Raw genomic sequence first — 72,089 nt, 5'->3', positions numbered from 1 at the left:
CGGACCCCGCCCACCCAATACGGCTAGGAAACTCTGCGACACGGGATACGTGTCCGGACTTAACCTTCACTCGCAACATACGACACGCAGACTGGCTCAACAACGAGCAGACCCTCGGTAGCAACCACTGCATCCTTAACACTACACTACGCACACGCCCCCTCAAGCGTCCCAGAACACGGGCCCCTATCCCAGATGGGACGAAATTCAGGCAAAATTTTCACTCACTTGATAATACGCCCATTTCCGAGCAGTGCTACCCAGCATAGTCCCAACAGCTGCTGACACACCTTTCCTCGCATGAAACTCGGATCCAGATCTCAGAGGCGGTCACGGACGTGGATAACACTTTCTGCGCCTCTGGGAAGCCCGTCGCAGCCACGTCCGTCGTTGGCGATGCCAGAAACACAATAGAAAGCTTAAAGCTCGAATTGCCCAGCTTATCCAGAAAGCGGCAAAGTACGTGGCCCAACTCGCCGACTCCAACTGGGTGGATAGATGCCACACGGCCGCGCGACAAATGTCCAGCCGCAACACGTGGCGTCTCTTTCGAGCCCTAATCATCCCAACCCAAACACGAACCGAAGTGCAAAAACGTTTGCAGCGAGCCATGCAAGCTTTCCCTGGTAACAAAACTCAACTGGCACAGAAACATCGCGACCAGTATTCTTGTACAGCCCAAGATGCCCGTGAATCCGCGTACTCTTATGCAGGCAAAGACACACGGAGCTGGATCAACCTTTCCAGCTCCATGACCTGCGGGCGGCTCTCGCCAAAATGAAACGAGGCATTGCGCCAGGAAGAGATAAGGTCCCCGTCAATTTTTTGACGAGCCTGCCCTTGGCATACTGCAGTCTATCCTCGGCTACATAAATGCAATTTGGCGCGGAGACACCCCCCTGCCAATCGACTGAAAAACGGCTCTGGTGACCTTTCTTCCTAAAGCAGGCAAACCAAATGGTACAAATAACATTTGCCCAATCTCTCTCCCCTGCTGTGTGGGCAAACTAATGGAGACGATGGTGCGGGATCCGCTGTCTCCATATCTTGAGAACAAACATGTCTTTGCAAGCACCATGTTCGGATTCCGCTCTCACAGATCCGCACAGGATGTCCTCCTGCAACTCCATCGTGAAGTCCTTGACCCCCTCGAATGCCCCCATAATGACCGGGTAGTACTCGTCTAGGATCTTACAGGGGCATTTGACAATGTAACACACGAGATCATAATCACTAACCTAAGCCACACCGACTGTGGCCTCAACACATTCCGATGCATATGCCAATTTTTAATGGAACGTCAATCCTACATCCGCATCCAAGATAGAGAGCATGGTCCTTGCCTACTCGGCACGCGGGGAACACCCCAAAGCGCGGCACTTTCCCTGCTGCTCTTCAATCTGGCTACGATGCACCTGCCGGCCCAGCTGGGTGGTGTCGCCGGCGTACAGCGCGCCCTGTACGCCGATGACATCACTCTCTGGGCCACGCAGGGCAGCACCGGGAAGATTGAAACCAGCCTGCAAACAGCGGCGATGATAGTAGACCGTTACGCCCGCCACTGCGGTCTTCAAGGTTTCCCTCAAAAATCAGAATTTGTGCACCTCTGCCGCTCACAAAAATGCACAACTAAAATCTCTCTTTCTCTTGAGAGTGCTCCCATACGCGAAACTGACGAGATACGGGTACTCGGACTCTGCATCCACAAGCACAGACGGCCAGACACCACATTGGCCAAACTCCGTGAGCTGGGGGACCAGGTGGGCCGCATGATCCGGCTGGTTTCCATCAAGGAAGGGGTGAAGGGGCAGAGAATAAAAAAATTTATTAATGCTTACGCTAGCTCTCGCTGACTTTTTCACTTTCTCAGCAAGCGTATACGTCCTGTATTTTTTGTGTTTATTATAGAGACATTTAGCACAGTGCGTACCGCTTCCGCGCAGATCGCCTTGGGCGTGCCAGAGGTGCGCAGGGAACCAACCAGTGCGTACGCACTGGGAGGACACACCACGCGGTAAGCGGTAGCGGTACGCGCTATGATTAATGTCTCTATTGCTCCTTAGCTTCGGCGGTAATGAATTCATAGGGACTCACCGCTAAAAAAATCACGGGGCCCTTGATGTAGTGAACGCTGCTGGAGGAAACGCACTGATATTCGTCCTCCACTTGTCCAGTAGAGCTGAAGATCCTACCCTTGCATCATTAAGACGCCCTTGTGCCTTCCATAGTTAGTGGTTTCAATACTCAGAAAGTCAAGAATTTCTGTAGACAGTCTATAGACTTCTGTCCATACACTCTTGTCTATAGTCTATATAGGCTACTTTTGTCTACAAATATATAGACTTTCTATTTACATATCATGTCGACTAGTCCATAGACAGTACGAATCCTATAGTTAGCAGATTTATGGCCGTATACTTCTAGCAGACTTTCTATAGACAGGTCATAGACTATGAATAGGCAAAAATACAAAAATAAATATCTTTAGGAACGCAATAAAGTCTTTAAGAAATATATAGACAGTCTATAGACCCTTTTCAGGACAGCGGCCAGTAATAACACTGTTTTCCTCTCTTCTGTTGCTTTTTTTTTTGCGTTATAAACATCATCTTTTTCCTGTTCCGTTCTTTATTCTTATTTGCTTTCTTTCCAGCTCTTTTGACGCAACTATTCCAGCATCCGGAAAGGAGGACATAGCTTCCTACTACACACGTTTCGTTCACTTTTGGCGCGCGCAAGCTGCAAGCGCGAATAAATATAAAAGCGTCATGCGCGATTGTTTCAGAAATCGAGCGCAAGCAGCGTTGCTGTCGCGTTTTTTTTGTACCCGCAAAAAAGGTGGAGTCGATGTTCGCTCAGAGATTTTTTTGTTCGGGAGCAACATTCGTCAGCTCGGAAAGCTCGTTTGCAGGCACAGAGCCGAAGGGAGAGAGGCAGAAAAGGTTGGCATTGTTTTGTGTGCCATTAATTTCTGAGGTAAAAAGTTTGCTCTTCGCATAATGACTTGCATAGCAGCTCCGTTTCGGTACAAATGGAGCTTGCGCTTTTCGCGCCCCCTTTCGTTTTACTTTCTAACTTGTTTTTTTTATAATTTTCTGAACTAGCGAAGGAAACGTAAAAAAGCGATGTGAGAGGAAAGACGCTGTGGTTATTTCTCTAAATGCCAGAACGGTTGTAAGCTGTGACACTGGCGCTTATTCAGCCGCTAAATGGTTTTGCATGTTGTATTTGGTTTTTCTTTGCTTTAACACCCCGGCGGCAATAGACTTGTGCGTAAGAAGGACACAAAAATCGAGGTATATGTATCTTCACACGCTGTAGAATAAAATTCAGGGAGCGCTCATTCGTGAGTCAGTAGTGTGACTTTTTCTTTTTGCTTTTGACGACCGACCCTAATGAGTTGTGACAGCTTCCGAGACAGGCACTCCCGCTTGCGAGTAGCGCAGCCGCTGTTAAAAGAGGCAAGTGTGCCACTTGTCCTGTTTATTGCACACTGAGGACCATCATTTCCTGGTCTTCTCGCAAAAATTTATTTTCCTTCCTTCCCAACGTTTTAATATCTCGCCCTTTCATTATTCTTCTGCCTGCTTTGTTTACTCCCTATTTCATTTCGCTTGCAAAATTGTTAAGTGTCCTTGCTGTTTTGGTTCCGATAACAAACAGTGACTATATATGGTTCGGTGAGTATGCGCACAACACACACAAAAACAACACTTCCAGTGAGTTTCTATAGCTGGGCACCTTTGCCTCGGGTCGGGTTCTATGGAGCCGTAATGTGCTCCACATTCGAAGTTCATTACAGGAGCGCTTAGGTCGCTTGAGCGTCACTGATACCTCTTCCTGTCGGAATCCAAGAGAAAAAAAAGCCGTATGCACGCATATTTCTAGTTTTCTCGACTTTTGAACGCCCAAATATCATGTGTGCTCATGTTTAGGGGCCGCGCGAGCGTCCTTGACTGCGCTTGCGTTCTAGTGTTTACCAGTGCTTAGCAACGTTTACTATTGAACGGTGTTGGATGTGAGGCTCGGGAGCCGCCCGACAGAACCTCGGTCAACAACTCGACGTCAGTTCCAATCAGGACAGGAGTGTCGTCGAGTGGAGGCGTTGAGTGATGGGCGAAAGAAGGCGATTAGGTTTATTTACATTTTGTACAATGTAAATAGAGAATAGGAGAGTCCCTTTCGACCACACTCGCTGTCGAGTTTCATAAGGCTCTCATTCCCTGAAGTCCCTGATGTAGGAGAGCCATGACGGGGAGAGAGTGCCTTGTAACGTTCATTCTGGCGCACATTCAACCACCCCTGAAACTGTGGTCACGCCCCCCGTCACGTGGTGAGCTTGAGGAAGAGGACGATGCCATCTAGGTTGCGTAGACTGCGGTAGGTCAGCATGTGGCGCTCCCATGGTGAGCTGGTGGTCGACATGTGTGCTCCACTCCACACCTGTTCATCCTAAGACCCTACGCGTAAGGCAGGCACGTGGTATGGAGGAAGCCGACCGAACCGAAACTGGTCCTTTGTTTCCATACATGGTGGCGACGGATGGGGATAATGCCCGCCCGCTCAGCACCACGGGGTCAGACACGACGAAGAGCCACCGGAAACGGGCCCGTTTTTGCTCAAACTTCAGTTGACGTTCTTTAGCGTGGATGAAAGCCGTAATCTGTCACGGCCGAACATGGTAATTGGAACCATATGACACTCCCCTTCTCTCCAGGGCGTCTATAATGGCAGGCCTGGGAGCAAACTTCGTCGAGTGTACATAGGGTGCGCTGCACTACATGCTTGTACCCGAAAGAAAAAGCTGGGCTGGCTGGTTGCAGGCGAGATTTGCTTTCACCATTTTTAACAGCGGCTGCTTATTGACTTCTGCGGTCATTGCCTGGTATAACATTTGCATATCGTGCCTCGAGACTGAGCACTGTCAGCGCGTGCAAATAACGTGGCATCTTACGCCCTCTGTATGCGCTTGTGAAATTCCAAACTTATAGTTGCGCTTATCCTGGACGGTCCATCTGTCCTGCTCTAAGAGAGAAGAAATTCAGTTTTGAGCTTCCGTCAATATGCGGCGCGTCACAAAAATGAAAATTCTTTTTATTGCTATCATAATTGCGTTCCTAAGCTCCGTACGTTTGTTGTGTTCGTGCTGCTTTTTTTTAGATCTTATGATTGACTTGCGATCTCGACTTTGAACGAGATCATACGATGTGAACAACAATAAGCATCATAACTGATACCAAACGAGTCCGAAGGCAATCGTCGCACTTTTTCTTTATTCCCGTGGTTTTCGTATCAGCGTCAGACATTTCCGCACAGCCTGAAGAGATGGGGTCTGTCTATCGACAGCGTCGCTGCCACGGTGTTTCCTGAAGGTCCACGCGCTTAGAGACGCCAGGTAACAAGGCTGCTTTTGGATTTTTTATTGGACGCAGACATTCAAGGGCCGTGGTTACGCGTGCTTTTGTTTTTTTTTTTTTAGAGAGAGAAGCAGTTGCTGAACTCTTCCACGTAAAGCTAACTGGCTGCCTCTTCAAGCTACCACCAACCAACCAATCCTTACATATGCATAGTTGGGATGTACACTATCGTTCTATTAAATGACTGCCCTGTCTGCTTATTCCTTCTACTAAGCCTGTGCGCTATTCGCACTCATTCGTGAAATAGCTGTGAACTTCCCTAACAAAAGTATTGTTATTAGCTTCAAAATAATTTTGGGCGCACTCAATTCAAGCGCGAATCTGCAAAAAAAGCCGCCTAACAATCGTTCACACAGCCCCTGGAGACAGGGGCGGCAGTAGGAGCAGTCGCAGGGCAGGTCCACTGGGACTTAAGTTAATACAGATACATGTAGGAAATGAACAAACGCCTCGGATGGTGTTCCCTGAGCGTCCCTAGGGGGTCATATGGGAGACGTTTGGGGGTAGGCCCTCGGGATGGATGTCCCTGCGAACCCAGTGCACGGGATGATCAAAAGAAAAAAAAAACTAGTTAGTGAAGAGGAAATACGCAAACTCAGCAAGCCGACCCACAGAGGAGAGATAAAGACATTTACGTGGAGTCGGAAGTCGCGTAAGGACTGCGCAAACAGAACAAATGCTTCCAGGCTTTTTTTTCCCTTGGTATCCGCATACCACTGCACTCTTGATGGTATACTCCTGAGGCGACGAGTTGGCTCCTCCCACCGGTTGCACACAGCAGCCAGTGCAACAAACACACGCATTGCCGGTGTCGCAATAGCCCCCGTCCTTATCTTGCGCTTTGTTTGCCGGTGCCCGGCTAAAGCAAAGCCTGTCTCCGACGAGGAAAGTCTAGCCCATAATACCACATAACTGGGATGCCAGTCCATTGCGGGCAACAGAGAGCATAAACACAGGCACGGCACTTCTTCTGGCAACCCAGCCTCAGCCTCCCGAGAGAGTAGGGGAAGGCAGGGAATGAAGTTTGCCGCGGTGCGAGGTAGATGTTAGGGAGGAAGGGGATGGAGGCCTCGACAGGATGTGTTTGAGTCAGGCGAGTGAGACTCGAGAGACTATGGTTTGAAGAGAGAGAGCCCCGGACCAGTGGACGTCACTGGTGCATGGCTGTCGGAAGGCAAAATGAAAATGTCTTTCCTCTCGCAGGCACTTGCTTACGTTTTGTTGACCCGCCGTTTTCAACAGAGGTAGCAACGCGACGCCGGCCCACTGGCAGTATCAGCACGAAGGAAGGCGAGGTAGTAGGGGAGGTAATGACACGCATTTGCTTCTCGCGTGTGCTCTAGCGCCCTTCTCCATTGTGTGTGCGTATGTGTAGATGCGTGCTGCTCGCTCACTGTTCTTGTTCGCACGCACAAGGGCCACGTCTTCTCTCGAGCGAGAGACGGCAGTATACTCATTTTTCATGGCGCCTTCCGAGATTCCTCTTCATCAGGGCGCATTTCTCGGCCGCTAGGACAAGAGAGTGATTTATGGCGTTCCTTCTTCGCACACACACTCTCTTTTTCTTCGGAAGACGCCTACTCATCCGCGCGTTTCTCATATCGCGCGGGAGGTATGCGCCGGCGCTTCTTCGCAGGCTGTAAGCGGCTTCAAGGACTGCCGCCTCCCGCTTGGAAAGCTGAAGAACAGCCGCTCATTCGTTTGCTCGGCAACACGCAAAACGGAGCCGCCGTCGAGTTCAGCAGCTGCTTGCTAGCGCGCCATACTACGCTGCAAGCTAGCAACGACTCGAGTGCGGAGTTCAAGACAGCCGAGAGGCCGCCCACGCGTGCACACACTCACCTTCTGAAGCTCAGAGAACGCAGCATGGCCTCACTCGCGAAGACTTTAGCTCCCCTGGGCTTCGCTGCCGTTTAAGAGGAGAGAAACAAATGCGTCTACATTCTTCCTACTATCCTTGGTTTTCTGCGCTGACTCCTCTTTTTCACCCAGCGGCTCCTAATCGCTGTGAAGGGCCAGATACCTAGAAGCGAAACACGTTAAGCTTCCAGTGCAGGCAAGAATTTATAATTTTTGCTCTCTTTGGTCCGTCATTTGTTCACATTTCTCTCAGAAAAGCCGAGAGCACTTAACACAAGCGCGTGGCAGCAAGGTTGCTTTAGGCAAACAGTCCTTAATCACTTTTTTTTGTCTGGTTATTTTATTGGACTGAAAACGAGGAATAGCTTTCGTTTTTTTTTTACTTTTTATTCTTATCACTTTCATGAAGACAGCGTGCATTAAGTAAGGTAGTGGTCGCGAGTGTAATCACGGGTGGTGATAACATAGGTAATGCGCGAGTTTTTTTCGCCCACTTCACTGCCGAGACCTTAATGAAAATTGGTCAAGCACCTGATGATAGATGACCCTCATCATTTGAAGAACTTCTAAGTGCTGAGGCACTTAAACTCCCTACAAACACGCCGAAGAAGAATGTGAAATTTTTGCAATGTTTTCTTTTGTTTTGTTTTTTTTCGTGTCCGCCAAGCAGACCAAAAGGGCATTGACTTTTCACAGCATCACTGCACTAGATTAAGTTCTGACTCGAGAGAATGACAATGTTTGCATTTCTCCCTTTCGCACTACAGCTTGCAGTAGCTTGTAAGTTTACTAAGACGACTTGCAATATCTGGTGCTTTAATGTTTCCACAGTATAGGCTTAAGAGTAGTTGCAAGGATCCGTTACCTGGGCAGTGTCATTTCGTTATGTCATGTGGTCCTCGGTTCCATTTCAGTATGAGCGAAATTTTGCTCAGGTACGCTCCTAAGGCCTCATTTCACAGTGAGGGTTTCCTGAATGAAAAGCTCATCTCTTCTTTTGAAAGATTCCTAAATTCTTTAAATATCGGTACAGTATTTATTTACAACGAGCCTCTCAATCATCTCTAGCCGTAGGTAAAACAAAAAATAAAGTGGTTGGACCGTTAAAAAGCAACTAGCAACTATCAGCAGATTTAACGACGGAATATATAGTCTTGAGCTGTCAGCTTTTTAGCAGCCATAAACAGCAGTGAAATATACAGAGTTTCATCTCGGCTTACTTATCTTGACGTTGCTATGCAGGACACTTTAAGAAGAATAGCCAGGATATTTTTTTACAAAGTAGATGCTTGCCTCGGGGTTCCGTAGTCAAACATGAAAACAGCAAGGAGCGGATTTATCGCGATGAAGAAACATTAGAACAATGACTGCTACTTGTGTTTCTAAGCTTTTTTCTCATCTTGGTAAGCTAATTCTCGTTCTCGGTCCACCATAGTTTGACTTTCGAAGTGGAGTGCTCTTTAGCACAGCAGCTCGTGTCTGATCCCAAGCTTAGTTAAGCGACAGTGAGGCCAGCACTGTCGAATTTTAGTTCTTAGTAAAAAATCGATTCTCCTCCTCTTTCTAGGTATGTCGACGTTTGTCCGGCAGCGAAAGACGCACTGGAGAGGACATATTTCATTATTTTCACGTACTTGATTCAAACTCGTGACTTCTACACTGAAAAGGACTCCGCAATTCACAATTTTGAGGTGAATAGCTGTGTAACGTGGCCTCAGGGATCCGCAAGTTTGTCGACGTATCCCATTTTATTTACGAAATCAGCCGCTGATGGCAACACCAGTATTTCATTTTTATTCATGTTTTTTCACGTTTTTTTTTCATTTTTATTCATGTTTTATTTATGAATGCAGGGAAAGGTTGGTTTTATTGCGAAAGCACTACTTCATAGGGTCTAACAGGCTCACCGAGTTTGTGAGAAGTTTGACCTTGAATGTGACCTTGGAAAAACCTAGCATAGCAACAGCGCATGAAAATATATACAGCCCGTGACTGGGTTTCGAGCTTCGGCGCCGATAGATCAGGTTCGCTGGCCACTGCAGGGGGCACTGTGCTTACAGCCTTTTATTTTTCAACATGGTGTTTATTACATTGTAAAGATGTTTTAAGTGGATGGACTCTGTACAAACATTGTTAAAGAACCCCAGGTGGTCGAAATTTCCGGAGCCCTCCGCTACGGCGTCCCTCATAGCCTGAGTTGCTTTGGGATGTTAAACCTCAATAAACCAACCAAACCAATCTGTACAAACATTAGGAAAGCAGTGATAAATCAAAACGATGCATAACACGACAGACCTCTGTAACCGAGCACGATAAAACGGGGAATGCAGAGCACATAAATAATACATCATAACACGACACACCTAAGCAAAGCAAGAAAGCCCTACAAAATGACAGTGAAGAGCACAACACTAAGAGTGAGTGGCACTCCGGTTCGAGCTCGGTCTGGGCATACACTTTTTTTAGGTGTGCAATAGTTATACTGAAGTGGTCTCTTGCAGAAACAGCAGATTCACAATGTCGGTCCACCATGCGTGTTTTCCTGGGCGTTGTCTAATCCGATTAAAAAGAACCTCTCTCATTGTTCACAAACAAATGGCAGTGCAGTGCGAAATCGTAGCAACCCTGTAATGCGAGCAAGGCGTTAAAAATAAAATGGCACGTGTTGTGGAGTGAGGCTATCCCCAGATACCTAGAGAGAACAACAGTCACTGTATCTAACATAATGCTACCGTAATAACATACCAGAAAGAGAAAAAGCTCAGCGAAATTCCCAATCAACACACGCTGAATAAAGATACTGATCGACATATATACGGTTACCCATTGTGTACACTCGTCCACAAACCTGTCTAGAGGGCTCGAAAGGCGCACTCTGTTTGTGCATTTATGACCATCGCCGCTGACCCGCGGTCCTGGTGCAAGTTTTAAAGAGATAAGGAGTGAAACCCTTGCTCGTGAGACCCTTGAAACCCGTGAGACCCTTGCTCGGATCTTTTCAGATTATGACATTCATGTGGCCCACATTCCGTCGTGCAAACTTCGGCAACGACTCTTGCGAGTCAAGGATCCTCTTGACCTCGATATCTTCCCAGGTGTGGTCTACAAGATCCCCTGCCGTGATTGTGACGCCTCCTATATCGGAGAAACAGGAAAATTCAAGACAAGGCTCAAGCAGCACCAAAATGACGTCGCCAAAGGAAAATCTACCTCAAACGCTTTAGCGCAACATCATCAAGAAACTGGCCATACCATCGACTGGGACGCAGCACGTGTAATTGCAAAGGAAAAATCTTTACAAAAACGCCTTCTCATAGAATCATTGTGCATTCACTCCACGCCAAACACGATTAACCGGACCCGTGGCAATCTCCCAGAGATATACCTGCGCACCCTTCAGAAAACCGCCCATATATAGCTCTCCTGCCCGTTCTTCGCATCTTTGTGATCAAGGCACCCGTACGGGCGCCGAAACGTCAATTATTTTTATTTCTTTGAACCTTGGCGAGTGTATGTTTTCTTCGATAACTAAGGAGTGAAACAGAATCCATGTGAATATGCATGCTCGATAAGCTCTCGTATCGAGCCCTAGGCCTGCCGTAAAACGACGGAAACGTGCTCCCCAGTGCGCTGATCGAGCGCTCCAGAGAGGTGTACAGGTGACTGTACTAATTGCAAGCCGTGCTTTTCGACTAAAACGTGCACCATCACCACCTGCATTGCAGTGCGCCGCGATGGTCTTGAACGACCCAAAAGCCGCGTTCTGAACAACTGATTATAAGTTTTCTTCTAAGAAAGCCCAATTTTCACCGCTAAAGTAAATTAATAAATATGGCATATATCTTTGTGGTCACATAAAAGAGCCTTTGAAACTCACATTATTATTTTCTCACCGACGCTGGCCGCAGTGTAGGTAAAGTGCCATTGCAGATTTTACGCGGAAATTAACAAGAAAGCTTCGAGCCAAGTACAAGTACTTTGTCCTCAACGCACGCACGCACGCACGCCCGCACGTACACGCATCCGCAGACACCCGCACATGTCAGGACCGGCGTTGTAATTAAAAAAAAACAAACTTGTGAACTTTATGTCGTTGCTCCGAACCAAGAGTAATTAAGGGCAGGTCGAGACGTGTCCTAATTGCTAACAAATAGGGTGAGGGAGCTCCGGTGTCCAGGCGCTGAAGACTTTCCGACACGTGGAAGTTCAAGTTGAGTTAAGGACCATTTTCGACTTTTCCGTGCGCGTGTAGCTGTCGTAACTGCTCGCCCTGTCAATTAACCCCATTATGCAGCTTTGAAAATAAAGTTTGTCCTGAAGCGAAATAAATTCAGAGAGAGTGAGACCGAAGAAACGTAATGAGAACGGAGTGGTCTCGTAGCTCGCAGTCAGCTTTTGAACAACCACTAAGAGAAGTGAAGACAAACAAAATAAACTCAATAGACTGCAATATGGAAAGCCAAACATCTATGGGTTGAGGCTCCGGCTTTAATCGCGCTATTTCTTTAGAAATTAAAAACACAGAGACCTTTGATATCAAAACTAAGAGAGGAACAGATGGCCACAATCTCAGCGCTAGCAGGCTTGTCAGCGTGCTCGTCTGTGTGAGGTGACCACCATCATTAAGGAAGGGTCTTGAAGCGAGTGAAGACCACAGAAACATTTCTGTAATCAGGCGGACAAAACCTTAGTATATTTTTTTTCTCACTGTATGCTCTTCAGCTTATGAACTTCCTATCAAACCACCCTTTATTTTTTCTCGTTCCGCAGCAGAGTCGTGGTTAAACTTCGGAAGTAAGTCTTTATCTTCATTTTTGCTTACAAGTGAGAGCTCATTTCTTCTAAGCGGACGTACCATAATGCTCCGTTTTTTTTTCTTTCCCGTCTCCTCAAATTTCAACACTCAAGCTGTCCGGAAGTCGTTACACCTCGGCATAAATAAACTGAGGTTCTTGAGAGGCTCTTACAGGTAGAGCTCCAAGAAAGTTTAAAACTCTAAAAAAAAAAAACAGCGCAGAACGACACAAGCAACGAACAGTTTATGCAGGGAGTCCATCAAGTTTTGTTATTCACTTATATTTAACTTTATAAATGTCACTCTACTTGTATCAATGTCAGTACTTTAACGAAAGTTTCGGGAAGCTGACACGGAGCAGTATTTCAAGAAACTTGAGAAGACTGGTTCATAACACGCTTCTCCACAATAAAAAAAAGGCCTGCACACAGACCATAAGCAAGCCCACGTCCTCGTTAAGGCAGAAGGTGTCGGCGCCACAGCATATAGAAAGCGTTGTGCTGGTACTTTACTGCGTCTCACCATGACACAAATATTCTAGGCCCGACACGTAGGTTCTCCTCCCACATAACTCATCTGATACAGAAATTTGCATTTGCTATTTGAGCATCCATTAAAGCTCAGCGTCCTGGGCACGGAACGATGTCAATTTACCAGGCATTTCTTCATCGCCCCAAAAGTTACAGTATTGCTCTTGGGATATAACTTAACCAATTCATACTTTATCTGTGTGAAATATACAAAGTCAGATCAAGTGCACTGCCGCCAATACTACTGCTCCGCGAATACTAGTTTATAACAGCCTAGTATTATCTCTACATTTCCTCTTTCAGTATTTGGTAGTTGTTATGCTTTTCAAACTACACAACAATTGCCGTCTTTACCAGTTTACTTCTGCCAGCTATCTAAATAACGATAACTGCATTCCGTTCACTAGCGATAACAATCTGATATTTCTGAGAGTTTTTCACTATTTACGCCAAAATGACATCACCATTAGCAGCCATTTCATTTTGGAATTCATTTTGGGAGTCATTGGTTAATCACAGGCATAACTATAAAGTATAATGAACAACTCGTCATTACCACTGCCTTGAGTTTATTTCCTTTTACGGACGCTACTGACTCGCGCAAAACTGCTATTCAATATTAACTCCTGAATAATTCGTTGCATTCAGTACCCACTTAGCGGACGCTCGCCGTTACCTCGTCAATGGTTTTTACTCAAACAAATTGCGATGAAACTGCATGCAGTATACACATCGTGTATCTTGAGAGAGGATATTGAGCTCTGTTCGCTCAAAAAACGACTTTGAAAACGCAGCTTACAACTTTCCGAAGCAGTCATTACTTAAAAATATTCATCTTTTACTCCTTCTCTTTTTCCCTCGTGCCTTCACTGCGGTTCTAATGTGTTTACCTCAATTCGTCGTATCGTTTCGTTTAGTGTCCTAGTTTACGTCTCCCTCTGCTTTTAGAAACTGATTGCATTTCTCGTTTTTATTTGCGATCTGTGCTAGATTTGCTTTCCCTTCCTTTATGATGTTAAAGCACAGAATAAATAAATCTTAAAATTATGACTTCTCATATCGCCACGCAAGTTTCAGAAGTTTCGCCCACTCCCCACCTTAACGCCTTTCCTTAGGAATGCTGTGAATGCTTCGTGATATTGTTATATTCCTCCAGTATAACTGCCCGCATGTTGCCCATTGAATACGTATTCTTAGTACCTAGCTATGGCACAGTGCTCTCGGTGATATGTCTACCGCTAAGCTAAGTTTATTGGGGCGAAGCGCGCACATTTTCGTTTTCTAAAACCAGCAAGAAATAATAAAATAACATAGCCTTTCTTTTTAAAGCATGCACGCGTGAGAAACGCTAGTTGCGAACTCAGTGAACCTGACGTGGGAGGCTTACGCGTTGAGGCCAATGCAGCGAGAAGACACGTACGAGCGTACCACTTGGTTGATTAGGAAGTTAATCAATAACTCGTTCCATGTAGTTTGTACCATATTCTCAACAAAACGCGCTCTCTTCGTCATTCCGCTGCCGCCCATCTGCTGTGGAGTTCATTAAGCGTACGAGCTGCTCGAGGAAGGCTGTTTATTACACGGATGACGCAACCACATTACGCGCGCTCATTGGCTCTCTCGCGGAAGCAAGAGAGAACGAGCACGTACTACTGTACGTTCTATTTCAAGCGGAGCCTTACCCAACAAGAAGAATTCGCCAGAAAGATGACAGTGGTAATAAGGCAGGTTAGGAACAGAGGCTCGGGCGTTTGTCGAGTCAGTCTGGACGAGATTAAGGACAAAACATGGCAGCCTAGGAGAGACGTTATGAATCATAACAAACAGCCACTGCCGGCAACAGCGGGCCCTACAAGTCTTAACCCTGGGCGCGTCTAACTATAGGAACAGAAATAAGGGTGGTGCTTGAATTATATGGCGTGTCGCGGTCTTGTCTAATTAGAAATTTACGATAGGAGCGCTTGGCTGGCGCGTGTAACGAGGTGCTTCGTCTTCTCGCGTTATTCCGCACTTGCTCTTGCAACAGGCTTTACTAACTTAGCTCTCCTTGCCACCCCCCCCCCCCCCCTCTCCTCCCTTCTTTTTCCTGTCTCGGTCCTAGCTCTTTGCTTTTTAAACTTCTAAAGCGAAGAAGGTTGCAGGCGAGTCGCTTGAAAATCGTCGTTATTGTCCCAGCTCAAGGAAGCCATGGGTGCTGGTGAGCCGGAGTGGGTGAGACAATGGCTGTCATGCTTGATTTTTGGTTTCCCAGAGCCCGGCAAGCCATTATATTTCTGCTCCTGCTGCTTCTCACGCTGGTGCTATTCTTGTTGTTGTTGCTGCTGCTTCTCGTGATGCTTCAGATGCAGTGCTTGATTCGCTAGAAAAATTAAAAAAAGAAGAGCTGTTTTATTAGCGCCTTCTCGCGGCCGCGAGACAAAGCCGTGTGTGAGAGCTCCTAAGCCCATTCCGAGCGCTCATGGAGCGTAAACGTGTCACCCTGCTCCCGTCGACGTTACCGTGCGGGCGCCGCCGGCGGTTCTCCGCGTGTATCTGCTTGAGGGAACCGCGTCCAGGCACCTCGTTAGCCAAGTGACTCGGCGAACGTCGTTATGACGACGACGATACGCGAAGCATTCCCTTTTTTCCCACTCCGTATGAGGGCCTAGTTAAAACCCGAAACTCGTTTGACGAAGAAGAAGAAGACGGATGCAGGAGTGAAAAGAACAAGAAGAGCAAGTAAAAAATCGCAGAATGAAGGAATACAAGACCGGGGTGCTGTAACGCGTGAGTTACTTCCTACGAAAGCTGAAAATAGGCTCAGCGAGTTATCATGTAATCTTGGCACAAAGCTGAATGCGTGCATTTTTTTCATGTTATTTTCAGGTGCGTCTGTATGAATGTTTCTGTGTTCTCTAAAAAAACAGCCACGGACGGTTCCTTTTCCCACTGGGGTTCGCTTTGCAACATGCGGTTAGTAAGTAGAAAACAGAAAAAGTGCCACGAAGCCGGGTTTTGAGAGGTATCTATACGAAGGCATATAGAGAAGCTTATGTAAGAAAGATGGAGTAGAGTGTTTTGCCTCTGCGAAGCGCGCTTCTGTAACACGAACAGCATGCAGGCGTGACGGATTGCATGCATCCAAATTTCATGCATTCTGTACATTCAAAAAGTGCGTCCTTCATGGCCTGAGTTGCTTTGGGACGTAAAACCTCAATAAAACAAACAAAAACAAAACATTCTCAACTTTAAATTCATATTTTCCTAGAAGTTCTCACACCACTGCTGGCTCAGTGGTGCAATGGTTGAACGATGCCCCACTGCCTTGGGAAGGCAGGTGCTGCCACCGGAGGGACTTGTGAGGCCCAGGTTGCTCTTCCCGAGCGACCAATCATTAATCTAACTACCCCCTGCCACGGTGGGAGATTTGCTCACAATCCGGTGGGGCGGTCTTGATGACGCCGCCAGGTCACGTGACCAACCTGCTTCCTAGGTTGCTTCTCTGAGGATTTTTCATGGAATTTTCGCTCACTGTCAACGACGGCGATGGTGACGCCGGATTCTCTGCGACATGAGGGCCTTTTCGCTATCGCGTTCAAATTTGAGATTAGTTTACTGTCGTAGTGGAGGGCTCCGGAAATTTCGACCACCTGGGGTTCTTTAACGTGCCCTGACATCGCACAGTACACGGACCTCGAATTTCTCCTCCAAAAAAAAATCAACCGCCGCGGCCGAGATCGAACCCGCGTCTTTCGGGTCTCTCATAGCCTTAGTCACTTTGGGACGTTAAACCCCGTAAACTAACCAACCATTAGTTTACTGTCACCCTCCCCAGTCATGAAAAATAAACTTGCCAGGGGACTGCAAACATGAATTCGACGGGAAAAGTAAATATTCAGGGTGTCACCAATAACTTTCTCACTAGCTGACAGGTGGCGCCACCATTCGCTTCAACCTCTCAGAAAATCGGCTGCTGGAAATGGCAATATCTTGAGTAAGTATCGCAACAGCAGGTATTGAAGTTCTCTTGAACGCAACGCGCCGATCTGTCCATGCGTAGTTGCCTACTACGTATTCCTGTTGTTGAATGGTACGAAACAAAACAAAACGCTGCAAAACCTTTCTTTTGTTCCCGGACAAACGCACCAAATCTTCTAAATAACATCAACTGATCTGCAAATTTGGAAGCTACACGCACGTTGCTAAGCACGTCACACACGACAAGACTTCGAAAAAATTTCGCTCACTGGGTTCTTTAAGTCCACCGAGATCTCTTCACGCAGATATTATCGCATTTCATCTGCATCGAATGACAGCCGTCGTGGTCGAGCATCAAACTCGCGAACTCATAATCACCAGCTGAACGCACTCTGAGAAACTGATATGTGTTGTGTCGTAAACTGCTCAGCAAAGAATTTGGGCGAGGACCGTGACTTGCATTGAAGACACGCAACTGTCATACTTGTGCGGCGCAGTGCTTGCAGAGTGCAAGAGGTGGATGATTCTTCAATGGAAAAAGTGCTTAGACATTATTTTTAAGTGAGGCAAGTACGTATTGCGATGGAAAAAGTTTTGCATATAATAAGTGCTTGGTGTTGCATTATAAACTGGGCAAAATGACATATACCACTCACTGGCACTGGGTTCCACAGTCTGGTTCTTCAGACACGCTCCAAATAGATTTCACCTGTTGAAATTTGCACTTCACACAGGTGCATATGCTACTGAAATAAAAACAGCTCGAGTGCTTAAGTGTTGCCTATTGTGAAAATCCCAAGGAAAACCGAAAACTAGAGACATTCTGATATATTTTGACTTGGCTTCCTTGTATATGATCCCGAATAGACTGCAGCAACATCTCCCGAATTCTGATTACTTCACAACCGTGAAATACGATGTGCAAATTGTACTTCGTGAAAAACTTGTAAATGGTTTCTTAGAATGCTCGAACGCATTTTGGATTCTGGTAATGCTTCTTGAGGGCTAAAATGCAACAGATGCGTTGAGAAGAAGGATCCGTCTCCGAGATACGATGTTGCCTTGGTACTGAGAAAACGCAGCGAAGGAGACTATTTCGGCGAACAACGCCGCATGTCGTTGATCTCGGAGATCATTTATAGAAACGCACGTGTACTCGAATTGTATGTCGCGTTTATGGCGCTAATTCTGTACTACGCAAAACTTGCACTTATTAGCGAGCAGCTTGTAGCGTCCTTCGGCTACCTGTCGCAATCAAATTTAGTGAGCCACGTACATAACTGGGAGTCTTACCATGCTCTCTACCGCGTTCTCGGTAGCGTTGCCAAACTCAACCGAAACTTTTCGTATTAACGCGCTATAGTGCTGCATAGAAAATGAAGAACTGTCACACCACCCTGTAGCATCCCATCTTACGACCTCGCATCATTTGCATCAACTTTAAATAATAATTTTCATCTTTCTTTCGCTACTTTCTATCGAGAACAATGTAGTCTGTGAAATGCGTCGTAGAAGAAGAATATGGGGAGGGGGATGGTAAGGTCTTGAGCAAGAAATAGAAATGGTAGGCAGTGTTACAAATCACGTTTTATAGCGCGGTGATGACCTTCTCTCTGTGCTCAGTTCACTCTCCATTATAGTTTTCGGTTATACTCTTCTCAACCATTCCGACCACTCGAGCCGCACGCTCCTGCTTTCGTCAGCAGGCACGCGTTGCGACACGGTTCTCCAGAAGAAGGGAGGTAAGAGGCGAATAGCGAGCGAAATTCAGCGAGATTGAACCGTCCGGGTGCTCGAAAGTAATCATCGAGAAACGCAGGACCTCAAATTTCAAGAAAGTATATGCTATGAAACATATGCCGTACACACGCCTACAATCTTCGCTCGCTTCTGTTTTATCCGGAGCAATTTTATTATTACTTTATTGATCTTTGTTTTTGGAGTCACGCAAACAGCAACCGTAAAAAGTTTTGCTTCTTATTTCCCTGTTTTCCTCCGGCGCGGATGATTCGTATAAAAAAAGGTCGCGGTCGCTCGGCGTACAGCGGGCTGTGTTTACCGGGCGAACAACCTTTTTACGGTTCATTTACGTTGTCTTTACCGCACCGGTGGCTGCGGGCCTCTAGCCGTCAGTGCGTGGTGCTCAGGAAGGAGAAAAGGCCCTTTTCTCACATGCATGCACACACTGCGCAGGGGTTACGAAGACAGGGGCGTGCAATCTCTAAAACTAAAACTTAAGAGGTGGGCGGAGATTTTAGAAAGAAGGAGAGAAGGAAAGAATGCAACGATGTTTGTGGGTTGCAGGACGCGGCCGTAAGCATGAAATACGGTGCTCTTCTCTACTCAAAGCCAACGGTGGTTGTGAACAAAGTAAGAGAGACGGCGGGGATGGTAGCCAGCGAGGTGCGTGGGGGGCTACATGAGGGACATAAGGAAGTGAAAAAAAAAGTTGAAATCTTACGCCAGCGCCTGCGAAAGCTGTGGAGACGTAGTGCGGAGCATCGCCCCAATTCGAGGCTTCAACATTTACGCGCAGACGTCCGTCGAGTGCGGAGCTGCCGTGACAAGCTCAAATATGGGAAAGTCGTCACGACTTTAGAGAGATACTTTACCTCTCCTTTCTTTCTTTTCGGTTCATCTTTCTCATTTTCGAGTCTTCTCTGGCACTTTGATTAAAGCTGCTGTGTCGTTTTCGAGAAAAAGTGTTGCCACTTGGGCTTGAGAGTTGGGCAGAGCACGATTACGGGACAGAGCAGATTTTTAAGGCGGAAGCCTTTAATGCCTCATCGTTGTAAGCAGGAGTTGTCGACAGAAATGTCACGCTTTTCAATTGGTCGAAACGGTCGTGACGTCACAGTGCGCGAATTTCAAACGGGGCCAATTGTACTTTGGCTAGTAACCATGCAACCAATTAAAGGGATCGTATAGTGATGCTCCAAGTAAGTGGGAATGAGTTAAGCTATTGCTTAATCACCCAATTAGCCCAATTACCCTTTCTAATGAGGCCACATAAATAAATTAAACCGAGTAGGAAATTGGAAATTTCTAAGCAAGGGCTGCCTAGTTACATTGCTGGCTATTTGTTCGCGGCATCTCTCTTACCACGCTTAATTTGCCGTGTACTGAAGTAGTTTGACAGCTTGACTTAGCTTAGCTGGGAAAGCAACTCAAATACCCCTGTTGTCATTGGCGCAGTTTACCGTAATCACCACATATTTTCGCGAAGTGGTATGATGCTGATATATAACAAGCATTTTTTTTTCAGGCTTAGCTATTCCCATTTATTTTGACCACCTACAACTCAGAAGAATATATGACGAATACATTTCCTACAAAAATGATTCCTAAGAATTGTCGAAAATGTTCCCTGTAATTTATGTATTCATCACTTATTCTATGATTTGAAGCGCAAGTGGCTGCTTTCGTCATTTTTGACGACAACGCCTTAATATATTGTTCTGTTGCGTAATTAACTAATTCACAAAAGTGTGGCGTCTCTGAGGACACCACGCCGTAGACCACTTGAAGAAATCCCCCTTGGAGCGAGACGCTTACGTCTCGTACAGCGCTCACTACTGAAGCAGGAAATTTTGCACGCTCTGTCTCTATCTCCCTCTCTCATCCCTTTAATTACTCCCGCCGGAGTCACACCATTTTATGTTTTTATCTCTCGCTCCCTCCGAATAATTGACTTCATGTGCAAACGACGCGTCATGTATCATCGAGTCAATGAAACGTGGCCCCCTCCGCCCCCCTTTGTTCGTCATTACGTCGCGGCTCACCCACCAGGTAGGAGTCATTCCAACTCGAATCGTCAGCTTCTCTGCCAAGCCCCCCACCTGTTCCCCTCTTCTTTCATGACTCATCCCTCCCACCGCTCCTTGAGCAAAATGCGAACTTAAATGAGTCATCCCATGTGTGCGGTCGTCCAGAGCCAAGACCGCCAAAAGTGAGCCGCCCCCGTCAGCATACCACCTCCGTCAATCGTAGACCGGTGACGTACGCGGTTGAGCATACATGCCGATCCACGCCACATGCCGCGCCGTGGTGGGCTGCACCTGCAGGACGCCAACAAGCACGCTCGGTGACCTGACAGAAACAGCGGTCTTCAGGGAAAGGTGGAGAGAGAAAGAGCGAGAGGGGCACACCAGGACGGGTGCAGTGTAACCCAAACCGAAACACAATCGTGTTGGTCCCGGCCGGCAGAGACCGCCGCACCCGCATGCGAGTGAGAGCTCTAGGATGTGTAGCGGCCATCGATATAGCGAGATGATGTCTTTTGCTTTGTCTCTTCAGATAACGCAAACGGACTTGCCCAATCATCGCCGAACAATCTCACAGCCATTGCGCCCAGCAGTCCAACCCGAATCAGATGTACAAGAACAAACAAAGGAAACAAAATCAAAGCCGAAGCATCAATTGAAGAAGAGAAAAAAAGAATGAATAAAGGAACCCCGTTTAATGGCTCGCACGCACGAGCTTCTTGCTCCATTCACCGTGAATAACAATGGGCGAGGATCGAGGCACACAGACGGGGCGCCGGTCCTAATACGGACAGGGGAAACTACCATACACTCGCCAGCGCAGTGGGCCGTCTTTTGAATATACGTCTCCGTATATATATGAGCCGTTGTCAGGGCAATTTTGGGCTTGGCCCGTCGCGTTCGTCGCTCTGTGGGCTCGCGGCAGCACGCACCCGAAGGTAACCCGCCCGGTCCTCTTGTATTCGCTCGATCTCTTATCAGTCTTTGTAGCATTCTCGTCGTTTATTTCCCCCTCTTTATTTATCTCTCTTTCTCTGGCGCCGATTAATGGCGTGCCGCCGTAAGCAGGCATTGTCTATAACGTCATTTCATCCTCTTTCGCTTCTTTTGGTTTCTTTCTCTCTTTCTTTCTATTCTGATGCTCGGGGACAGAGTGAGATGATTCCAATGGGCCACAAATTACGCTCGTATGGGAACAGGGAGGGGGGATAAAGAACAAGTGAAGGAAAATCAAAAGGGACGCAACCAGAGACAGAAGGAAGAGAATCGTTGGTGGGACCACTCCCTTTAAATAACTAAAGCAGACGCCCACCGCGTGCAGTGCTACATTCGCAGCTGTCGCACCCAGTCCTCTTGGGACGAAACACGATATGGATGAGCGTTGCCGCTGGCTGACGCAGCACCAAAAGCTTGCGTCAAAAAACACAGTTGGCTGCAGAGTGCTATTTGTCGTCTGTTTGTTGCTGAAGCGTTTGTTTTTCGGTGTTACGAAAATGCCGTTTAGAACGGCTCTTCGCTGTAGCGGTTATGTCTTCTGACGCTTAACCGATGCTCCGAGGATGGAAGGAAAGCGTCGATGACCCAGAATGATGCCCTCCGTTTTTCAGATTCGCGGTCAGCTAAGGCACAAAGTAAGCTTAAGTGTCTCTATATGGTGTCAGAAATTATGTACAAAATACAAAAGTGATGATAGACTTAGAGCTCAGCTGCGCGGTAAATAATATTCCCTCGCCCTCCGAGTATATGCGTAAGTTTTTCTGCTTTTACTCGTGTCTGACGATTCCATCACGAAATTCATTACTGTTTTGTATCGTCTCTTCGGGCGCACAGTTGATTTTCTATTCTTTGAAAATAAGTTGCGATTAAAGATATAAAAAAGTTGTTTCCACGCGGCGCTCATAGATTATTCACCTAACCGTCACGTCTGTCTCTGGCCTCCCTACGGACTTCATGTGGCGCTGCTTAAAAGCTAAGCGGAATGAATTCAAGCATAAAAGGAATCAACCCGTAGTTCATAGAGGGGAATGAGTGGCGGTCTAAATTAAGGCGCTTTGTTAAGTAGTTAAATCCTTGCTTGACGTCTAGTCCCATGAAGCTGTCACGGCAGGAAACCATTTAGATCCAGAAAGAATAATGAGCTTGGTTGTTTTGTTAAGCTTCATTGTTGGATGCATTTTGTTTTCCTTTTTCACAACGCGGGCACTTCGTGGCACTAAGCCAACATTGCGGTAAAGACTGACGAAGGCAGTTTTACGGGGTAAAAAAAGTTTTAATCTGCTTAGCGAGAGACATATAATTAAGGCTGAGCGGTTGAACTTGAAGAAATAAAAAAAAACTGAGTTATGAGTCAAGAGAGTGAGCTAACAATAGACAGATGATTTTTCAAAATTAAAACAACAAATTCTCAGGTAAAAACACAAAACTGCAACTAAACAAAACTTCAAAACCTCATGCGCAACGTCTTGTAAGTTGATATCCATGAAACATTTCCTTACGTGGATCGATTAAAGAATATTGTGGTGTGAATGTTGAACAGTGCAGGACAAAATCGAAATTCTTAGCTCAAAGAGATGAAATTGTCAAGATTAATTTCAGCAAATATACGAATATTTTAGCGATGACTACAGTTCCCTCTTTCTTATGTTTTTGCGAGTCACATGATCTCGGTAAATATAACACGGTCTCACGTTGTGAGCTGGAGTGAGTCCCAACAGTTTGAATGATCTTTAGGTATGCGCGTCAGTTAAGGGCTGAAAATTTCCTCTCAGCATCCAATAGACACGCGACGACCAGATGTTGACAATTCAACAGGTACTGCAAAACTATAATTCTCACCTTTAAAGGCAGTATATTTCCTCATTACAGTTGTAAACTTACGCTGTAATGGATTGCACGTAAGACGAAAGTTTAGTGCGCTGATAGAGCGATAGCAGGATGTCTTTTTTCTTCCGTCACTATTTCACCAGTGTTGGCAGCCAGAGGGGATGCACTGCGGGTGCTAGAAGAGCACCGACGCAACGCGTTTACGCGTGCAGGTTCACGCGCCGCAGAACGACAAATCTCGTCAGTCCACGCCCGAACGACAAAACTTTCGGAAACGCTCCGATTCCCGCGAGCCAGGAAAGGGCGGAAGCGGAAGTATACAGACGAGAAAAGTGCACAAAGCGGAATCATCACTGCGTGCAGACGAACCCATACGCACACGCGCACACGCACACATGCACACACGCACACATTGCGTACCAAGAAAGGCGCAAAGAAATTATCCCTCCGCCAGCACAGCGAGAAGTAACTCAAAATAAACGCTGCTTTCCGTCGTCGCATACGTAATTTAATTTACAGCAGAAGCCCCACATCGCTACAAAAGCAGCAGCAGCAGCGGAAGGCACGACGCACTGATTGTGCAGTTCGCCTTAAAGAGCCCCGGGTACGACAGTGTTAGCTCGAACTCCGGAAAATTGGACTACTGACAGGCGGCAACGAGACGAACCTTTCTTCCGGCGTTTCGTGAGTCTTGCGAGCATGCTTTCCAGCACAGTCGCTTTACATCTGTAGAGCCCTGCGTCGAAGTTGCTGGTGGAAGGCTCTAAGTTGGAGCAAAGCGCAGGTCATTAGCAGATTAGAAAGGGTCTTGTTTGGTGCCCGTAATCCCGCCGACCACTGCAAAACGAAACGCAGGTCGCCAACCCCTAATATGCAAAATGCGTGTGTTGAAAACCCAAAATAAACGCCAAAGTGTTGAATATTTAATTACGCTGAGCCGGTAAATGCTCCAACCGATTTTTCGCTGGTGGCACTTTGCAGAATTCTCTCAAAAGGGCACGCGCACACATACACTCGTTATCGTCGATGGCTCGCTCAGCACAAATCGTGCAATTTCTGCGCCATTTTTGCGAGCTTGCTTTATGGAAGACCACACGTTGCTCTCAGCACAAATGTAATTTTACTACATGATGCATTCTTTTTTGTTGCTATTTCTTTGGTAGTTTTTTTTTTTCAGTTAGTTTGTGGTGATGGCTTACAACAACCATCTTTGGTACTCCAAGCGGTCGCATTAAAACGAAAAAAAAGCTGTCTAATGTAAAATTACGTCGTCCTCTGGGACTCTGGCGCTAGCTAATCCTACAGCTAACTGTCTGTTTTTATGAGAAGACAAGCCAGTCTTAATAGCTAACGAAAAGACACTCGTCAATCGATAGAACCCGTTACGAAGAATGGCTTTTCGCACCTCGTGCCCGATTTCTCTGCGTGATTTCAGTAGTATGGCCTAGATATTTGTCGTTACATAGTGTGGTGACGTTATTGTGCATTTTATTTGTCTACTTTTAGCGGTTTTGGCACTTAGTAGCTCTGGCTTGCGGCTCATAAGCTTTATTCAGCGACTCCTCTCCTATTGAGTGCCTCATATCTAGGATGCAGCTCTTATTGAACGTTTCTCCAATTAAAATGATCAATGCAGTCGTTATTATAGCGCCGTCGCGGGCCGGAATTTTCCGACCCATCCGAAGTTTTGTAGTTGTGAAGTTGCCTTTGCCACGATAATGACGCTATAGAGGTGAAGCACGCTTTACAAAACATTTGGTGAATAGTAGTTGGCAGGAGCAACGGACGAATTCTCACGAAACTCTGTTTTTAACCACTGTTTTTAATTGCTCTGACCACGATTCGAGTAACTAAGTGGCAACAAATAAAGGTGACGTATTTTCTCACATATTGGTCGATACGTTGCAAAGGCTGACCTGGCGACGAGCACAGAGCACCACAAACCGGCGCTGTGATGGCACCGTGATGAACTTTTCACATGTCAGGTGCTCCCGCAACTTCCCCCTGTATATGTCACTTTTCGACGACATCGGAACGGAATAGCATGCTATAGAATAATTTTTTCTACGGTACCGCTCGTAGGATGACAGCTCATTTAAATGCTGCCGCGAATAGGCGCCCATGTTCATAGATCATTACTCGTCGCACAGCGGGGAGGCTGAGAGATTATTTGTTTCTACGAAGACCTGTCTAAAGCTAGCTGTCGATGTGGCGATGGCGTGGTGCGGATCCACCCTTATTTTCAAATATGGCCACGATTCACGTATTGGTCAACCCCCCTAGTTTTGACATTGCGATTTTCAAGAAAAAGAAATAGGTTGGTCGATACGCGAGTAAATACAGTAGCTAGAAAATTATCGCTTAGCGGCCTTATTACAATTTTGCAATTCCAGAAGAAAACAGCTACGATCAATATAAAGCAGTAGCTGGCAGCCCCCTTCCATACTGCACAAAGTGACAGAGACGGAGGCAGAGATTGTTATTCGTGTATAGGCGGTACTGTAGTAGTGTACACAAGAATTGCCCAGCGATGCGAAAGCTGCGTACTGCCTGCGCCCATAACGTTCCCTGCTAAATCGGGCCAATAAACTCTTAAGACGAGTTCAATGAGCAGCACGCATGCACTAGATTAGATGTTTTGCAGCATTCGTTCACTTTCTCCATCCCACTCGGATCGCCTTCGGTCGCACATGTGCAGTTTTTATTCCGCCTTTCTTACATCGAACTCTGATAACTTATGTGCGCGAGAACTTTGAAAAACCTAGCAGCTGCATCAGTAGACATTCCGCAGGAAAGGTAGCCACTGACAGCAACGTCACCGACTTCGCGCCGCATGAGGTGCCTCAGTGTCATCTCATTGAGACATAAACATGTCATCATACCAAAGTATATATAGCTCCCACGCGTCGGTTCTGCTGCTTCAGCTGCCGATCGTCTTCTTCTCGCCTCGCGCCGCGCATCGGTTCTGTTGCTCCGTCTGCTAAGCGTCTTCCTCTTTACATTGGCCCCCGGGGGAAAAAGAGCCATCCTGGCGATTTAGGGAGTCAACAGGACGCAGGGGTCGTAATACGGCTTCAAACGCGAAACGTGCACGGTCTCGCGCCCACGTCGTCGGAGATCGGGTGATGGCGTCACGGGCTCAACGATGTAAGTGACGGGAGAAGTGCGCTCAAGGACACGGTAGGGTCCGTGGTATTTTGGCAGCAACTTGGTAGAGAGACCTGGGGCAGCAGAAGGCACACGGAGCCAAACAAGGGATTGCGGCTGAAAAGTGTCTGTGCCATGGGAGTGGTCGAAACGGTATTTCTGGCGCCCTTGGTCGTCAGACGTGAATGACCGGGCGAGCTGGCGGCACTCTTCAGCGTGTCTGGAGGCTTCAGATACGGTTGTGGATTCCGACGAATCAGGATGGTACGGAAGAATAGTGTCGAGCGGCGAGGATGGTTCACGGCCGTATAGAAGGAAGAATGGTGAGAAACCAGTAGTGCTCTGCGTAGCGGTGTTGTAGGCATATGTGACGAAGGGGAGGACGACGTCCCAGTTAGAATGGTCTGCCGCGACGTACATTGACAACATGTCACCTAATGTTCGATTGAAACGTTCTGTCAAGCCGTTCGTCTGGGGATGATAGGCAGTAGTGGTGCGGCGAGTAATGTTGCATTGCTGCAGAAGAGATGAAACTACGTCTGACAGAAACACCCGCCCACGGTCGCTCAACAGTTCACGCGGGGCTCCGTGCCGAAGTATGAAATGGTGCAAGAGGAAGGCTGCAACATCCCGCGCCGTAGCAGCTGGGAGGGCGGCTGTTTCGGCGTACCGTGTCAGATGGTCTACAGCGACGATGACCCAGCGGTTTCCTGCAGCAGTGTAGGGAAGTGGTCCATACAGGTCAATGCCAACTCGGTCAAATGGCCTGGATGGGCAAGACAAAGGCTGCATAGGGCCGGTCGAATGGTGATGAGCGAGCTTGCGGCGCTGGCAATCGGGGCAGGAACGGACGAATTTTCGTACGTAGTTATACATGCCGGGCCAGTAATAGCGGAGGCGAAGCCGGTTGTAGGTCTTAAAAGCACCGCCGTGACCAGCTTGCGGGTCGCTATGAAAGGCTCCGCATATTTCTGAGCGTAAATGTCCAGGGATCACTAGGAGCCATTTGCGCCCATCAGAGAGGTAATTTCGGCGGTACAAAATCCCATCATAAACAGTGAAGTGGGCAGCCTGACGGCGGATTGCGCGCGGTACCGGCACGACAGAACGGTCTGAAAGATAACGTACAAGAGGAGTGATCCAAGGGTCCTTGGACTGCTCGTTGGGCATATCGTCCAATGACAAGGAGGCGCAGTCGATGGCGGGAGGAGAGGCACGTTCATTGGCTAGAGGTGAACGAGACAGAGCGTCGGCGTCGTTATGCTTCCTGCCAGAGCGATAGATCACACGAATATCGTACTCTTGAAGGCGTAAGGCCCATCGAGCGAGGCGGCCATTTGGGTCTTTTAGGGAGGACAGCCAACATAGGGAATGGTGGTCCGTGACGACCGCGAAAGGCCGGCCGTACACGTAAGGCCGAAATTTCCCGATCGCCCAAACGATCGCCAAGCACTCTTTTTCAGTTACTGAGTAGTTTTGCTCTGGCTTCGTCAGGGTGCGGCTCGCGTATGCAACAACATACTCCGCATACCCCGGTGTGCGTTGAGCAAGAACAGCACCGATACCAACGCCACTGGCATCTGTGTGGATTTCAGTTGGAGAAGCAGGGTCAAAGTGGCGCAGTATGGGCGGAGAGGTAAGCAGACGGCGCAACGTGATGAACGCGTCGTCACAGGCAGGACTCCAGCTTGATAGGTCGCTACTGCCACGAAGAAGTGCAGTCAGAGGTGCGATGATACAAGCGAAATTTCGGATAAAGCGCCGGAAGTAAGAACATAAGCCGATGAAACTGCGAAGTTCCTTCATCGTAGAGGGCTTCGGAAACTCAGAGACAGCACGAAGTTTTGCTGGGTCAGGAAGGACACCCTGTTTCGACACGACGTGGCCCAAAATCGTCAACTGACGAGCAGCGAAGCGACATTTCTTTAAATTGAGTTGAAGCCCGGCTGCCGCGAGGCATCCCAAAACTTGCTCCAGGCGAACGAGGTGCGTCTGGAAATCTGGAGAGAAAACAATGATATCGTCCAAGTAACATAAGCATGTTTTCCATTTCAGGCCGCGCAGTATCGTGTCCATCATCCGCTCAAAAGTGGCAGGGGCATTGCATAGTCCGAAGGGCATGACGTTGAATTCATAGAGCCCGTCAGGCGTCACAAAGGCTGTCTTGGAGCGGTCAGCGTCGGCCATCGGGACTTGCCAATAACCCGAACGTAGATCTAAAGAAGAAAAGAATTCAGCTCCCTGCAAGCAGTCAAGTGCGTCATCAATGCGGGGCAGCGGGTAGACGTCTTTGCGGGTAATTTTGTTCAGGCGCCGGTAGTCGACGCAAAAGCGGATAGAGCCATCTTTTTTGGTGACAAGGACGACGGGGGAAGCCCAAGGACTGTGCGATGGTTGTATGACGCCCCTCTGTAGCATGTCATTTACCTGGGCGTCGATAACTTGGCGTTCGGTGGCAGAGACGCGATATGGGCGTTGGCGCAACGGCGTATGGGCGCCAGTGTCGATCCTATGGGTAACAGCTGAGGTGCGACCAAAACGGTGGTTGGAGAAGTCAAACGATGACCGAAACTTATTTAGCAGGGTCTCAAGCTGGGTCTTCTGCGGTAGCGAAAGATTCGTGTCGATTGGGCGCTCAAATACGGCTTCGGGAGCGGCATCAGGAGACGATGGGGAAGAAGTAAGTGAAGACACTTGCATGCGGCAGGGGTCATCCTCATAAGGGTCCCAGGCGACGATGGAGGCGAAAGGCTGGACACGTCCCAGGCATTCACCGCGAAGAAGATTAGAGGGGCACAGGAATGGATTTGACAGGGGCAAGGCGCTGCAGTCGGCTGAGACGGTAAGGACGGCGAATGGCAGGGGTAGACAGTGACGAGAAGCGAAGGAGTCGGACGGGATGAAGATGACAGGGCCGTTGGATGCAGAGTCGCAATGAACAGAGACTAGCACAGCAGAGCACGGCGGGATCACGACGTCATCAGCCACAGTCAACTTGGAGCACGGGTTAGTGGAAGCGCTCACCGATGCGTCGCCGAATGGAAGAAGGGTGACTTCGGAACGAGTGCAGTCGATGACAGCTTCATGTCGCGAGAGAAAGTCCCAGCCTGAGATGACGTCGTGAGACGGCGATGCGAAGACGATGAATTCAACAACGTACAGAACGTCCTGAATAGTAACTCGAGCTGTACAGGCCCCCAAAGGCGCGATAATTTGCGAATTAGCGGCGCGAAGCATAAAACCAGATAGCGGAGTCATAACTTTTCGTAACTGGCGGCACAATTTTGCACTGAGTACAGATACAGCAGCACCGGTGTCAACAAGCGCGAAAGCATCGGTGCCCTCCACAGAAACGGTGATCAGATTGGCCGGAGAAAGTCGAGGTCTTGAGCTTGGCGACGAGCACGCAGTTCTTGCCTCCGGAACTGCGGGCACTAGTTTTCCGAAGGGGAAGAGGGACGACGGCGCATCGGGGAAACCGAGCGGCGACGCGGAGATGGAGAACGGCGGCGAATAGAGGGGCTGTAATCGGAGGAACCAGTGGGCTCAGAAGGCGAAGTGCGGTGAAAAGGCTGGGGAGGGGCGTAGGCGTAACCTCGAGGGTCGGTATCCGCAGCAGGGGACGAAACTTGGCGGCGGCAGTGACGCATCACGTGGCCAGGAATACCGCAGGCATAACAAATGGGTAGGTTGTCTGGTGTGCGCCATGGACGGAAACGTTGCGGTGGTGGCCGGGCAGGACGAAATGGGGTCGACTGCGGTGGATGTTGGTACGACACGAATGTGTCTGGGCGGGGACGCCTGACTGCTTCGGCGTAGGTTAGTGGCGCAGCGACGGGAGACTGGGAGGAAACCGGCGGCAGGGCCTCGGACACTTGCTCCCGGATCACGTGCTGGAGTGTCGGAGTTAGGTTAGATGGACTCGGAACGGTAGGAAGAAGCGAAAGCTGCCGCGCAACCTCCTCACGGACAAACTGCTTGATCTGGAGCAGTAGCGAGCTGTCCTCTGTCGTCATGCTCAGGCTAGTTACTGTGTCTGTCTGTGCAGAGGGCTGCCGAGTGAAAACGCGCTGTCGGCGGAGCTCATCGTAACTTTGGCAGTGGTCGAATATATCGGTGACAGATGTGACGTTTTTGCCCACAAGCATATTGAAAGCGTCGTCTTCGATTCCTTTCAGGACGTGTTTAACTTTTTCGGCCTCCGCCATGGACGCATTGACGCGCTTGCAGAGATTGACATCTTCTATGTAGCTGGTGTATGATTCACCACTCTGCTGTGCGCGAACGCGAAGACGCTGCTCGGCGCGAAGTTTGCGTACTGCCGGACGGCCGAAGATGTCGGTGAAGCTGGTTTTAAATTCGGTCCAGGTGGTGAAGACCGATTCGTGGTTTTGGAACCAAAGCTGGGCGACGCCGGTTAGGTAGAAGATGACGTTGGTGAGTTTCATAGTGTCGTCCCAACGGTTATGAGCGCTCACCCTGTCGTAAGAGGACAACCAATCCTCCACGTCGTGATCGTCCGTGCCGCTGAAGACGGCAGGGTCGCGCTGGCGGAGCGCACCATGGCAAGCAACGGGTGCCGGCGAGGAGCTGGCTGGCTGGTTGGCGTTGGCAGGCATGGGGGTAGTGATGGTACGGTTACGTAGCTCCAGGACGGTACCCCGCACCTCCACCAAGATGTAGCGGCCTTTATTGGCAAGAGATGACTGGTTGTTAAGGCCGGTTAGAGCGGGCAAGGGCAGGTCCGGTCCCGGAACAGTTGATGCTTTTGCCGCGCGTCGGTTCTGCTGCTTCAGCTGCCGATCGTCTTCTTCTCGCCTCGCGCCGCGCATCGGTTCTGTTGCTCCGTCGGCTAAGCGTCTTCCTCTTTACAATATATATATATATATATATATATATATATATATATATATATATATATATATATATATATATATATATATATATATATATATATATATATATATATATATATATATATATATATATATATGCTGCTCTTTATCGCCACATGTTTATGTTTGATTTGGGCATAAACCACTCTATTGTTAGCTACACTGCGCCCACCACCAAAAAAGCTGTTGCTGGACTGCACGAGAACCCCACTGTACTCTCGTGACTGAAAAAAATACTGTGCTCTGTCATTTTGTGGTCTCTAGCGCCTGCCCCTGCTCTTTTCAGAACCAGCCATATAACAACAACCTCATGTACTACATCCCATCACGAAGACTGTAAAGCAAGCAGTCCTCCTTTCAAAGACGTCGTAAACGTCGCATTAGCACATAGGTAGGCCATCAGAGCACAGTATATTGAGTAGACAATCAGCGACTTTCTACAAATTGCACTCAAAAATTTAGGACTATAGTGAATGCCTAAGGTAGTTAGGAAGAGCACCTCATGGGGGCGTAAACAAATCAGAAAAGATGTTAAGAAACTGAGCTGAGAAATGAATGAACAGCCAGGTGCCAGCCGAATGAGCTCACAAAGAACGCGCCCACTAGAACACAAGAGACATAGGCGCCTCGTGCGGTGCCGGGCGTGGACGACAGCGTGCCGTGTGTCCCCATATCTCTCACTGTCCTACCGCGACAGAAACTCTCGGGGTGGCGCTTTACACAAGGCCAGCCGCGCACGAAGTCAGAGCTGCGAGGAGTGGAGAGAGGGAGTGAGAAAGGAAGCTCTTCTTACTTGCGTGCGTAGACGTCCGAATGGCCTCATTGATTTTGTAATCCTGCGGGGAAAAGGTGGGATCTGATGAATATGCAGGTCATGCCACGAGGCCCGCCGGCTTCGGCCTCCGTTGATGAAGTAATCACCATCGTTCGCATGTTCGTCCGCGCCTTCTCCTTCACCTTCTACCGCTGTTCCATGTTCTTTGCTTTGCTTTGCTAATTATCTGTTCTTGATCGTTCAAGCCTGAATTATATGGATCGTTTTTTTCTGTTTGCTTGCTTTGCTTGGCGGCTTCCGTTTTCCTCTTGTTCCCTACCGCGAACTTTGCAGCCCTTCCTTTCCCTTCTTCCCGTCACGCACTTAGCGGACGAGGCGTTGTCCTTTTCGTAGCCTCGTCGCCGTTTATATCATATGCACCTTGACTGTTCCGTGTCACCGTCACATGTACGAACAGCTCGAACCCCCACCCCAAACTTCCAACCCACTCCAATTCTTTCTTCCGTGGCAGAAAGAAAAAGGCAGAAATTTCTGCTGAAAGCAAACGACAGACAAAGAAATGCTCGTTATTCTGCTCGCTTGCTTTTTGCACATACGCACCTCCCTGCAATGCTGGCGCTGCCCTCGCCATACTACAGCGCCCTGCCCGCGCTCAACTTAACCCCCCCCCCCCCCCCCCCCCCCCTCCCAGCCAGCTGAGTTTCTCACCTCGAATCCTCCCGCCTCTGCCACCCACGTCCTCTGGAGGCCTTGTGGATAGTATTTTTATCCCCGCACAAGCGCACTATACGAGCTCGGGCAGTATATATATGCCGCGCCCCTCCGGTCCCTGCCATCCACCCCATCGTTTGACGGGTATTTTTATCATCATATAGGCACCCCATACGCGCCCGAACGGTGTTCAGTATATGCCGCACTACTCGCACGCGTTTCCTCTCGGATAGCGTTCCCCCAAATTGCGAGGCCGGAAATAAAGTGGCGTGTGTGCTTTTCCGCATAACGATACTATAGCCCGGGCGGCGAGCACTCCTTCCAAACGTAAATATTCACCAGAAAGAGAAGAAAACGGGAAATAAAACACTAGATTCGGAGTCCATGAACGTAACAAAAAAAGAGAACGTAGAATTTAAAGAAGCAAACAGAGGGAAAGTGCAAGATTGAGAATGGGAAAAGATGGGACGGTGCATGACAAAAGGGCGTCGTATGCACGCGTTTCCATTTTTCTTTTTCCAGATTTCCTCCCGTCTCCCGTTATACAGTGGCGTTGATTACGTTCGCCCCCCCCCCCCCCCCCCCCCCCCCCCCTGGGTTGGTCGCACCCTCCCTCCTGCCAGACGGTGCACCTCTACCGGTGGTACGCGCAAGAAATTGCGGAATCGATCGCTTCGGGTGCGACTGTCGTAGTCCGGCCAAGAGTGGCGATGGCGAGTGGAGGTAGGACATCGACACTGCACCCGCCATGAACAGGCGGCGTTGACCAACGGCGTTGGCTGCCAATACGCCGGTGTGTGGTGGCTGCAGCTGATGTCCCGCGCACTTTGAGCGTTAGCAGCAGCGCCACATTTGGGGGAAAGCAGATAACGCTGCCCTAAAACCGTATCCATTGGCTACCTTTTTATATTGCCTTCTTTTTTTTTTTGACGTTTACCCACGGACAACTTCTCTCTTTCTGCTGTGGCAACGTGCGCTGGGTTGTCGGCGTGGCTCCTGACTTCTGATTTCGCAGGATGTCAGTGTGTGCCCAGCAACCTTCGTTGACGGGGCAGTATCCTTTCTATTTTGAAGCGAAAAGCTTCGCTACCCGCACCGCAGCCACGCTTCGCGTGAGCCGTCGGAGTCAAGATTTGCCACAGCTGCGCATGCGCGAAACCGAGCGACGTCACGCGCGGCGCAGGTGGCCGCAGCCGCCGCCGCGCCGACTCCGCCGCCTGACCTTTCGGCGCAGCCGCGCGCTACCGCGCATGTGCGCCGCCTCTTCACTGCCGCTACTATTGCGCGCTCGCCTCCTCGCCACCGTTTGACCTTTCGTTGCAGCCGCGTGTTTACTACAGTTACTACGCATGCGCAAGGAGGGCTAGTCAACGCGTTTGCCTACGCCGTTATCGTGGTGCTCCCAGTGCATTGTGCGCGAACTGCGACAGCCATGACGTCAAACAAAGCATAACTGCAGCTTTTCGCTTGTATATTCAGGCTTAACCAGAGCTAAGCCACCGCCAATTTTTTAAAGACTTTTTCTGTTCTGCCAGAACTGCTTATATATTAGCAGTTGCAGGGTCAAGCCTCACGCTCAGTGTGGGCTACTCAGTGAATAGTGAACCGTTCATGAGTAACTTGGCACTCGTGCCTTCTATCTCTCTTTTCAAATGTACACATTTGGGGATTAATTCTTGCCCCATTTCGCTGAAGAACTGCTAATAGGATTTTGTTTCCAGTGATGCAACAGAAGCAGTGATCATCTGGCATATGGTGCCGACTTTTAACTCCGTTTCTTTTTTACCTTTGTCATCAGAGCTCGGGTGACTGATCATAGCAATAGACACTCATTGGCTGTGCAGTGAGCTCGTGAAGAAGGGTGAAAAATTATCGGAATAGAGGAGAAGTAAAAGAAGACATCATTGAAAATGACATCTATAAATGGGCTCCAAAGCAGAAAAAATCACCCAAGATGTAAATAAATTGGAAGTAAAAATGAAATAGGCCTTCAAAGTTGTTTTATAGCTCATCTACGCCCGACTTCCTCGACGTGATCCGATCGTCATTCATCTTTTTTTTTTGTTTCCGTTGCAGTCATGGCCGTCGTTTAGACTTAAGAACGTAAGCTTAAGGTCACAGGGACGTATTCTCTCACAGTACTCACTGCTGAACAAGTGTTGATCAGGAAAGAAAAGGTTAATGCATCCTATAAGGTTGCATTTCCCAAAGAATAGTATTCCAATTTATTTCTAACAAACGCACGCAAAACTTGCGAAACCGTTTTTTCTAATCGCTTCACACACCTGACAGTATTTTCCCGTTGCCCCTCTTAGAAAAGCTGTTTCTCAAACGTTTATGGTTGGCTGTCATGTTGGGATTAACGTCTCGAAGCTCAACAGAGGCAGTACTCGTGAGCAATAGAAAAGAAACAAGGACGTCGAAGAAACACACAGACGAGGACGATGCCGCGTCCTTGTTTCCTTTCTGCTGCTCAGTTGTACGGTCATGAACCAACTAGCTCACCAATCTACCTTATTAATCAGCATAGGCTATAAGAAACGACATTCTCGAGGCTTTCAAAAATTTTCAGCACCTGAAATTGTGTACCGAGCGCTGACATCAGACAGCGCAACGATTTATTTTATCTCGCCTCTATCGAAAAGCTGGCCCCGAGACCGGGTTTCGATCCCATGACCTTGAGCTCAAACATCCGAACACCAGAGCCAGTAGGCCACTGCACCGGGAGAAAGCTTCTGAAAAAAAAAATGCCTACGATTAAGTTACTTCCTAATGCGAAATTTGAGCGCAGCTCATCAGCTGTTCCAGCTTTTCGATAGATTGAGGCAAAGCATTCAACGGCGGCGACGGTAAGCTTCTGCTTCGGTGGCACGCACCTCTGGATTCTGGCGGCGACGGCGCTGGGCCTCTGCTCTGGCAGCTCGTTTAGCAGCAGCGGCAGACGAAGGACTTCTACCGGTTGCCTCGCTCATGGCTCAGAGAGAAATGGCAGAGAAGAAACTGTTCATACAGGCAGGCGGTTCGCAGTGGCTAACGGAGGCGGCTATGCGTTTCGGCGCGGGCGATGCATATATCGAGATCCGCCGCCACCAATCCGGCGATCTGATTGCCGCCGCACAGGGGTTGCATTGAAGGAGGAGCGAAGAGAACAATTAAGTTACCGGGAGGTTGCGGGAGATGGCGCCAGGAGCGCGAGCAACTAGAGCAGCGTGCTACCCCACCTGCGAAGCTGGTTACGAGGGACAACGGCGACGCCGCGAAACTCGGGAACGAGAGCCAAAGAGCTACGCTCTAAAGGGCATAGCTAGAAGTCAGGCTCTAAAGCTACTTAGCTACGTATTCAGACCTGCATGACATCACTAAACTCAATTACGTAGAGCGCGTCAGTTAATGTTAAAGCTGCGCAAAATTGAAGGTGACACTTAACGCTCAAGAAGAAAATCTGAAGTGTCTTCGTTGGAATCAATCTTGATTTCAACGCCTGAGGCCCGCGAGTTGAACTCCGAACATGTTACGGCTCCGAACATAGAATACGCGGCCAGCAGTTAATCCTTGGAAAAAGTTTCAATTTACGCGTAATAAATTGGAAAAAACTTCCTTGCTTAACGTGAGGTTCAGAGAACTCGGGCATTTTCGAGGAAGCTTGTAGGAAGGAAAGTACAGCAGGCATAAAATGACCAAATACCACTGAAGTATGGTCACCAAGCCGGGAACCAGGACCTTCAAAGAAGTTAATTGATAATTACATTGTAAAACTCCAATCCACACAGTGAAACACACAGAGGTGAATTTCTTTCAATTATTCTTCACAGCCTGAGGTTTGTGAGTTGCAAGAAAATCGAGCACACGTCGACACGTACTTGATTCATGCGTATAACTGCAAATATGCTTATTAGCAGAACGCTGTGTATCCGCTTAGACTCCGAGATAGATTTCGCAATAATAGTGCAGCAAATACTCGGAGCTTGAGAAGCATGGATAGGCTCTTAGCAGGCATTGCCAGCACTTGTGTTACATAAGCCACAAAAAGTTGTAGTCGAAAAGATAAATCGAGTTCCACCACTTACTTCTTTTAGCCTTAGCGGCAATTTTTACACAAAGAAGGAATAAAATTAATAAAGAAATCATTGAACTATGAAAATTGCCCTTGATATGTAGCTTTTCCTTTTTCTATCGCTGCCTCATTCATGAATGCTCGTGTGTTGACGTATGCATGTATAGCGAGCGCGCAACAACATCAACCCTTAGCGATAAAAGGAAGGAAAACCAAAGGTTCTCCTTCCCTTTACGATAATAAAAAAAGAGTAGAAAATAAACACTTCAAGCTTTTGAATAGACTGAAAAATGTTACAATAAGTTAACGAAAACAGGATAAAGTCATGTATTCCCCCGCCTGCCTTTATTGAACGTCGTATATATATTCGCACCGAAACACGGCCAGCGCAAAACAGCTACGTTTTCCTTTTTCCTTGTGTTCCTTCCACCTGTCATGCTTATTTTTGTTGGTGTCCGTGCTTGAGTCTATATTGCTATATTGTTCAGCGCTCAGAGAGCCTCTGTAGCCACTGAAGCTGTTGCCTGTATGCGCTTATACGCGTACGCGCTGTCAAATATCCAAGCGCATCCGCAAGACATATCTAAGCAGAAAGAGGGTGGGGGGTAGGGCGGGTAAAACGAACTTTATTTTTTTCACAATTCCTCGTTGCTTGCACTCTCTGCTTGTCTCTTGCCTCATTCCTCGAACGCAGAAGCGCGGAAGCGCGGGCTGCAGCGGGAACAACAAGAGCGGTGGCAACGGCTTCGCCGATCGATCGCTCATCATGGATCGTTCGACGCGGTTGAACGTTGATAAGACTCAGCGGGCTCCGCGCAGCGCACGCGGCGTACGCTTGCTTATTTAAAGGCTAATATTTAGCAAGCAGGACAATGATACGGAAATACGAAGACGCACTCAAAGAAGAAAAACAGCCTGATCAACTGCGCCGCAAGCAGTGGAACAGTAAGAAGGGAGCGTTTGCAGATCAACTACAAATCTTCCAAAGAATCACTGCCACACAAGCGAGCCGGGCTGAATTGGTGGGTTGATGATTTTCATTTCCGCTCGCTATTGTGGGGGCGCGCTCTGTTGTTCCGCCGCTTATAGGCGGAAGCAAGAGCGCGCACAAACACACGCACACTCACTGGTTTGTTTTGCCGAGCATGTAATACTCCCGTTATTAAAAATACAATGGGCGGAAGAAAGAGAGGAGGAGCCAGACTGATGAGATCGAGATGAGCGACGCCAAAAGCTAGAAGCACCGGGAGACACTTGCTGGAAATAATAAAGCCTTCGACCAACGAGGATGCCGCTCGGAAGATTGGGTGAGGAGGAAAGCTAGTTTTGAGTGAGGAAGAAGGAGAAAGGAACTTAGAGGAGTTCACATAACGGACTTTCAGCCCCTCTTCCCTCCTTTCTTCTCTCTGTCTCCTATACGGTGGCAGCAAAACTTTCAGGGGCCCAGTGAAAATGATTGATGACTTGAAACTGACCCTGACCCATTCTTCTCACTAGCGCCACCTCCAACCACAACTGACCTCCAGCTTCCTTCTTTTTAACCAGAGGCGTTCTTGTTTCTTTTCTTGTGGCACTCGTTCTTTGGTGATCTCCTACTTAGGCTGCGTGTCGCGTACTTGGCGGGTCTTGAGGAGTGAAAAACAAGAACGGACTTCACAGCCCGTTGCACATTGTTGGCGAAGTGGTCAATCTGGAGATAAAAAAAGCTGGCGGGCGCTGCAAGGTCACGCCAGCGGTCCAACTTCTTCTTTTGAGGCTACGAGTCGGTGCATGAGAGTGATGAATGCAAAGAGGTTAGGAGAACGGCTGCAAGTCTAAATCATGACTCTTTATTTAATGCCTCTTTCTTATTCTGGCTGCTTCAGCCAACGAAGTGGAAAAAATTATCTGTGGCGGACGTTAAGCAACATATAGTACAATGAAGTTTATATATTTAAGTTTACAAATTAACTTGCTTTGAGAGAGAAATTATAATAGCGCTACAGCAAGACGTACACAAGAAAGACTGACACAGGACATGCGCTAACGGGTGGTCACACACAAAAGGGCCCGGGGTTTTCGACAGATGTTTAGAAGAACGTCAATTTGGGTTAGATGGTGGATTATTTGAGACAGAAATGGTAACAGCGCTACAGCAAGACGTACAAAGAAAGATTGACACAAGACATGCGCTTTTACCATTTCTGTCTGAAATAATGCACCATCTAGCCCAAATTGACGTTCTTCTAAATTAACTTACATTAACTTTCGATGTTTGTGGTTGCATACGTGAAACGATACGAATGCTTGAGGCGTCTAACAAGCACGCAAGGTGTTCTTGGCAATGCTACAAATACAAGAGGAGTCAGACAGGCGTAATTAAAACTCAGCTTTACCAGTGTTACGGTCTTTCAAACAACTGACTGACCATTAATGGTAGTGCAGCACTTATCCCTGATCGCTGCTAATTCCGAGGACCTGACGCTTGAGGTTTCTGTCCAACACACATGGGGTTCAAGCTGTCCAAGCAGAAAGTTTGCTTTCGAAGCGCAGGCTCTGTGCAGAATGCCACGCATTCAGTTCACCACCATAAATAACAAAAAAGAGATAAGTTCCTCGTTCCAAAGCACTGACTGACGACTTGCAAACTTTCATATGCGCGTTCAACGGACAGCTGTTAAGAACACTCACTTCTGCTATAGATTTGTTCAATTCTGATGTGGAAGGCAGCAGTTATTTTTGCATAGAGCTCTGCGCCCTTTATATCAGCCATTGTCTGGCCTATTGCAGGCAAGCAAGCATCTCAGCTTGTCAGTTGTTAACTGTAATTTGTAATCATTTGCGCTTCCAAACGTTTCACTCCTCTCGGCTCCTCCAACTATTTCTACGCCTTTCTTGCACAGAAAGCCACCAGAGCCTGAAAGCTTAGAAACGAACATCTATCGATTTCAATTGGAGAGAGGCTGGTAGCATATAGAAATGCACAATCGAACATGAAGTTTTAATGTGTTGACATTTATTACTCTGAGGTGAAATTTAATGGATTATAAACTCTGTCGCCCTTGTTTTTGATGTAATGTGTCGGGCTCAGAAACCAATCATAAAGTTGTCTAGTGGGACATAAAATGGGTAGCCTCGGGAATTTGCCTACTATGGTCGCGTGATATAAGATAAGTGTATCACGCGACCACTGACATGAGCGTTCGCATTGAATGAAAGTCGCGGTTCGGCACAGAGCTTCTCATACATGGCCAGAGGGCAAACTGGGCATTTCCAGCTCATCCACCAAGGGCGTGCCGAAAAGATGAAGTTTCATGTTTGACTTGGCTACTGCTGAGCCGAAAATGTGCATTCCATCACAACAATAAAATTTTTCTTGGGGCGAATTTCGAAGGAAGGCTTGATACTTTTCAATATCAACCTAATACCGGACACTCCCATGCTAATTTTAAAAAATAATTAAATAAAAACGCTTAATTAAAAGGATGTGTTCTTCACAGGGTGGAGAGCCACAGTATCGCAGCTCAGCCATAATTCCACAGCAGAACCCAACTTTCCGGCCCACCATTGGCCAAGCCAAATCCGAAACCTCGTATACCCAGCATGTCCTAGGTGGATGTAGGGCTCTTTAAGAAACTCGTAAAGAAAGTGGAGCTACTTTAACAGCAGGCTTCAAGAAATCCTGTGGCGGTTTGGTCCAATTATCGGAATCACAGTTTTTGCATGAAAAAAAAAATGAAAAATTAACTAAGACCAACGCATTCTTTTTCTTCAAGACGCCAACAAAGAAAGTTTTCTATGGCGGACTTCTCTGAGGTAAAACAGACAAGAGTAAAAAAAGAAAGCAGCAAACGAATAGGCAGCAAATTACCATCAACGATACGTGCAGCTGCCTTCCACGGCCAGAGCGAAAATACCGGGTCGTTGACTGCGAGGTATACCGTGAGTCTCAGATTACTCGTCGCAACGGCCCCTACAAGCATGCAAGTCAACGCGCGCTCGCAGAAGCTTTTCACATGGCACTGTACGAATTACACGGCCGGTCGGTATGGCATCACGAACTGTACGAAGAGAGTTTACCTTCTCACAAAACAAAGCAAGGCGTGACTGCGCCGTTAGCATCAAAGGTACAACGGAGCTTTGTCTGAGCAGCCCTCACCCCCACTCCAAAGCCCGTACGTCACGAATCTGGAATCACGACAAGTGGGAGAACAGTGGGCCAATTAGCCGCTGTTCATCGGCCGCGATAAAGGAGACGCTTAAAGAGAGTGAAAGGAAGAAAAACAACAAGAAGGGAGCCAACGCCAGATCTCGCCTTCGATTCCGGCCAAGCGGCGCAATATCCTGTTGCCCAGATTAATCCCTTTCGAGAACTTGCAGGCGCACGCGCGAGACCAGTTGGCAGTCGTGCGCGAAGCGGAAAGCGGCTCGAAGATTGCGCGCATAAATTAACTATGCGTATCTCATACGCACTCTTCCCCCTCTTCGCACACTTTTTCAGTGAGGCCGGTAGAGTGCGTATGAGAGCTCGCCATGACGTAGATAAATCTGTCAAAAACTAAGGGACGCAAAGAGGCGGGAAGGATACAAAAAAAAAATGCCAGGTCATAAATAATAGTCATAAAGGAAAAGCAGTAGAGCTGGGCTCGTTTGTAAATGGTCTCTGTTGAGTCCAATCGGGTACAGTGCGGAAATGAGGGCACAGCATGATCAAACAAAGCTCTACGTACAGTTTGGCTGAGTTACAGCGCTGCTTGAATTACAGCTCGGAAGTACACGGGCTGTTGTGCAGTTTAATGCGTCCTTTTCAAACACGACCCACCCAACATCACGATGTTAAAATAAAGCTTGATTTGATTTGATTTGGTTTGATTTGACCAAAGACAGCACCGGTTGCAAGTGATTTACGATAGTATTAAGGGCAAAAGAAAGTAATTTTTATTAATGGCGGCGTGCATTGTTTTGAACAATAGTAAGAGCGCATAGTGGCTCGAACGTTGTGGAAAGGATTATAGTTTCACCCATTCCCTCCATCGTTTCCGTAACTCAGACAAATCAAAATTACTTCCTTGCTTGAGCTACTGCATCCATCACAAAACACGAATGTAAAGCTCTTTAATTGAGCACCGATATTGAAATTTCGTCAACCGGTTCTTTTCTGCAAGGAAAAACATAACATCATTCTTGCAAGTGTGCTATGAATAAGGTGCTGACGTAAGAGTGGGAGGAGTTTAAGAACATCTTTAGAAACGTGTTAGACGTATGCATCGGCAGTGAATTCCAATTTTCTGGGAGAAAAAGAGAGAGTGACAGTAAAACGTTATTTTATGACATCTTTTCTTTATCTATTATTTATTCCTTTAACATAGTTCCAAATCCTTGGTTCTCATATACAAGAGATGGCGTGAGCGGGCTGCCGGCGCTATGAAGAGTGAAATTGCCTGTTTTCGGTGACGATCAACCTGTCGCGGTTGGGGATATCCTTTAGTTTCTTTGTGAGAAGTCACAAAGAGAAAAAAAATCCCACCAAGAGGCTGAAGCATTCGTAAAAGCCGAAGATAGAAACATCCAAAGTATATTTTTGACTCTTGCGTGACTTAAGAAAGTAACGCATACCTAAGCTTTCAGGCAAATAATCACGTAAGACTACAGTCGAAAGCATTTATTTGGTTGATATAAAATAGTTCTTAGCTGAAAAAAAATCGTAAATTTTTGGCTTTTCGTATAGACACAGTCTGAGAACCATGATGTCATCCATGGAATTTCCCCAGCACTACCCTTTGTTGAAGGCGGTGAAGAATGCGATTCTGGTTTACAACAAAAGCAAGAATCATACCATTAACCTGGCTCGGTTGGCGGAGTGTAGTTAAAAGTCGAAATGGGAGAAAGTTTCCCAAAGGAAACACCAAGAGCGTTCATACGGACACCTCCTTCTATGACCAGCTCTGCAGTATTATATATTATTGAAGTGGATTCACTGTCTCATTTTGAAATCATGAATCTCATTCTTCTTCCCTTCACGTTATGACTTCGGTGGAAACTCCCCACGGCAGCTTGCTCACTTCAGCCGCGAACACACGAGACTTAGGAATATATGTGACATTTTGCTTGAGGGGATGTTTGTAGCGCGACAAAAACAGACAAGGGACAGAAGACGAACTGGACAAGCGCTATCCCGCGCTTGTCGCGCTACAAACATCCCCTCAAGCAAAATGAACCAACTCGCCCAGCAAAAAGTTTTATTGAACTTATATGTGACATTAGCGTGAAATGTGCTATATATTATGGAAGCAGTACTTGCTGAACACATGTCTGTCGGACAACCGACATACGCTTGAACACAGCCCTCCATAACCAGATGTTCGCTATAATGAGATCTGACCACAACGCCAAACCTTCTGCTTGAGACGAGACTAGGCCACTGCCTTTGTTTGAAAATGCGGAGTTTTCCGGTTGTGAACCACCGCGAAATGTCTGGTCCGCGGGAAGCAAGCGCTCCTCTCTCATGCAGATTAGGTTAGAAAGATTAGATTAAATTATGTATGCGATGGAAAGAAGATTTTGGCGCCAGCCATGCAAGTAGTCCACTGATCTATGCATAAATGAAGGAAGAAAACTAGAGATTTGACGCAACCAAGCGCGTCTGTAGAGGAGGCTCAACTGGGGCTCCTCAAGTTCATTTCTCTCGCATATAAATGTGCTTTGTCCTCTTTGTGTTTCAGGTTTAGCCTTCAGTCTTTTGTGAGCAAAAAGTCTAAGGTATTTAGCTGCCCGCGTTTTTTGCTTATGATAGTCTCCTCTTAATTCCCTCGAGTGGGCTACCTTCCGATTTTTTTTCCCCATTTGTTATGATAAACTGAGTCCCCATTACTCTGACTTGTGAATTCTTTTTTTTTTAGTCCGAAATGGCTTGCTTATTTTGTTTTGGGCTGCTCTTGGTTCACTTCTTTTGCATGTTAGATTCGAATTCATATTCAGTTGATTCATTGCAATTCTATGGGCTGCAACGTGCCGCACATGTTGTTATAAGGTTTCTCTCATTCGTAACCAGGGCTGTAAATGATCGAAGAACTTGCACCGCTCAGAGTAAGAACAAAATACTAGGTCAAAAAACAAAAAGGTGTGGAAAGAAAAGATTGTGCCAATCTTCGGATCATCATCAAATGATGACACTTATTATTCCCTCTCCAATGATGATGAACGACGTACACGAGACTAAGTAAAGAGAAATTTATACGTTTCTTTAACGCAATACAGTCACCATAGTCTTCCCTCTCTCCATTTCGTGAAGTACCACGAATGGTGTCGTACGACTGAGTGCGCGTTATTTGCGTGATTGCTTGCGTGGAACGGTTTTCTGCGTCTCTCCCTGGTTATGAGTGTGTTCTGTTTTGAACGAAATAATTAAGTCATGCATTGTATGCATTTGTAAACTATCTCATATTGTGTTGCGCACTTGCAGAATTGAAAGTAAAGCTCTTATCTCCTTTAGCAAGCCGGCAACACTGATCTCGCCTCCCCCGACTCCTTCTCTCTTAATATCAAGCTACGAAGAACGGGACGTACAGTATATATTCAGCGAACTACACTCTCCCCCCCCCCCCCCCCCAACCAAAATAAAAAAAAAGGAAAAAGAAAGGTAAACCAATGCATTTTAATTGAATGCATGGACTGGCTTGTTTAGCGCCTGGATCTTAGAAAACACGTCTTATAGACATGCGAGTAGAAAGCATGTAGAAGCTCCCCTCTTGCAGTCGAATACTTTTCCTGCAAAAAGTAAATGAACTATCTGATTTTTAAAAAAAATTAGAGGGTACACTTAAGCTCCACCTTCAGGGTATGACGCGATAGCGTAAAGTGTTAATTTCCATATATTCAGAGGGTGATCCTGTACTTCACATTCATAGATCCCAGGGAGTCCTCATACCCCTCCTGGCGTAGTGGTGAAGCAGTTAATTGAAGCGCCACTGTCCTGCGGTGGCAGCTGCTGGCAGCGGTGGGGCCTTGTGCGACGCAGGTTGTTCCTCCCGAGCGACCATTCATTTAACCGCCACCTAACACGGTGGGAAGTTTTCTCACAATCCAGTGGGCACGTTGTGATGATGTTGCAAGGTCACGTGACCAAGGTGACCCACCTGCCTCCTGGGTTGCTCTCTGGTGACCACCTGCCAAAGCGGGTAATGGCACTTCAAAATCAAATGCAAGACCACGCTGGGCGGGAAATGAAATCCACAGGAAATTCGATTCCCTTAGGATAAAATGTGAGGTATACCCGATGAGCTCTGCCGTTCAATATGCACCTGTGCGGAGAAAAAAAAAAGTTCACATATTTAGCACTGCGAAGGTAATCAAAGAAGCGATCCCACTTTCGGCTAACATGACACTCCACCGGACGAGCGCTCGAGAAACTCCAGACTAGAACACTTCGTAATGTTTAATAAGGAAAGATAAATACTAATAAAGTGCAGGGACGCGAAATCGCACTTTATATGCGGGCAAGAACGAAGGACTCAGCTAGCCACATTTAACACCTATGCTCCGAGGCACCTGCAGCTATCATATGAAAAGTGGATTATGATATTGAAAAATATCAGGCAATACTCTCAATGAATGCCTTGCATTATCAGCTTTGAGTGTCTTGCGCTATGAATGCATTCTGTCACAGTCAGGTGCCTTCTTGAGCTGCTGTACCATAAAAGATGGAACAAAACTAATTTGACCGATCCAGAAAGAGTTTTTTTTTTGTCTCATAGAGCCGTTCTAATCAAATGATCTTCATAACCTAGCAGAAAAAATGCAAGAATAAAAAAACGTTGCGACTTGTCAGAATCGTTCGTTGTCATCGCCTCGGCATTTGTTTTTGGACTTCCGCCTTAGTATTTAATCCTTATGTCCTTATTTATGACTTGCGAGTTTTGTATGTGCAGAAGGGGCTGGCATTAAAGAGGCAAACGAGCGAGTCAGGTACAGCGGAGAACGAAGAAGTGGTAGAAATAAAAGGAGAAGTAGAAGAAGAAGAAAATGAGAGAAAGCTACTGAATGAGCAACCCACTCATCAACGTGTCCTGGGCGAGGAACTCACACTGGTCGCACAACAAAAGAAGCTTGCTTTGGATGCGGATGCACAAAAGGGCGGTCCCTGAGAAAAAACAATCAGCCTAGATCGCCGGCTGAAGTCGTGTCGTCGTCTTTTGTGCCAGCCGGCCGATAAATATACTACACGGAGCGTGAAAAGGACGCGCACATAAGCAGAATGGACCCGCCTCTCTCTCTTTTTCACGCTTCTCGTTCCCTGCGATTCCCTCTTCTTAACAATGTTTATAGCTAATCTCGGTCGGGACCGAAGCATGCAACCCAATGTCGAAGACAAGGTGCAACCGACACGGTAGATATAGGAAGGTGGATAGAAGAAGGCGTTGTGTGATTGGGTACGTGGTAGAAGGGACAACGGCGCGCAACCTGCCCTCGGACCGCGACAAGCAAGCAACCAACGAGACCCGACTGCCCCAAAAGACGTGTACGCGCCAAAGAAACTTGTCATCACATTGAGGAGACGACACATCTCGCTCTGGCTGGTACCACCGGAGGTAAAAAGAGCAGCGGGCTGACTGCACCCGAGGCGCGATCATCGTCTGAAACATCACGCCCATTACGCGACGTTAGCCGGGCCCAGGCATGTCAGGCAACCAGCCAGCCGGGCCACCCTTTCCTCCCTCTTCTTTTCTCTGGCGCGACAAAATACTTATCGAGGGTAAATAAGCCATCTTTTAGTATTAAAGGCCTAATCCTGCTGACGCCGAGCTTGATGGACGGCAATAGGCTCGCGGCGACGCTGACGCAGGGGTCCTCGCCCGCGTCGTCGCCTTCGTTGTCATTGATGGCCCGCTGCGTAGGCACGCGTGCCGGCGGCCACCGCCGACGGTGCCATCCTGTAGGAAAACGAGGAGAGAAAAAGAAAGGTGGACGGAGGCAAGAGGGGAAAGAATCCAGGACGTTCCCCATTTTCGCGCCTCCACGTGCGCAACGGGGTGGCGCGGGAGTGTCGAGGGTGTGCTGCCGCGCATTATTGGTATTAATGACGGTTCCTACCGTTCCGGAGACAAGGGAATGCGGCGCAAAGCGCAGCATATAGCCCTGTGACTGGGGAAGAAAAGAAGCTTGGCGCAGTGCTTCCCGGCCGGCTGTATTATGACAGCGGCTGCGGAGCGCAGGGTGTCAAATAGATGGCTGGTGACCCACGTCGGAGCTTGGCGCCAGCGAAATATGCTCTGCAAGAGTGAAAAAAAGGAAAAAGGGAGGTCTGCTAAACGAAGCAGTGCGCCGCAATAATGCGGCCGCCGGCCGTTTAAGTAAGGAGCGCCGACAGCCAGCTCCCAGTCCTGCCTGGGAGACGACAGAGGCGGTGGGCGCTTGCGGATAACGTTGTTGGTGTTTCTCTGTGCCATGTATTTTATTTCAGAAGCGGCAGCCCATGTGTCTCCGCCCAACTATAAACCCGTCGCGTTAATTATGTGACCCTCTTTTTGTTCTAAGCAAACAATAACGACTCGTTCGTTTGTTGCCCAGCTGTTGCCGCGGCGCTGGTGCAGAATGACACGGTAGTTTGAAAGTTGTGCCTTTTTTCCAGTTGTTTTGGGAAGCAGCGATGTTTGTTCGGAGTGATTAACTCGTCTCGAGCGCCTGACCTGAAACTTACCCTGCGAAGAGAACGAAGAGGGCAGCAAAAAAGAAAGGCGGAAATACACAGAAGAGAGCCATGACAAACGATGAATTTTGCTGAACGATGGTGTGAACTCCTCGAGCGCATAAATTCGCACCTCTTGGCTCAGGTTTAAGACTAAACAGGGAAGTACCCGTTAATTTCATCTCAAATGACGGATCGACGTCCATTTAGTTTTTTTAGTTGTGTTTCCTTTGGAAAGGCCCCGCTACCATACCACTCAATTATGCATGAAGTGCGAATATCTTTGAGCAACCCCCTTCTCGCAACTGAAGTCTTGCTCGATGTCTAGACGCCCGGCAGGCAAGTTACAGGCGGGACTCGAATACTTCCTTGGTCCTCCAACAAAAGAAACAAATGTGCGGCAATAGGCGACTGCTGATATACCTGGTGAGACATGAGTCTAAGAAAACTGATGCGAACTAGAGGAGCTTTTGGATTGAATGAACAGCTCAGAAACAGAAAAAAAAGACCAAGGATCGACAAAGCGTGTGAGACAACCGCTGAGTGTAAACAGCATAGATTTGACAAAGCTCATCTTGTTTATAACTTCTGTGCGAAGCCGGGGCAGGTGCATGTGCCCGAGCTGTGTCGAAAGTCGGGTAATGCTCGTGACTCGGGGAATGCTCGATAGCTGTTGCCTTTAACAGACGCAGTTGTTTCGTTGTTAGGATAGGAGAGGGTGTTTACGAGCTGGAGTCGCTATTTCCGCGGTTCCGATAACTTCCCGTCCAAACTAACCACTGTGGCTGTTATGCGCATTTTTTTATCCTTTATCCTTTTATCCGTTGACGTCACACAGCCCAAAGTTTTGGTTGCATTTCATCTACAGCAAAATGCGGCCGCCATGGTCGGGATTCTACCAAGTGATTTTAAACTTTTTTGGGGAAGAGACGTAAGCCTTACGATCGCTTTCTGTTGCAGCCTTAGTGTCTCTAAACTCTATGCTCCTCTCGTGCTCCTCCAACGCCTCCTCTCGGCGGCGTTGCGGGGAGTTCTGGTTTGTTTCTCGTGCACTCGAGACGAGCGTGTCTGCCTGCGTATGGAGGCAAGGACGGGGCATCATCTGGAACCGGCAGCAAAAGCAGCAAGCGGCGCCGGACGCACGCTTGTTACCCGAGGAACCCTCCAGACGGCGCGCGCAGTATAGGAGGAAAGCAGTGAGAACAATTATGCAAATTTCTCTAAATTGCATGGCGCATTTAGACGATGCTGAGTGGAAGGTACGAGAGCAGTGATCGAGCGTGAGCACGCGAAGTTATATGCAAAGCTCGACCATTAACTCTGTCCTGTTCTGGCCGTCGCTCTGCGACGTCCTTCCTCTCGTTCCCTCTCTTGTTACTCTTCCTCTTGCGCCTCCTCCTCTCCACCGGAGCCTCACTTGGGGCGCTCGCGCGCGGGGCGGAATGGCAAACACTTGGCCGGGGCCTAAAGAGATGGCCGCATCGGCGATCAATTTTAACTTTACGGTCCGGATGGCTCTGGAAGAGGGCGTGTGTTAAGGAGCATGGAGTCGGGCTAACTTGGCGTGATCGGCAGTTTACCGAGAGGGGAAACCGATGCGGAGAGAGAGGATTATTAAACAGAAGGCGATCTCAATACGACATCGTCAGAGTATTCTCTTAAACAAGGAAATTGCGCTAAAAAAAAAGACGCGGTCGAGAAGAGGACCAGGACAGGCGCAAGGTTCCACCCGTCCTTGTCCTCTTCTCGACCGCGTCTTTTTTTTAAGCGCAATTCCCTTGATTAAGCATGTACAACCGACTCGCCCAACAACGTGCTCTCTTAAATTAGAGTATTCTCTGTCGTGATAACGCGCCCGCATTTTAGTTTTATTGATTGCGACGGACAGCTTCAATAGGAAACTACCGTCACGTCCGTCACGTCTGTCTGTTGTACTGTGCGCGGGCGTTTGTCAGTGATGACGGGCTGTGCATTGTTTGAAATGCCTCCCCTTCTCCCCCCCCCCCCCCCCCCCTTTTTTGGATTCTCAATTTTGGCCCCAGAAAAAAAAAAGAAATAGAAGCACTCAATTAAGCGGCTGCGGTATTGTACAAACTCACCGAGGCTGAAAACAAAAGGAGCCCTTGTGTTGTGCAATCCCAGGATTGCTGCAACTAATCCGAAGACTTCCACTACGGCGTTCCTCATAGCTCATGTGTCGCTTCGTGACGTGAAATCAACTGTTCACAGAAGGAACCATGCGAGTGTATTTTCACATTGTATGTCTGCTTCATCAACCGTAAAACTCAAAAATAGCAGGGAGAATTGCATGTGGTCATTGCTTTTCATCAATGCTGATTGTTTTGCTCACGAAGCTATAAGCAGTGCAGATGAGAAGATTCAAAACAGCCACCATCATCATGATTTTTATGTCTTCCTGTAAGTTTTACTCTAAATTTAATATCGGTAAGTCTTGGATAAAAATGAATCAAAATAAGGCAACATAACGACCGTGGTACGTTCTTTTATCATGCGTTGAAAACCCTGGGGTGACAACTGGCATTTAAACTTTGAAGCCACAAAATACATTCATATCGCTGTTTTGACCTCACAGAAAGGCACGTGTACAGGACTGTGAAGCTAGAATAGAAAACACCTAAAAAAAATCTGAAAGAAGCCAACAGCCACAGAAACCAAGGGGCACAGGGGATTTTTAATCTATTTATTTATTTTGTGGTGTTGATCAATTTAGAATATTACTGAACATGTTATCGCTTAAAGCTAATTGATTAGAAAAGCAGAAGAAAAAACAACCACTGCCGCCGGTGGGATCCGAACCCACGACCTCCGAATTACGCGTCCTCTGAGCTACGGCGACGGCTGTCAAATCTTCTGCTTTCGGGGGTATTTTATGTTTACATGTAACCTAACTTTGAGAGTGTTCATCTGCGCCACCCACGTTCATAAGCGGCGGACGTAGAACGTCCTGAGATACCGCAGGTGTGATGTAGAACGTCACCGAACGGAGAGGGTGGAAGCTGCGTGAGAACCCTCTTTATGCTTCCTATGGCGTCAAGGCTGCCAGAACCGAGGCCCTCGCTAAGCAATTAAGCAAACAAGGGAAGGGGTATGAGGGGCTCGCTATAAATATGAAAGAAGCCAAGAGCCACAGAAACCAAGGGGCACAGGGGATTTTTAATCTATTTATTTATTTTGTGGTGTTGATCAATTTAGAATATTACTGAACATATTATCGCTTAAAGCTAATTGATTAGAAAAGCACAAGAAAATACAACCACTGCCGCCGGTGGGATCCGAACCCACGACCTCCGAATTACGCGTCCGGTGCTCTACCTCTGAGCTACGGCGACGGCTGTCAAATCTTCTGCTTTCGGGGGTATTTTATGTTTACATGTAACCTAACTTTGAGAGTGTTCATCTGCGCCACCCACGTTCATAAGCGGCGGACGTAGAACGTCCTGAGATACCGCAGGTGTGACGTAGAACGTCATCGAACGGAGAGGGTGGAAGCTGCTGTTGATCAACACCACAAAATAAATAAATAGATTAAAAATCCCCTGTGCCCCTTGGTTTCTGTGGCTGTTGGCTTCTTTCACATTTATAACGAGCCCCTTATACCCCTGCCCTTGTTTGCTTAATTGCTTAGCGAGGGCCTCGGTTCTGGCAGCCTTGACGCCATAGGAAGCACAAAGAGGGTTCTCACGCAGCTTCCACCCTCTCCGTTCGATGACGTTCTACGTCACACCTGCGGTATCTCAGGACATTCTACGTCCGCCGCTTATGAACGTGGGTGGCGCAGATGAACACTCTCAAAGTTAGGTTACATGTAAACATAAAATACCCCCGAAAGCAGAAGATTTGACAGCCGTCGCCGTAGCTCAGAGGTAGAGCACCGGACGCGTAATTCGGAGGTCGTGGGTTCGGATCCCACCGGCGGCAGTGGTTGTTTTTTCTTCTGCTTTTCTAATCAAATAGCTTTAAGCGATAACATGTTCAGTAATATTCTAAATTGATCAACACCACAACATAAATAAATAGATTAAAAATCCCCTGTGCCCCTTGGTTTCTGTGGCTGTTGGCTTCTTTCATATTTAGAACGAGCCCCTCACACCCCTTCCCTTGTTTGCTTAATTGCTTAGCGAGGGCCTCGGTTCTGGCAGCCTTGACGCCATAGGAAGCATAAGAGGGTTCTCACGCAGCTTCCACCCTCTCCGTTCGATGACGTTCTACGTCACACCTGCGGTATCTCAGGACGTTCTACGTCCGCCGCTTATGAACGTGGGTGGCGCAGATGAACACTCTCGAAGTTAGGTTACATGTAAACATAAAATACCCCCGAAAGCAGAAGATTTGACTGCCGTCGCCGTAGCTAAGAGGTAGAGCACCGGACGCGTAATTCGGAGGTCGTGGGTTCGGATCCCACCGGCGGCAGTGGTTGTTTTTTCTTCTGCTTTTCTAATCAATTAGCTTTAAGCAATAACATGTTCAGTAATATTCTAAATTGATCAACACCACAACATAAATAAATAGATTAAAAATCCCCTGTGCCCCTTGGTTTCTGTGGCTGTTGGCTTCTTTCATATTTAGAACGAGCCCCTCACACCCCTTCCCTTGTTTGCTGAATTGCTTAGCGAGGGCCTCGGTTCTGGCAGCCTTGACGCCATAGGAAGCATAAGAGGGTTCTCACGCAGCTTCCACCCTCTCCGTTCGATGACGTTCTACGTCACACCTGCGGTATCTCAGGACGTTCTACGTCCACCGCTTATGAACGTGGGTGGCGCAGATGAACACTCTCGAAGTTAGGTTACATGTGAACATAAAATACCCCCGAAAGCAGAAGATTTGACTGCCGTCGCCGTAGCTAAGAGGTAGAGCACCGGACGCGTAATTCGGAGGTCGTGGGTTCGGATCCCACCGGCGGCAGTGGTTGTTTTTTCTTCTGCTTTTCTAATCAATTAGGTTTAAGCGATAACATGTTCAGTAATATTCTAAATTGATCAACACCACAAAATAAATAAATAGATTAAAAATCCCCTGTGCCCCTTGGTTTCTGTGGCTGTTGGCTTCTTTCATATTTATAACGAGCCCCTCACACCCCTTCCCTTGTTTGCTAAAAAAAATCTGTCACTTGCAAGCCAATAAAACTACGCTTTCGAAGATTCTCCTCTGAAAAAGAAATTAAAACAAAATAGATCTTATGTTTGTTTTGCGTGTGTCCTCTGTATGTTCGCTTTTTTTCTCGTGTAGGGACACTGCTCTCGAAGAATGCTGAGCTCGCGACAATGCGGCATGTTTGCTCAGCGCGAACCAGGGGAGCGTACAATTCACTTTCGCGTAGACACCGACGGCGCTGACACGCTTTGTGCGGACCAAAGCGGAGAATGAAGAGGACGAGTCAGCGACGCAGCAGTGACGGGTCAAAGGAAAACAGGGAAAAGCCACAGCGTTGCGAATGCACGGGCGGGGCCGTTGATAAGGGCGCGAGTGCAACCACGTGGGCGTGAGCGAGGCAGGGTGTTTGGGGATGCGGATGTAGACGGGAGCAGGGATGGAAGATGAGAGAAAGGGAATGGGAAGGGATGCGGCCGCTGTAGGGACGATGTGCTGAAGCGAATCTGTTCGACGCAGACCTATACGCCGTCTCCTCTCCCACTGGAGGCACGTGACACATGACATGCAGAAAAAAAAAGAAAAGAACTCAAGACAAAAGAAGAAAGAAAGAAAAGAAGGAAAAAGAGAGAAGCAGGGTGAAAACAGTGTAACTGAGGCAGGGACAGGAAACCATGCCGGAAGTGATGTATCACGCATCGCGAAAAAATCCGGGCATTAATCTGGCAGCCAAAGGCTTTCCCCTTGGGCATGATTGAGAGGCTGCTAAGAGGACGCCATGTTAGCACCCGGGCCGCGTGAGAAGCGCGCTTTCCCGGCCCAGCCGCTGTGGCCCGGCTCTGGCCGTGCTCGACTTTCCCGCCGTGTAGTGTATACAACATACACACGCGCAGTTGCAGGCTCAGCTCGATGGCCAGCGTTCCGGACGTTTATCGCACCCCATATTTCCTGAGAGTCTCTCTCTGGTCTTGAGTCGCTGCAGATAACTTTGTTTCGCGGGTGTTTCTTCGCACCTCCTTATCCATAGTTTTTACACGAGTTTTTTCGGTTACATTGCTTTAACTAGTTGTGCTGTCATAGGCATGAATTTTCGCGCATGAGGAAGTGCAGCGCTTTGTCTGCGTGTGCGTGCGTGTGCGCGTGTGTGTGCGTGCGTTCGTGTGTGTGCGTGTGCGCGTGCGCGCGTGCGTGCGTGCGTGTGTGTGTGCGCGCGTGCGCGCGTGTGCGTGCGTGTGTGTGTGCGTGCGTGTGCGCGCGTGTGTGTGCGCACGTGTGTTTGCGCGCGTCTGTGTGCGCGCGTGTGTGTGCGTGTGTGTGTGTGTTAGGGAGATAGAGAACCCTGGTTTGCTTGTGTGTCCTATGCGGCTAGAACCCGATTACACGGCGCTTGCTCACGCGTGGCGGGTCAGAAAGACGCAGGTGCGGAACTTTGCAACGCCAGAGGCGGATTTGGGCTCGAGCATTGCGTTAAATTCCCACAATTTAATAAGTGTCACCAACAAACAATGCCAACGTCTCCGTTGTCATCGTCATCAGCACTATTCCCACTGTCGCCATCATCATCTTCTTCTTCATCGTCTTCTTCATCATCATCACAAGAAGCATCAGCACCACTGAAGTTCACTGCAGTGTACGAATACCTATTGAAAATCGATCCCCACTTAATAATGTGTCCTTATGATAGTGCAATTCATATACGTCCGTTCAACGCTTAAGCCATGCGGTAACCGCTAAACGAAGACAGAAAAGGGATGTGGACTTGGAAAATGCATTTACTATACGTGAACATATCGGCTTATCTGTTTCCCTTATAGATATACGTATATTTATTCATCACTGAACATCATTCACGTTTTCTACGCACATGTGTGGTGCTCGTCGTTGCTTGTTGTTGTGCTCCTTCGAATAACGGGCGCCTCATTATCTGCGCCAGCCACCCACATTCATATCCTGACAGCTAGCGGAAGCGTCAAAGTGCGGGTTTTCTCGCTGTCACACCTTGTGACACTTTTGCCCTGACGGACACGTCTCCAGAAGGGGTGACAGATGTGAGGCGATGAATTTGCTTATCAGAATTTGACAGCTGTCGTTATCGTGAGGATTCCTGTGTTATCACGAGAAAATAAAATAAAATTTATTCGCACATAAAAAGACTGGCATGTGTCGCTAGCGCTGCAACGTTTCCATATAGAGCAACTGCATCTCGTTTATGTTGGTTCGCTGCGTTCAGCCCAGCTGGAACGGTGCCAGTTGCTAATCTCTTTGTCAGTGAGGAACGATTCGTTCGCTTCTACGTCCTTAGTCGCTGTACTAAGACGACCGACCGTAGTTATGACATTCTAGCGTTCTATTGTCAGGGGCAGGAAACACCAGTTAGTTTCGGTTTCGACTACATCAGGGCACCTGCCTGGTGAATGGAGGACAAGCCATGCTTAAAGACGAATAATTCTTGCAGATGGATCATCTGTGGTTCATTTTACAGCCTAAAAAGTGTGTCAAAATGAGCACCACTATTTAAAAGTATTACGTTTTCACTCTTTTCTTTACTCTTTTCTTCGACCGACGCACATTTTTCCTGTATTTTGGACGATGAGAGGCATGCGCATGCGCAGGCATTTGCGGCTGCTGTGATCGGCGGTAGATTGCAGCATGGCAGTGGCGCGGATTTTCTAGCGCATTCGGCAGTTTCGCCGTGCAAGATGTATTTCTCGTGCGGAGATTTACCCTTGAACAACGTTGGGAGCGTACTTGCACCTCGACCATGGCAGAGAGACGTTGTCACGTGTCACGAGCTGCGATGTGGTGCCTGAACAGCGGAACGAGCAGCTGTGCCAACTCCTTCCTTTTCTCCCTTACGAAAGGTGATCCAGCAGTGTCGTGCGATCGTGTTGTGTGACGCGAAAGTTATAAAAAAAATTACCGACGATTACGTTACTTCCTAATGCGAAATTTGAGCGCAGCAAATAAGCTGTTTCACCTTTTCGATAGTGAGTCAACCCCAGCTGCGGAGTTGGTTTCAGGGACAACGCCGCCGATGCCGACACGAACAATATGATACCCTCGCTTCCGCAGCGCTAAGAACCAGGTCTAGCCGTGGGAAGGTGGTCACGTATTCGTCGACGTGCCGGGGCCTACGTGAAATAACCGGCGCGTCGGCAACTGAAGAGCACCCTATCCGCCACACAAGAACAGGGGGGGGGGGGGGGGGGGGGGGGACCCTTTCCTCCTCTTTCTGCATGGCGGCGACGGTGTTCTATGCAGTCACGTTATCTTGACTCTCTAGCGGCGTCAGCGGCATCCAGCGGTATCAGTCGGTCGCTGCTAGCGCTGGGGGGATGAAAGGGGGGCGGAGCTGGTTACGAGGCCGACGACAACGCCGACGACGACGCGAAACCCAGGAACGGACGCCAATGAGCTGCGCTCTAAAACACAGAAAAGGGCCTAGTCGTCCTGTTACGTGATGCAGCCCGTTATACATCAGCATAAAGGTATTTAGTTTGTGCGATTTTCATCAACCATTTGGGCATGAAAAAGGTGCTTTTAAGTGCGCTTATATACACGACAAGAACTTATATGCACCAAGTAGGCCTAAATAGACTTATCGTGGAAGCAGCCAGGAAGCCGCGAAGATCCTGCTGCATACCTTATAACATTTGTGAACTTACAGCATTTTTAGAGTCCCTCTCGAATTATGCTGGTACGCTCTGTTTAAGCTTTTCATGCGCCTTATGTGTATATCACTTTGGGTAACGCATGGTCGATGGGTATATGTAACGGTTTTCTTCTGATCACTCATACTAGGCGCACAATATTAAATAATTATTCCAGTGCACAGTTGAAAACGTCGTTCTTGCATGCCATAAAAACAAATTGTTCTCTGCAGGTCGCCTGACGCTTGTAGGTTTTGTTAGCACGCCTGATGTTGACAGAGAGGCGGATAGCCCGGCAGGAGCGAAAATTTAGATTTTTAAAACGTTTTTCGTTGCCATGCAGTGGTGACGAAAGACAAGCAGGGAGAAGATACACAACCTTGCAAAACTCATTGTTCAATGGGCGCTTTCGTCCTCAGAAGCAGAAATACGACTAGGCGACAGCGATGCTCGAACTTGACGCGACGATCCCTGCTACTGTGGACCGTATATTCTAGTTCAGCGTGATTCAGAAATATTAGATAAGTGAACACACCGGAACATCTGATAGAGCAGCCGGCGCGTCGCCCCCAATCTATCGTAGTCACTGAAGTCGTGTACAGCAAAGAGCGATTTTTTATTTATTTTTTTGAAAAAGAAGCGCGTCGCGATGACCAGGCGATGATTAGTGGTGTTGGACAATGAACACTGGAAAAGTAAACGTTACCGTATGTGGGAGCATTATTGCTTTGCTTATGCATTTTCGGCGACGCCGCAATCCCTTATCGAGTAACTTTCAAACATTAAGATAAACTTTCCAACTTCCTTTTTTTTTATTCCAACCCTTTAATGCCGCAGATGTGATCAGCGGCTGAAATACGCCAAGCGTGAGGACTTGGTAAGCCATACGAGACATGTGAACAATGCCCGTCATCTTTACTCAGACTACAAGGACCCGATGAACAAAAAACTCCATTTATCGACCGCTCCTAGTTGGTTTATGGGGTTTAACGTCCCAAAGCGACTAAGGCTATGAGAGACGCCGTAGTGGAGGGCTCCGGAAATTTCAACCACCTGGGGTTCTTTAACGTGCACTGACATCGCACAGTACACGGGCCTCGAATTTCTCCTCCAAAGAAATTCAGCCGCCACGGCCGGGATCGAACCCGCGTCTTTCGGGCCAGCAGCCGAGCACCATAGCCACTGAGCCACCGCGGCGGCTCGACGACCGACCGCTCCTAGGGTAAAGCCTCGGCAATGCATGTGGCTATATATTATGCACATATATGTCAAATATTAAACGTCTGCAAAACTTCTCATACGCATTTTCCTTGTTGATGACGGGGCGATACCTTCTGAGCTCGCATACTTGCTAATAATAGATGAATATTTATTCGAAAACGCTCCTCGACGAGACAGCAGTGTGAGTCCTTCGGGACTTCTTTCATTTAGTTCTTCCCCCTCTCCCCCAGCCGCCGTACTCGATCGTTCTATAACGGCGAGCTGGTCATCCAGAGCCGTGATGCACAAGGCCTCCTCCCACTGATCTAATGTTGGAATTTGTTCTGAAGGCACTGCCGGATTAGGTTAACAGGCCCGCGTGACGCAGAATAATGTAGCCCTATCCTCGTAAATGTGGACATCTATCTTCATAAGCAGCGGGATGAATTCTGATGAGTACTGACGGAAATGTGTCTGTCTGAATCTGGAGCCAGCATGTCGCCTCCTATTTGCTGAGCTTAGGATGAGGCGGGCATGCTAACAAAAAAAGAAAAAAATGTATTCAGTTGCCGATGTTGAGTTCAGTTCCTACAATCATCATTGAAAACCTCCATACTACTCAATCAGTCGCTGCGCTGATGCGAGTAATAAGCTCGGCGCAAGCATTCTTTAATTGTGGAGCGTATTTTTTCCAACAATACAATAGAACCATACCACCAGTGTTGGTTAGAGGTAGGTATAGAGAAACAAGTGTTTTACGGTACATTCCGATCGGTGTATTCCAGCTTTCGCAATCCGCTTGTGAGAAAGATCATCTCCTTCGCGGTTCAATGCGAATCCAGAGCATGGATCCAAATCGCCCATTGAAACAGGCTATTCTTTCACCGCGGAGCAAGGAAACGCGCTCCGGAATGCCGATTGGAATGCGCCATCAGACACACTTGGTCTGTGTGATGTACGCTGTATGATGAAATACACACAGTGTAATGCACGTGAATTTGGACCTGAACTGTTACCCACGCACGTAAGCTCTGGAAGTGCAGACGCGAAAGTGTAGAGGCCAAAGTGGTTGAAATTGTGATGCGAAAGACCTCGAATGCGTTCAGACAATAAAACTATGTGCTTGAGCGCGTGTGTCAATAATGAAGGACAATTATTTATGCCTAACGTAAAGAATAAGCAAGGAACTAGTATCGTTAACTGTAGCTCTATAATCGTGTTCAAGATCAAGCATCGTGTTCCGTGTTTGCTTTTATGGAACGGCCTTTGCCCCGACTATGAGTATTGAAGCTGGTGGGCTCGAGGGACGTCTGCAATTTTGTGCCAGCTACTATGTTGTGAAACATTTACAGCCGTTACGGTCGACTCAGCTATGAATAATTAAGGACTTGAGAAGCGCTACGAGGCTGTTTGTGATGCAAATGACCAGAACTTTTTGACAGCAGTCTACACTACCTTTGCCTTTAAAGATCAGCGAATCGGCTTTTCTTTTTTAAAAAAAGTAAATGTAACCCAGTTTTTAGTATAGAATCAATAAATGTGCGCAAAGAGTACATAAGAAGACTTAGCTCTATAGATAATATGGCTTTCTGAACTTGGCAGATATTACTTCAAAAGCTCTGAGCCTTACGCTGACGGATTATTCTAGGTGTTTAGGGCACGTACACTGAGGGACAGAATTTGTCAAATAACGTGAACCAAAGTGTGCTTAACGATACAAAAATGGAGACTTTCGCCCTCTCTGTTAACATTATTTGCGGTAAAGAAAGTTTTTAAATTGTCCTGAGTGTTGTGGAGAAGCGCCTTCCGAGAAGCGCATCTAAATAGGGGGCGTGATTTCAACTCAATATCTAAGAATTTTGAAGCGTATCATCTTTAGTGTGAACGACTGAAGGTAGTCACAATTGAGAATCTTGGGTCCAGTTTTCATGGCAATTAGATTGAACGATAACGTGTAGCGCCTCGGCCACTCCAACGTCCAGGCGTGAGATTTCCTTTAAATGTCGGAGGCTTTAGAATTTAGACTTCGCCAAAATTTCCGCAGCAGTTTCACGTGTTGCAAGCTTGAAAATATGTACGCATGCCTGTCATTTTGTCCCATAAGAAAGGATAATGTTTAGATCCAAAATGAAATGTCATCTACGCGACGGATTCCTGCACCAATATGACGTTTTAGTTATTTTTATGGCTTGCTGCTCCACGTTTTACTGAGCGAAATATTTTTAATCGACATCAATCTCTCCGTCCTTTCTTCCCTTTTGCCATTGCAACCAGAAAGTGTCGATTCTGAGAATTACCCGAATGCTTAATGTGTACAGTTCAGCTCGAAGGAAACGCCAAGAGACGAGGCGATGGGCGCGAGAGACACATTAGTGTTTCATGTACTCGCATCCCTTTCCAACTTTACTTTGTCCTTAGTTTAAACATTTTTGTCTGCCAGTGATTTCAGTGACCGCTTTGCCCAAAATCATCTGGTAAAATACAAGCTGCTTTACACTCCTATAGGAAACGCTTAAGGAGCATCTTCAATAAAAATTCTCTGTTTATTTTTAATTCTCTAGTACGTGCCGAAGTCCACTGGGGTGCTGATACGGGCTGTTTGGTTTGACATGACGCAACAGAACAGTGCAGACACAGGTCGATGAAGCGCCTGTGCCATCCATCTTCATCGTCCTCTGTCTGAAGAAAAAGTGGTTGAAAAGGCACGCAGGTCTAGTAGCCATGCCTAATTTTCAATCCTGCATTCCATTAGGAATTGGAGAAGCATAGGGCCTGAAACTGGTTTTCATTGTACTACGTAATAAGTACTGAGTTCAGTGAGGTGTTTGGGGATATCGACCGGTTTGTATGACGGTCAGGAGACCACTTTTGAGCGAAAGCTACCGGTTACAATATTAGTATTCGGTTTCAGCAAAAGAAGCGACATCAAAATGTTTCAGTAATGTCTGTGCGTGGCTTGTCTGCATGCAAATTTGTGTACGCATGCGGATGCGTGCCCCGGAATCATTACACGCCACCGCCTTGTTTGCTTGTCATTTGCAAAAGCAAGGCGTGGCTCCAAGTGGAAAGGTGGGTGCAATAGGTAATGGCGTTGCATCTATTTTTATTTCCGAATCTTTGACGCGTGACGTAAGAAGTGACAAGAGAACAACTATGGTAAACGTCCCCTTGATGTGCGGCCGCAGAGAAAAGTCATATAACTTTATTTTGATGGGATCTTGTAGCAGGAAAGAAAACTCCTTTTCTTTTAATTACAGTTCAATAAAGCTCAGTTTTGTTTTTCGGAGCCCGATGGTTCTCTATGATGTTAGCGTAATTATTCATCACTTGGAAATAAGTTTTACGTTCTGAGAATCCTCAATATATCTTGATGTGTAACGATTACGAGTAACGCAAGCGAGGAAAAAATTTCCGACATAATAAAGTTTCGAGACATTTAAAGTCCAGTTCCTGACGAATAAAATTTTTATAGGCATGCGTACTCAAAAATCTGCTGTTTTTTTCACAGCTGCTGTACAAAGAGTAGAATTTGTGGCAAGACCAATGGTTTTTTAAAATTCTTTTGCAGCAGTGACAGGTCTCATATATCTTACATAACTTCTCTGTTTAGTGATTTCTCCACCCTATAGCTCCGTCTGCATGGGAGAAAGGCAAAGAAAAAGAGCCACACCGAACAAGGTTAAAGTGTCGCGCTCAGAAGCCGTGATAGCCCGGAAAGTACTTTGCAGCTTTTTAACACGTTTCCTTATAAACTCTTCTATGACCTCTCAGAGCAAATAAGACGTCCATAGCCTAATAACGTTCAGCGCATTTGTGTTTTCCTTTTTTGATGCCGTCCCATCTCTTCTTCCTCCACAGACTTCCTCCACAGACGTATTCAGACACTGAACACGTCCTCCCTATTGCGACCAACCGCACGAGCGATCCCCGAAAATCGCGTCGGTGCATCGGGTGCGTGGAGGGAGGAGCATGAGGAGGGAACGAGGGCCTTGCTGCTAATACAGTGTCCTTCACTTTACAGAACACACAACTCAACCACGTAATTCACTCCTTATCCCCAGCCTCCTTCCCACTTCTATCCTTGATTTCTATTTCGTAGCTGAGCCCAACGTATAGCGCTTTGTTGAGTTCTCCCATTTTTGTCTTTGCATTTTCTAGCGTGACTCTTCCTACGCGGACGGGCAGAGTAACCACCCACCGTCACCACCTTCATTTACCCCACGCGTATAGCGGAGGTTGCGTCTTCCTTTTGCAGGAGGCTCATTGCTTCGCGGCAAGTGATGAATGCCCGCTGCCTCAGCCTGTGTTATTACGAATTGCCGCCACTGCCACGCCCGGGCAAAAAGCGTGCCCTCTCGTCTTAGACGTTTGACCGCCTTGTTTGTTTGCCCTTTTTGCGTATCCGGTGGCGGATGATTACTGTGGGCAGCAAAAGCGCATCGGCGGATCTTACCATAAACATCGTGAAACCGTGGAGTTGCGAGCGGAGGCCTGTTGCAGAGGCGGTGGTGGTCTGTAAAAGAGAGCCGCTTCACCAGTGACACAGTTCGACTTAAAAGGAAGCAGAAGGCGACTTGAACGTCCAATCTGGGATGTCGAAAACATAGGCCGAAGATGAAACAACGACAGCAGCAGGAGAAGCAGGAGCAGCAACAAGAGCGGGAACAAGCACAAGAAAAGACCGGGCGCGAACCTAGAAGACAAATTGGCGGCCTCCAAGCGTAAACTATTGCAAGACCGTGCGAGAAATGAGGGGAGGAAAGACCTTCTGAGCATTATGCGGCACGGCCCGCTTGGGACCACATCTGTGTGTGTCGAGCTATCGTGAATTTGCAGCGGGGGTGGGGAGGTGCGGTCTGGACGAAAGGACGGCAATGAGGGGCAGAACGGAGAAAAAAGAAACGTGTTTGTCGTTTATTTTACCTTATTCCTTCCTTCATTCTTTGCTTTCGTGGATATGCCACAAACTCGAGCGAAATGAAAGTTACGGAAGCATTCGAGCGGAGACTTCACTGGGATCTTCATATTTACGCGATAACGTATACAACTCGTTTAGTCGAAAAGCCGTCGCCGCCACCTAGGATTGACAAGAAGGCCTCAGAGACGTGACAGATATATCCGCAGAAGTTTCAAACGAAACATTGAATTCATCGGGGCTGGGGTTCGAACCAAGGTCCTCTGCATGCCAGGCGGACAAGCAACACGTATGCAATGAAGAGTCTTCTTTTTTTCAACATGCTATTTACTGTACGATGCTATATATGCACAGAAGGGGCTGCATACAGATTATTTACGAATTCCTCATCTAGGGGCTGCACTTCACCAGCTTTACAGAAGAAAACATTACTAAAAAGGCGGCAACGATATACACCATATCAACAGCGGAAACCAATTCAGTAAAAAGTCGCTTTCATCAGAAATGGCCCTGAGATGGAGCATCATTCGGTTAAAATGGGTTCTAGGTGAAATAAGATGTTCAGCGTTGCGGTCTATCATGCTCGTTTTCCACAGTTCAATAAGAAACAAACATGTGATAGGGTTCGTAATCAAGTTGAGTGGCCATAAAGTAACGTACACTGTTGGAATTTAAAACAAAGTCCTTCTTTAGCACCTTTTGCAGTGCATTACAAAAGAAAATCACATCCTTGCAGTTGATAAAAAAGTGTTCAATGGCTTCAGGTACGTTACACAGACGACAATTAACAAAAGGTGCAAAACTGTTCTTCCTATGGAGTCACGTTTTAACAGGTAGAGCTTCAGTGTGTAATTTATAGGAAAACGTTTTGGTGCAAGGAGGAAGGGGCATCTCGCACATGCTCTTTAACACATCGCGACCCATGGAGCCAAAGTACACCAAAGAATACAATGGCGGCGGAAAGAGCGTCGCTATCAAATCTCTGTGCGGTCTATTACGCGAAACAGAATATAAGTACTCGTTTACATAAGCCGCCTTCATCGCCTTCGTATCCTGGGTGATGGTGACGATGATGATGCCTGACCGAGTGGGCCAAAAAGACGTCAAGTTCTTTACCTGCCCGACATAAGGGATCAGAATAAAACGCGCAAGGGAAGTGAAGAGGCGCAAAGACGGAGTTGTTAAAAGGAAGGCTCGGTTTGAGAAAGGGAAGGTCTGTGAATTAGTACGTATGCGAAGGGAAGAACACCGCCCGGTGCTCCTTCACTTCTTCATCTGGCAGTCGTTTCATCAGAACGCGTTTAAGGAGGCCCGCTGAGTGTGCCGAAGAAACCGTGTATCCTGAGCAGACTCGAAAACAACTTTGAGCGCTGTGGAATTCGTTTGCGCACTATATTTTTGTACTGGTAGAGTAGGTCACTTCAAATAATGCTGTCTTCTGTACCTTACAGTGCAAGGCTTTCAAAAATGCCATTCGAACTTCAGCTTTGTACGCTGCTCCTCCTCGTTGTACCCTTGAGACTTCTTCTCTAAAGATGCAGAATGCGCGCACAACAGTTCACAGACGGTCCTCTGCAGACATATTTTTTAAGGCTACCTGCCCATATGCCGAGAGCGTAGTTTGTCGCAGCGATAGTGTTGCATGTGACATAGCTTCAGGAGCGCAATGGTAATTTCATGTGCATACTTCTGTTTCGGCTCAATTGCAGTTGCTTGCGTCAGCGTAGTTACAGTGCAGCGTTCATGTTATGCACTCTCACTGCATTACCACATCACAACCACCCATATACACTCTCTTCCTCATTCATTCCTTCCCCTTTTCCTTTCTGTGAGGTAGCAGGTCAAATACACGATTCTCCGATCAACCTCTCCAGCCTACCTGCCGTCAAAGCCTTTTGTTTCTTTCTCCATAATGCGGATGATCGGTCATCCGGTTCTTCCACCTATCTCTACAACTACCTTTGCCTTTTTGCTTAAAGGCTGGCATAGGGACGGAAATGAATTGGTTTGCGTGTTGACAGAGCTAGACAGCAAAATTGAGGCATGCCTTCTCGAGACAAGAGTAAAGTTGCACGCACCACAACCTATCTGCGTGTGCCGAATTCTAGGCCATTGGTTTCTTTTGCAATGCGTAGCTGGAACTTTGGCGACTGAATGAAATCCCATCTACGATGAAAATTTTAGCTGTTTATTCAACTCGCTTTTCTTTGTGAACCGGTCGCGAGCCACTCAACTGCACACTCATGCAAAGCAAGCTTCTCGCCACTCAGAATGTCAATACGGTGCTCCATTTTTTGCTGTCGATGTTTTTGAAGCTCTGACTTGAGTCAAGTGAGATAGCACTCAGCCTAAACTTGGTTTTTCGGGCCGGCAGGATAAGAAGCGGTTTGTGTTCAGTGTAAATAGAAACTGTTTGAAGGCAACATTTTAGTTTCGTTGCCGTAGGACCAAGCGATATTGATCCATCGGGTGTGAAATACTTAGTATAGAGATTCTTGCGAAAACGCATATGGTGGACCCAGAAGCACACTAACAAACAAAAGCAGCAAAAAGCAAACGCCGAAACAGCTGAGACAGCCAGACCCTGGTCTTCATAAGGAGAAAATTGTTCCGCACGCAAAGTGTTTTCAATTCGTTTCCGGTTGCTGGCCCTCAGAAAGCTAATGGCAGTCGTGTACATATGATTCATTTATAGAACCTTAAGTGCTGGAAACATTCTGTCAAGACTTAGAAAAACAACTCAGGAAAACGGTAGCTGAGGACAGAAATTTATTCCTCACCTGGGAGAAAAATTAAGCTATGTACGTACAAGGAAGATCAGAACTTTAAAAGGAAATGCTCATTCTTTACGCCTCACGTATCATCTCGCGCGGCGCTGGTAATGTAGTAAATTGATTCTTCTCTGTAAAAGCTGCAACGACATGTTTAGCTTTAGTCTAACACCCAAAACTGCACCCGTTCTACAACTTTTTTCTTAGCTTTAGCGCATGCGCTCAATGAAGTGGTTTTACCACTCTCTGTTGCGTGCTGATCATACTCAGATGATAGAACAAAACTCAGTGAATGAAATAATAACCTTACCTCAGAAAACAGACAAGAGCAAGGAAGCTAAAGGACTGGTGCTAACACTCAAGTGTATATTTCCGGGACACACGTACCGATCGGTAAATGCAAGAGGAGAAGATAGAGGCACCGCAGGCTAGAACAAGTCTAAAAGCTGGCATTCATTCCAGCGTAGTGAACAGTATTCTAACGGCGTTCTACATCGGAAGCCACTCATAATGTGAGACAATTCGACCGCTTAATGAGCACTCTACGTTATTGCTGTACTCTTAATAGTGATGCGCAAATGTGATCCAGTTTAGTTGTTTCTCAAACAATAGGGCCCCCCGAGATAGCAAATAATTGCCTTTGTCCTTGGAATATTCAGGTGTGTTTCGTATTTATTTTTTTTTGTTGCACACGCATTTTTGGTGAATATGGCGTAACTATTTCAGCACGTGATTAAGAGTTTTAAACCTTACAAATCCTGTTAATGTAATTATCATTTCTTCACTAAATACGAGCAGTTACAAAGGCGTGCTCTTACCTCTCTCCAGGTAGTGAGCTTGCATGCATGCACCGATAGCGTAATTGCATAAAATCTTCTTGCGTAAGGGGCGTCAAGGTTAAACGATTTACAAACCCTTTACCGAAGCCTACCACGTGGCAATTTTTCATTCTCTTTCACAGCGGCCAATGCGCCTCCATGGCACCTTAAAGAAAAGCTCTAATCGGCTCGCGTCTGGTGTTTTCTCGACAGAAAATACACCGATTCAGCACACTGACGGCGCTTCTTTTCTGTAAGCTCGAACGAACTACCGCCAGGATAACGGCCGGCCACTATACGCATCGGATCGCATCTAGAGATGAAGAAAAAGGTGAAACGAGCAGAAGAGAGGTGAAAGGCTACCACGGACAGGAGGAGTAGGAAAACAGGGTACGTAGAGATATAAAAGCTGGAGAAAGGCTCTCTCGACAGGCACGTGCATACAAAGGACGTCCGCAAGCCGGCTCGAAGGCGCGCTCAAGATGACGCCGTCATTTCCACAGCACACGAGTAGCGCCGCACCGTTCGAGCGTGCACGCACCTTTCCACACGGCAGGAAGCAGCACGCCACGGGGCAGCCGCACAAACACCACGCAGCCATGCCGTCATGCACGCCGTGCACACAGTATTGCGATAGAAGGAGCTTTTGAGAAAGCTCGTTGCAGCATTGTTGACGCCACACGTCACCAGCAGGCGCTGTCGACGCCCTCACACTCCACTCCCTGTTCCCTCCCCAAACCCCCTTTCCCTGGCAGAAACGGGTCTTCGGGATATCCACGGCACTCGAGAGGTCCTCGAACGGCGTCAATCGGCAGCGGCTGCAGCAGCGGCTCTTTGGGCTCCAAAAGGCACGGCCTGACCGGCTCTGCCAATTGGTCCAATCGCTGGAGGACACTCATTAATTATTTCCCGCCCTCTCTCACCGTGTTGTCTGAGCTCTGTGCTGCTGGCAGCGCCTTCTATTGCGCCACCTCTAAAATTCTTACTTCTCTCCCTCTAAAGGGTTAAAGGGTAAGCCTAGAGGAGACGAAATCACAAAAGCAGCAGACATAGTGGATGATTATTGCCTAAAAGAGGCCTAAGAGGCGAATTTGAATTAGCACCATTTAATTTGCATAATTTCAACTGCAGCGGCGCCGCCTAACGGTTGGACCAGCGCCAGAGTTGGGAGGCCCTGTAATGCAGAGAAATATGTACATTGCAAAACTGGTAGAGTTTAATTCAGACTCCGAGTCAAGGGTGCGGAGGAGGGGATTATGAAGCAGCAAGAAATGTTTACGCTATTATCCAGAGACTCGGATGGAAAACGCGACAGCGACATCTGTGCGCAACCGGGAAAAATCCGCCCCATTAGCAGTCTCCACGAGCTTGCACCGTTTTGAAGGCTGCAGAGACAGACCGCAGCATGCTGATGGCATGAATCCAAAAGCTAAAAAAAGAAGAGAAAAAACATTTGCATACTCTGAGAAGTGTTCTTTAGAAGGATGTTGTTTGTTTTTGTGGTTGTTTTAAAAAACTGACTATACGCCGCTCCAAGGGCTGTTTGTTTGGAATAGTGTTGGCCCCTCAGGGCGGTTGTTGCAGTGTAGAAAACACAACAGCAACAACTAAAATACCCAAATTTGAAAAATACAAACATTTACAATCCCTAAGTTTACAAGCCAGGAAAGAAGAGATGTAACTCGGAAGTCAAGAATATAGAAAAACAGCTAGAAGGGTTGTGCCTGAGCCATAGCTAATTTTTCAAAATCCTTTACTTTGGATTATATTGTCATCTAGTTTGTTCCAATTAGCTACTTTGCGAGGAAAAAAAGTGTTTAAACACATTGATTCTGGCAAGAAAAAAAAGAGCAGAGTAATGGCGTGGCGGCTTCTTGTAGCATAGCCGAACGAAAAAATGGTGTACTCTGAACTGTTGAAATTCAATTCGCCTTTAATTATTTCAGACATGAAACTTAAACGACCAATTCTACTGCTTTCTGAACTTCCACCACTGACTTTTACTTGTGCTTTAGTCAGGCGTTTGACTCTTGCGAAGCTTGTGCATTGCATACGCACAGAAGAGGATAGACTTTCTCGTTTCCGCTTCCGACCTTAGATTCTGCATGCCTCCCTCCCTCCTCCTCTTCAAGAGATTTTCGTTGCGCGGCTTGTCGGATGATGTTGTTTCCGTTGAGATGTCACCTGTGTCATTAGTAACGAAAGGGGGAATAATTCAGGGGGCACTTTGGCTCTCTAAAGTGCTGCAAGGCGAAAGCGTTTCCTGGCACACTGTTTGTTTTTATCGACTTTATTATTTTTCATATTCTTTTTATTTTTGCTCCTATCTTGTTTTTATTGTTTTTTATTTTTATTTTCATATCCTATATTATTTTGTTTTTGTTTTTGCTTATTTTCTTATTTCTGTTTTCCTTTTCTTGACTTTATTCTTTTTATTTTGTTTATGAAACATGCATTCACTAGATGCGCCTTTATTCATGCTGGAACCTTGAGCCTTCGTGGCGGAGTAGTAGCGTCTCCTCTTCAAATGCCAAAGGCCCTGGTTCGATTCCCACCCTCGGCGCAGTTTCTTTTTAAGCAGTGACGCCGAAAGGCGAACAAATCTGCCGATGCGTCTGTCGACACGGCTGCCGACGCGTCTGTCGACATTCCTGCCGACGCGTTTGTCGACACGGCTGTCGGCGCGTCTGCTAACGACAGTATGAGGCATTAAAGGCTTTCGCCTTAATAACTGACACCGTTAAACAACACAAAGCGAACAAAAGAGAGGGGTCCCTCAGAGTGCTTAGCCAGCGCTTCGACAAGTCCTTATGTCCAAACATTGGCGAAGCACTTAAAGGCTCCCCTCTCTCTCGTTCTCATTGTTTCTGTTGCCAAGAAACCAATCTTCCCGCCCTCTCTCTACCATGGACTGACGCCATTATACGTATTGCATGCAATATTTCTTTTCGCATCCTCTCCGTATGAAAAAGAACACCCTTCAAACTGTCATGGTCCTCTTTACTTTTTTTCACTTTGTCCTTCAGTACACACATGTAATAAGCCGGGATTATTTTCCTCTCGAACAACTTAATCGATGTCAGCATATATCTGTTCTGTTTTTTTCCGCCATTGAGATAAAAACTACTTGTTTCGATCTTCTGTGGTCTTAATATATTAAGCAAACAAGGGAATGGGAATGAGGGACTCGTTATAAATATGAGAGAAGCCAACAGCCACAGAAACCAAGGGAAAGAGGGGATTTTTAATTTTATTTATTTATTTTGTGCTGTTGTTCGATTTAGAATATTACTGAATATGTTATCGCTTAAAGCTAATTGATTAGAAAAGCAGAAGAAAAAACAACCACATGCCGCCGGTGGGATCCGAACCCACGACCTCCGAATTACGCGTCCGGTGCTCTACCGCTGAACTACGGCGACTTTTTTTTTCTTTATTATCTGAACTACGGCGACGGCTGTCAAATCTTCTGCTTTGGGGGGTATTTATGTTTACAAATAACCTAACCTTGAGAGTGTTCATCAGCGCCACCTACGTTCTTGAGCGCCACCTACGCTCAAGAACGTAGGTTCTTGAGTAGGTTTGACAGCCGTCGCCGTAGCTCAGCGGTAGAGCACCGGACGCGTAATTCGGAGGTCGTGGGTTCGGATCCCACCGGCGGCATGTGGTTGTTTTTTCTTCTGCTTTTCTAATCAATTAGCTTTAAGCGATAACATATTCAGTAATATTCTAAATCGAACAACAGCACAAAATAAATAAATAAAATTAAAAATTTCCTCTTTCCCTTGGTTTCTGTGGCTGTTGGCTTCTCTCATACTTAATATATTCGGTTATTTACAGCTGGGCAAAACGTTGCCAGAAACACTTCAATTAAATAATGATTCATTTCCATCACCATACAGTTTTGGAGGGGATGAGAATAAAAGCGGTTATCACTTGACAAGGTTTCCGCCCCTGTACAGCGAGTGGGCAGTGACATGCGCCGGCACTTCTGAGAAAGAAAAAAAGCCAGACAAATACACAATCACCAGCGTGTGTAGAAAATCAACACGAGTTGAAGCAATAACAATAAAAGCAACAAAAAAACGCGGTTATAAAGATTATAACAACGAGAGCACTGAGAACTGTACAAGTGAGAAGTCCGCTTAGAACTGTACAAGTGGGAAAAAATGCACTGTAGCCGGCCGCCTTTTAGTGACATTAACAAAGCCTTTTCTGTGAGGTTCATTCTGTGAGGGCCCTTCTGTGAGGTCAAGCCTGCACAAGAAGGAAAAGTTGTACTGCGTCCAGAATATAAACACCCATGCTACACATTTAGTTGAATGCCCACGATGCCTACAGAATCCTTTGACGTAGTAGCCATTACTGTGCGGCTGGTTGATCTATAATATCCCCCCGGAGGCTGATGCGAATTCGAAGCGCTTCGTTACACCATGCCTCATGGCGCACGTTATTGTTCGGCACATGCGACGCCAATAATTATTCTATCTCTTCTCGGCATTTACAGTGCGCTCGAGAGTGCACTATCGCGTCGAATGTTACAAGAGCAGTTCTGGAGATGCTCGGACGCTTAATGTAAGGAAACTGGCCAGTAGTATGGTCAGCATTCCTTCCCGCTACATTAATTACGGCTGGCTAATAGAAAGAGCTATGTCAAATGCCTCTGTTTGCGGAGAAATCAAACACTAGGAGCCCGCAGTACTGGTTTAGAGAAGACTTTTGAAACGGGGTTGTAAGATGACAGCAAACTCTAGAGGTACTCTTTTTAATGTTGCTTGTTATTTAAGGAATCGTGTGACACATTTGAAAACGAAAATCCAGCGAAAAAAGGTAATGATTGAGACCTAGAAAGGTCTTGTGGCCCACTAAAAATACCTTTAAGCAGCTCTGCGTACAGATCACGAATGAAGTGCGCAATGCGGCATGCAGACATGGCGTCGAAAGCTCACGCCAGTGCAGTACAAGAGCAAACATTACCGTTGTAACAACAGGTTTCAATGATAAAAAAAAATCCTGGAAAAGTAAAGGGATTCCAGAAGCAGTCCATGGTCGTGCGCGCAGTGGTTCTTCAACGGGAATCGATGGAAGGAGAAGAGCAGATTGCTACCAGGCGCAGCATTGATTGACGAGATTACGGAATGGTAGAGCGGGGGAAGAGGGAAGGAGGTATACTCGGCCAACCGGTACTCGCCCAATCGCACCACGTATACGTCGCGTGTAATGATCGAACGCAAGGAGCGCAGTTTCATCGTTGGCAGTCCGTTTCAGGGTTGCATGAACCAGTACTAGAAATAAGAGTAAGAGCGAGAAAGACCGAACTTTCTCCTTCTCTCCGGAGCGGTGCCCCAATGTGGTCGATCGTTTCTAGAATCATGGGGATGCGCTAACCGGGCCGGCGGTGAGGACTTGTCGTGATACTACAGGATGCAACAGATAACAATAGAGAAAGCTTATTTGCATCGTATCTGGCGCTGAGATGCCCGGAGACGTGTGTGTGCCTTATCATATTGTATTTTACCAGCTGCTGCATGGTGTACTAGCTACTTCCCTTAGTCTGACATGCTCATGTGCGGCAGTTGTCAGGTTGCCGTAACTCGAGTATGCAGTCTATTGGCTGATACCTGGCAGAGCTAGGCTTTCTTGATTCTTGGTCATTGGCTTGTTGTGCTCCTTTACGTTAGCGAGATTTGGATAAGCAGCCTACTTACTGCTGTGACGTGACAGCTTCGTAAAATCATGTGACAGTAGAACTAAAACTAAATGAATGTAAAAATAACAGCCACGATGCTCAAGACGCACCGGAATGTTATCGTAAATGAAAATATACTTTTTTTTTTCGCTCAGTGCAATAGTTTTTTTTTCTCTTTCAGAGCTCACTGATACCTGGGAAACATGAAACACATTGTTTGCTAGGGGCTTCTATTTACGCTTTACGCAAACGATTTTTCGTTTTTACACATTCCCGCATAATTTGCATCTAATATTTACTTTGCATATCCTGGACAGCACAACGGCATTTAAAATAGAACAGGAGAAACATTCACATTGTGTGGAAGTTAGTAAATGCAGGAGATGACCAAAATGTCCCCCCCCCCCCCCAAAAAAAAAAAAAAATGCAGTTCACTACACTCGGTGCGGATGTATTGCAAACTTGCGGGGTTAGCAGAATTAATGAAGGCAACATAAAAGAACAGAGGAGGAAAAATAAATGTGCGAAACCTGCATCCCTCCCAAT

This window comes from Amblyomma mixtum, chromosome 5, assembly GCF_055824585.1.
Source record: "Amblyomma mixtum isolate Tamu chromosome 5, ASM5582458v1, whole genome shotgun sequence".
Taxonomy (NCBI): domain Eukaryota; kingdom Metazoa; phylum Arthropoda; class Arachnida; order Ixodida; family Ixodidae; genus Amblyomma; species Amblyomma mixtum.
Note: the sequence above shows the minus strand (reverse complement) of the source record.